This window comes from Rissa tridactyla, chromosome 12, assembly GCF_028500815.1.
Source record: "Rissa tridactyla isolate bRisTri1 chromosome 12, bRisTri1.patW.cur.20221130, whole genome shotgun sequence".
Taxonomy (NCBI): domain Eukaryota; kingdom Metazoa; phylum Chordata; class Aves; order Charadriiformes; family Laridae; genus Rissa; species Rissa tridactyla.
The window spans coordinates 10,761,201-10,822,148 of NC_071477.1; the positions used below are offsets into that span (position 1 = coordinate 10,761,201).

The following is a 60,948-nucleotide window of genomic DNA, read 5'->3' on the forward strand; positions in this document are numbered from 1 at the left end:
AGATGATGACAGCAGAGGTGCTGACACCCTCTTTAATTCCTTCCCTTAACAGACAAGGTCCCTGAACCTGGCCCACTTCACCGACATGTGCAGCGCTTGTTTCTCTCTCGCTGCGTGTCTGGTTGGCTTTGCCTTCCTCCCCCGACTCGTAACTCCCAGCTCCTTTCCTGCGGGAAAGATTAGGAAGGATAGGAAGTCGTCTGTGCAAAAGGCATCCCCGGCCAAAGTAAATACAGGTCACAAGATTAGGCTTCATCAGAACCTTAAGCCTGGCCCAAGCTAAACATATGAGCTGTCATGCTTTGGTAAAAGCTCCAGTATGAGTGAACTGGCATGACTGCAAAAACGGTAAAGCAGCTAATAGGTTTTGCAATATGGAAGCTTTAAGTTTTGTTTTTAATGCTGCATTCCTGACAGTCAAAACTCACACTGAACTTCAAATGCCATTAATTTTGTGTGTTGGCCTTGCTTGCTACTATGCAAACATGCCTCCCAAAGCACAGCGATAGCAGCAAAACAGCACCATGAGGCTGGTCTGCCCAGGAGAGCCCCTACAGCACAGAGGAACAACGCGGGATGGTAAGAAACACCCTGTTGCACCTTGAACCCTGATGTTCTTGGCTGTTGACACTCTGAGGCTGAATCTTTGAATGAATTACAGATCTGTTTTGAAAAAAAACCAAAACAAACAAAACCCACCTCTATCTGTTCAACCATCTAACTTTTTGAATGTCCAAATAGCTACATAAAAAACACCAATGGAGCCACGGTGATGGGCACCATAGTCTAGGCATAGTCCATAGCCATTAGGTAGTTTTTCACAAAAAACGTTAATTGAACCAGTAAAAGGGTGCAATATCTCAAGTTTCCCTGTAAAGAGTAAGAGGGTGATTTGCACTGAGGGCAGACCAGGGATATTTTCTCTTGCAATGAGCAGAGCCGATGGCCATGGCACCCGGTGTTGTCCTCTGGCTCTGGCACTGCCCTGCTGTGCATCTCTGGAGATGTTAATCCCCCCAAGCTCTTTGGCTCCCACACCAGCATGGGACAGCCACCATGCTGGGAGGAGTATTGATGCTGTAAACTGCACAGAGCTGCCGAGATCTGCAGTGCTCCGATACGCTCAATAATTACTGGTCATAACCATTATAAGAAATAAAAACCCCAACCAACAAGCATTAAAAGTCTTTATGGAACAAAAGCCAAGCTTTTAATATTGTTTTAATGTACTTGACAAAGCTTTATTTTAGAGCCAAGGCCAGCCTCCTGTAAGTGTGCAAAGGTTGAGACAATTTAAAAACCAAAATATTTCTCCCAGTAGGGACCTTGCAGCTTATCAGGTAACTGCAGGCTGTATTTTGGCCATTTTTAACTGGGCATTAAAAGTCTTTTTGACACTTGCTTTATTCCCCTACAATAGAACCTAACAGCCCCTCCGAGGCCTTCTGCAGCCCGATGTGTAAAATGTAATGGGGATTGGTTTAAAGAGTGGAATTTGACCTGAGAGAGATGTGAGTATTTGGGGACTACTTAGTCCTCAGTAGCACTTGGGGGCTCTTTAGTTTCTGGGGCACTTTATTACTCATTAGTGCCCGGGGATGCTGTGCTGTACTCATTAGCATGCTGTTCAGTGGCTTTGTCCATTTAAGCTTTGCTGTGTTGTGGCAGAACATATAGACTCTTCTTCCTCCTTCTGCTCACAGAAGGAGCAGCTGGGCCTGGGGCTGCTCAGGGAGATCAGGGTGTCCCTGAGGGTGTTTGTCAATGGAAAAGAGCTGGGGAGTCATGTTGGCCACAAACACAACAGCCATGGGTGCCTCTGGTGTCCACAAAACCATACATATATGGACAACAGACCGAAGCATGCCCACAGGGAAGCCATTCATGCTCGTGGGACTCCTGCATAATTCTAGTTCAAAGCTACTTATCAATGCAGGCAAGAGAGGTCTTTGTTTTGGCCTCGTCCTTCTGTTTCTCCTCATCCTTGAGGGAAAAGCAGGAGCAAAGAGCAAGGTGGCCACCCAAGCCAAGCCCTCTGCTCTCTGCTGCTGAGAGCCCAGCCCTACGGCAGCCACTGCCGAAAGCAGAGGGGGATGCCGTGTTGCTGGCAGACTCTCCGTTACTTTCCGTTTCTGTGAAACAAGCCTGGGTGAAACTGCCAAAATTCTTGCCCGGCCCTGCGCTGCCGCTTTCTTGCCTTACAGTATAGGCCATTAGTGGAGATGTGGCCGTTCATCTCGTATGATCACGGATGTCCTCCCAGGCAGGGCTGCATGGTGAAGGGAACGAGATGGGCTCGGGGATGGTGGTTGTCTTTCTCACTTTTGCTTTTCCCCTTAGCTTAAATTATTCCCAGACGTGTGAACTCAGCAAACAAGGATCAAGTTTTCTCCACAAGGCAAGGTTTACTCCAGGCCTGGAATAGTGCCTGGGCTTCCCAGCGGTCAGGAAAAAGCTTGCAGGGAGCACATGAGCGATTCCTTTTGTATTTTCCATCCATCAGGAAAAGCTGCATCTGAAAAAATAATAGCTGAACTGGAAAATAAAATTAGACAAGTCTGAACAAATATGGAAACCATCCCTGGCCTGGTATTGGAAAAGAGTCTCAAATGGTAGAAAGGAGAGAAACAGAGAGAAGGAATGGATGAGTTTTGGCCTCTGTCGGGAATATGGAAGGAATTATTTCATTCTTTTTCCCCGTCTATTTGTTCTCTATATGGCACTCTGTGTGGTTAACCCTCTGTCTTTGTCATAAATATGTGTGGCAGAGACGAGTTTTTTCAGAGGTCCTAACCAAACCATCTGTTTTGCATCTGTGGTTTTGCATATGTAAATATTATTATTAATAGTAGCAAAAGCAATCATAATGGCAGCAGGAATAGAAACACTATTAATAGTCATAGTACTGACATTTTTATTTGTATTGCTGCAGAGGTCACAACAGGCACCAGCACTCAGCTGTGAGTGTGAGTTGGGAATAAAGGGATGGTTGTTACCCCCAAGAGATGTCGGTGAGCGCAGATACAGCCACGGGTGTGGTGCCAGATTGTCACGGTGGGACCATCGTGCCCAAGCATGATTATTTCCCCCAGGGCCTCGCAGAGGACCTTTCCAAGGGTCCTGACAACTGCCAGCTCCTTGCAGCTCCTGCCGTTGTGGCAAGAAGAAAACCATTCCTAGTGCTGAAAGCTCAGCGCAGCCGCTCTAAAGTACCGAGAGACAACTGGAAAAACTCCCCAGTAAAGGTAATTATGTGATTCCTGCTTATCTAGAGGCTGAATTTGTCCCGGTAAGTCCAGGGACGGAGCGGTGGTTTCTGCATTGTCCAGTACCACCCCTCAGGTCTCACTCCCTGCCCAAGGTATTTCATCTCCACATGGACATTTCTAGGTGGGTGACCTGCCAGAGCAACTCAGTCTGCAAACCATCAGCATCCTGGTGTTTGCGGGAAAACCTTGTTTTTCTGTCTCTGCTTTACTCCTATGATTAAAAGTGACAGCAACTCTCCTTCCACTAATTCAATAAGCAAAGGGAAGACCTTGGGGCTGAGCGAAGTGGAGGACAGAAGCAGTAGCAAGAAGACCAGATAGAGCAGGAAGAACAAGGGCATGGGCCATAGACACTGAATGTGGGGAGCTTGGAGGTGCTTGTGCTGGAAGGAGCACTTTGCAGAGGACGGGAGAGATGCAGTGAATTGAGAAAGCCACCACCACATGGTGGGCTTGCGTCTGATCCACACAGTGCCTGGAGACAGACAAGCTAACAAAGCACATCTCAACACACTCTTCTCCTTCCAGGTTCTCCCAGGGTCCAGCCAGTATCTTTGTTCCTATACGAGGTATGTTTTTTGTTCAGCTCTGGTTGTTTTCCTGGATCTGTAGTGCATTAAACAGCCCATCTTCTGGTTTGTATTTTTTCCAGTTATCGTATTTCATGTATCCTGGCTCCTTTCATCCAGCCCTGTATCCCCCCGAGCAGAGACTAAGCAGGATCCAGTGCTTGAGCGTGCTGCCTTCACATGCACAAGAGCGACGTGGACCCCCATCCCCGTGTCTTTCTGCTGAGCTGTGGGAGCGTTTGCAGAAGGGACTGACACTTCCCTCTCTTTTCAGTCTGTCACCTCAATCACGTTACCACACTGGAGCTCGAGGACTCGGTGATGGCACATGCTGCCCCTCAAACTTTACACCACCTCTGTACAAGCTGGTTTCTGAAGTGAGTCTGGACTAGCAGTAACAAGCCAAGGTTTGTACTGATTTCTTACATCATTCAGATTTTGACTATAGCATGCTACAGGAGCACATGTACGTGGCGGTGGGAGCGGTGGTTGTCAGTGCTTCTTAAAAGTCCACCCTGACAGTGCACCGTAACTTCACTAAAACCCCCTGCAATTCAGTGCTGAGTGCCCCTCACCCTGCCACCTCCCAGCCCATCCCTGTGCCAGTCTGCAGACCCTGGGACAGATGAAATGCTTCTCTGTCTCTCTTGGAAATCTCTGCCGACAGACATTTAAAACAAAAGAAAAACATTCTAATCAGATAAAAAAAGGGATAAACATCTAGTTCACTTCCCCCTCTGCCTCTGGCACAGTATTAATACAGACACCAGGGCAGTGGCTTTTGCAGTGGGGAGGAGATGGGGACGTGGGGGAGCACCAGGAGGGATGCAGGGCTGCGGGGACAGGCACCCTGTGGGGAAGGGGCAACAGAGGTCTCCAAATTGGGCACCCATTCCCCCGTGAGGAGCTGTCTGTGAGCTGGCTAACAATCAGGGTTAACCCCTCACTGTCCTTCCTATCCTCTGACCAAAAGAAGAGATGGAAAACAGAGATAACGGGATAAGGATTATCTATGAACTCGAGATGTGCATTGCCCCCCTTGCTATATCCCAGTCCTCCTGCCAACAACAAAGTTGGCACAACACAACTTCGAAGAAATTCAAGCTTTGAGCCCCTCCAGCATTAGCTTCTGGTTGTGTCCCAGATGCCAGAGCTCAAAAATGTCATTCTCCTTCTGTTGGCAGGGCCTGAGAGCAGGTTTCCATTTGAGCAGGTTGATTTACACGGTCCCCAGGGCTGAGCCCTGTTTCACAATTTCACGCAAGTCATCGAAAGCAATGGTCTTCACACCCACCCCACGGCTCTGGCTGTGTGCGCCTGGGGAAGGGGGCACAGCCCAGAACCGCTCTGTTCAACCCCCTGCAACCCGCCCCCCCCCCATCCTGTGCAATACTCCCCCCACCGCCCTGTGCTCCTCTTGCCCACAGCCACCTCCCCTGGGACACCAGGCTTTGCAGTGTCCTTGTCCCCAGCCCGAATCCTCCTGGAGACTCTCCCCTTCCATTTCCCAAGAGATGCTCAGCTAATCTTTTCCTGCCCACTTAGAGGAGCAAGTGGTGTCTGTGGGTGGGCTGGGGCTGGCAGGGCTCTCCTGACCGGCAGCGGTTATCCAGCAGCTCCTGGTGGGGGGGTGGGGGGGGTGGGAGCAGGGAAGCCACTGCCTAATCTGTCCCTGGGCTGGATGGGTGCCTGGATCGTTTCAGGGCGGCTCGGCGCGTTCAGACGATGCGCACGCTCTGCAGCGCAACCCGCCTCCTCCGAAAGCTCATGGCACAGGCATCTGTCACCGAAACCTGTCTGCATGAAAGGCTGTCTGCACAACCCGGGGAAAAAAGAAAGGCATGACAGCACAATTAGTGAGAGCAAATGAAAGGCTGTTTGAAGAGGAGGAGGGAGGAAAGGGGAGAGCTGCATAAATCCCTGGTGGGGTTTTGGGCTTGACATCAAAACCCCTTAACAGTGTATTACTTCAGCCCCCAATGTGGACAGATGTTGAGCTGTGGCTCAAAGGAAGTCAGAAATCTTTCCTTAGAAAAAATTTGGCTAGGAAACTAAAGAAAATATTGTGAAAGAAAAGGAAATAAAAGCCCACTAAAGAAGATTTATCACTGCCTCAAGCATTTCTGTATCCTCAAGTCTTATGAGGTCTCAGCCTCAGGGGAGAGAAAAAGAGAAACAGCCTGTTGCTACATTAATGGGTCACAAATTTAGAGCAGGGACACGTTTGTCCAGTTAGACAACGATGGAGGGAGCCAGCTCGCCCGTTCGAGGACGCTTCCAATCCATGCTAACCTCAGATGGCTTCCAGAGGCCTCTGGCACCAGCCTGCATCTTGCCCTGGCACATCCTTCCCCGCTGCCCTTCTTGCCCACTCGCTCACTCTTGCAAGGTTCCTCTAGAGCCATTTGTCATTGGCAAAACATCTTATTTTCCAAAAGACCTTAGCATCATCCACTAACCTGGAGATTTTGCTGTCTGTTCCCTTCCCAGCGCCACAAATGAAGATGTTCAAACCAGACCCAGCAGAGATTCTTGGGCAACCCCATTGCTGAATCTCATTTGTCCTCAAAAACTGTCCGTTAAACCCTGCACTTTGCTACCTACAATACCTTTTAACTAGGTTTCAATCCATAAAAGTACCTTTGTTTCAACCCCTTTGTTTCAATCTTTAAGAGATTTTAAGAGATGGCAGAACTATTTTATCTGCTCTTCCTGTTGGTTTCTCCCTATCCATGTGCATACCGATATTTTCCTAGAGTCCCAGCACGCTGGCAAGGCAAGTTTTCCCTCTCCAGCAGCAGTATCTGCTGGCTCTTTCCCACCTGCCTGTCTGCCCACGTGCTCATTGCTGGTGCAGACCCGGCCACCCCAGCAGGGACAGAGGTGACACTTGTCTCCGGCTCCCAAGGTCCCCTCCCAGAGCCTGGTTTGTAGGTGGCAGCTACACCAGCAGCCTGCCAGCCCCCTGGTACAGTAGCCATTTGTAAAGTGACATTGATCTCGTTCCTCTAACTTACAGGCTCCACCGAATGAACTGGGTGCGAGGATCTCCCAAATACCTGCAGCAGTGAAGACCGACACAAAGAAGAGCCTGAGCTGCCTTGTCATGCCTTATCCTCCTCGGTACCCAATTGCACCTTTGTAAGGAGCAATGGCTCCCTAGCCAGCTCCTTACTTCTGATCTTTTTTTTTAAAAAAAAAGTTTCTTTAAATACATCTTTACAAGTAGATCTTCGTGCTCTTTTTTAGCTCTTTTAATTTTCTGTCTATGCTTTACTCGCTCTGTTTTATGGGTTTTCCCTTTCTCCTCATGTGGGAAACCTTTCCACTTTTGAAACGCTGACCTTCTCCCTGTGATGCCTCCTTAACCTTAGCAGTGAGTCAGGCAGGGTGTGTTTTAGGACCTCTTAGTTCTTTTTGAGTTGTGGCACATGTTTTATTTGGGTTTTAATGGAGCATTTTTGTAATCGCCTCCAGACTGCTTGCAGGCCCCTTGCTTTCTGTCTGTTCCTTTTCGTTTTGTTGTTATTGACTAATCACCTTATTTTTTCATAGTTCCCTTTCTTGAAATTGCAGAACCACCGGCTGGATTTATTTGGTGTGCTCTCTCCCACTACAGCATTAAATTGGTTGTTTTGTGGTCACTAGCAGAGAGCAGGTCTCCCACAAACACCTTGTGAAGCAGGTCCTGTGCACCGCTCCCCACCAAACCCAGAGCAGCAGCCCTCCTCGCCGCTGCCAGCACTCCTCCTTCCAGGAGACTCATTATTCTATCCAAAAATATTTTTTTTTATTCCCTGATGGATCACTGAGGTGACTAGCTTCTCTAATCTCATTTTATATTTGCTGATCGTTACCTTTATCCTGATCAGGGGCGAGTAATGCAGTCCTGGCTTTACATTTTTTCCTGTGGGAATCTGGGATTTCCCATCTCAAGAAATCTGTAGGGATACTGGAGTTGTCATTCAGGGCAATGGGAAAACCTGGCATTATCTTTTTTTTTTTCTTTTTTTTTTTTTTTTTTCCAAAAAGCATATCTAGTATAGGGACAGAAGCACCTCTAAGTTTTGCCCTTGATTTGTTGCTTAATGTTCCTGTGGGTCCACCAGTACTACACATGGGCAAACTCGCCTTCTTTATTGCAGCTGTACCATTTATTTCCCTGCTGCTCTGTCCCTGGATACTGGCCACATCCTCCTCACAAGGGGTGCAAGTCTGAATTTCTGCACCCTCTGACTCTCAGCTTCTCATTTAAACAATTCTCCATGGCCTTTCCCTCTTTCAGTCCCCCCAGCCCAGCTCTGCTGCGATGGAGGTGTGGGACCCATCTGGCAGGTTCAGAGCGATCTCCCCAGCAGGACACCCCTCCCGGCTGTGTACACCCCCTCATCGCGCTCACTTTCTGCAGAAACAGGAATGATAGCCCCCTTACCCTGGGATTATTAATCCCCTTTACCACAAACTCATTTACTGCTCTCTGTATCACCACCCCCAGAACCTGGCCATTTCAGTAGCCCTGTTTGCTGCCCCCAGAGATAACTTGCCTGCTCCCCCCAACCCAACCAGCCCCCCGACTGGGGCCCACACCACCCCCTTGTGAGGCCCAAGGGTCTCCATCGCCCCCCAGGGCAGCCCCAGCTGCCTGCTCGCCCCCGTGCCGGGGTGCCCCTGAATTCCCATTCCCATCTCCCTCCACCAAGCCCGGAGGCACAGCATGGGGTGGGCAGCGGCAGCCCTGCTCTGCGGGGCGGGGGGGGTCCCTCTGGCTCAAACGCTGTGTGCGAGGGGTCAGGTGGGCTGAGATGTTGGTGGCGGGTGGGTCCGTGTGTCTGTCCGTCCGTCCGTCTCACCGCAGGGTGACACACCGGAGCCGGGGGCGCTCGCAGCGGGGGCGGGAGCGGAGGTCCCCGTCGCAGCAGCGGTGGCGGGGTGTCCCCTGCCGGCTGTCCCGGCGCGGTGCACCCCCGGCCCCGCACCGCTCCCGGGGGCTGCCCGGGCGGCGAATGGGCACAGCCCGGACGGCAGAACTGCTAATGAGCTCCGCTGCCCCTTCGCGGTACCCCCCGCTCCGACCAAATACAGATAGGGGTGCGTGCGGGCATCCCTGTGCTCCCACACCTCGTGGCCAGGGATCCCCCGGTGAATGTACGGCCCTGTTATCAACCGCCACCATCTGGAGGCTGACCCTAACTCCTAGGGCGGTGCTGATGTTTCCCCTCTCCCCCCATCCCGCAGAAAATCAGAGTTGCCCCTGATACAGCTCAGTATTCATGGGCTTTTTTGCAGGAAGAGAGCATTCATTCTCTGTTTTGCAGGTGTCCTTGTGTGCCTTGAGGTGACGGTGTCTGCCACGCGCAGGGGACCAAATTCTAGCTCCAGCGGAGGTGTGAGGTGGGAAAAGCACTTCCCCCCATTGCTCAGTGGGAAGAGAAAAGTGCTTCCATGGTAGACACTCGACAGCCATGGACTGAATTACAGTTAAGGTCAGATCATTTTCCAGTGTTTTTGTGGCTTCTCTTTGACACAGGGGTTTGAGTGACATGGCCACAGCCTTTGTGTTTGTCCCTGTGGTGCCAGACAGGTGGCAGAGTGTAGCAGTCACTGGTCCTCAAGGAGTTGCGTTTTCAGTGGAAAACTTCAAGCTTTGGGGCTTAGTTCCTTCAGGGGTTCAAAAGGGGCAAGGCTGGCTGTTCAGCAGGATACCAGCTCCTCCTCTCTCACAGTATTTGGAGACTGAGTGGTGTTAGTAGGGTGGTTTTTTTATAATTTATATGGGTCAGGAGGAGGGATAAATTAATCAAAGAATGCACAATTGTAAGAGGTGGAAAACTTGTAGAAAGTACCAGAACATTGCGTGCACTTTTGTATGTGCAAACCCTGGTCATGAATACAAAGCAGCCCGTGAGTACAAAAGAAAGTAGCCAAACATGCAGGTAGGATGCACCTCTACACTCGTTTAACAAGGGCCTTGGGTGACCAGCTGGGCCTTGATGCTGTGGGAAATAGCAGCCCGTGAGCGAGCACTTGTCCTGCCTCCACTGAAACGGGGCGTTTATCTGCACCAGGTCCCATCTCAGATACCAGGCTTCCACATAGATGTTACAAAGGGTGACAATATTAATGTATGCTGCTGAGTGCTTGATGCATTCATCCTGCGCTGTTGTGCCCTCTGTAAAGCATCAAATACTTGAAAGACCGGGAAAATAATACACCTGGCTCACAAATGAACTGCACAGATGGACAGCATTGTCAGCAAAAGTTTTGCTTTAATTCCTGTGTATAAAACCATTAATCTCTTAAACGATAGGAGATACAAACCGTGAAAAAAAAGAAGATATCAAAGGATATGTTCCCTGCCTGGAATCAGCGATTCTCCAAGGACCCAAAGGACAGCTATCGGCATGTCCAAGATCTAAGGCACTGCAGTGAGAACCATCTCTGAGCAGAGGCCACCAGTTAAAGGCCACGGAAAAGAACTGTCTGGATAGCACAGTCTGCTCCTCTCCTCGGGGTGATGCTGTGGGCATGCCATTGGCTTCATGTGCTGCTGGCGTGCTCCACTCTCTGGTACTGTGCGTGTCTGCAGCTTGCTCCTCTTCCACGTCTCTGCTTAAACACATTTCCTTCCCAGACCCTGCCACACAATGACGAGGGTCAGCTGCAGTGGCTGCTGCTCACGAGGAGCCAGGAGCCAGGCAGGGGTTTACAGCAGTTACCCCTCCTGGCCATCCCTCCATGTGCTCCTGCCCCTTGGCGTCGTGGCCATGTGGCCGCACAACCCCTCTCTGCTCCAGCGATGTTTGCCTTGCCTCCTCCTTCTCAACCAGAATTGCACAAATACCTCTCCATCTTCCCTAGCCCAGAACTACAGGCTTTGCAGGGGAAATTACTGGGGGAGAGCCTGTGGCATATGTTAGGCCAGGAGAGGTCTCTGCCCCAGAGGAGAAGGATCAGTCCAAGATTGCTTTAAGGACCTTGTGGTACTGACCTGCCTGTGCCATGCTCTGGTCCTGTTCTCCTTCCCTCAGCCACAAGCCCTGGTTTTTAGCCCTTTTCCTCACAAGCATCACTAGTGCCCTCCAGCAGCATGGCCACAAGGCTCAGTGCAGTGACCTGCTGATGAACCACTGCAGCTCTCTCACCCTGTCCCCACAGCCCCACCACAAACTGGAGATTTCCTCAGCAGCACGGACCAGACTTTGACACAGCCCTGAGCTGCCTAGTGCCACAGACATCAGGGACTGCTGGTGGGAAGCACTCAAAGCCAGCACTCCCGCTGGGACAACAGCACACGTACCGTTTCCTGGAGAACTGCTGGTCTATCTCCTCTAAGGATTGTCCTTTCGTTTCCGGAACAAAAAGGTAAATGAATATGACAGCCAGCACTCCCATCAGTCCATAGAGAAGAAACACCCAAGAGAAACCAATGGCATCTGCAGAGAGATTCAAGTGCATGAAGGGTCTGTTGAAGGCAGGTCACACCATGAGATACAAAGGAAGCTGGTGGCTTACTGCAAAGGTGGTCATTGATGCCTGACTGGGGCATTTTATTTTGAGAAGCCATCAAAAGGGCAGGAAAGCTCTTTATCCGCAAGGCCTGGACCAGGAATCAGCAATGGATAAGGATGGTCCACACCAGGCTTTGCCAGCAGCACCACAGAGGGAAGGAGAACTCCAGGGCCCAGCAGTACCCACCGAGTGCCTCAGCCGTGAGCTCTGCTAGCAAGAAACGTTATAAAGCTATCAGCATGGAAGCTGCAAATTCCATGGTTTCCTGATACTGCAGTATTACAGTGCAGCCCAGTGGGCGATGGATGATTTTCATGAAACGGGTGGTGGAGGGGCTCAGACCAGTGGTGCTGGTGCCTGCTCTCAGAGGCATCAGGGTCAGACCTATTTCAGCATCAAGTTCCCCAGAGGTTCAAAATGCCACTTAATTTCCAAATAGCTTGTGGTGGCCACCTACCCTGACCAGCTGTGGGAGTTGGAGGGATGGGGGATGGCCACTTACCAATAAGGTCCAGGAAGGAGAGGCTGATCAGTAAATTAGCAGCCCAGTTAAAGCTGTTACAGAAGGCAAAGGCTCTTCCTCTTATCCCAGCAGGGTAGATCTCGCTGAGGACCAGCCAGGTCACTGCACGGATTAGAGAGATCAGAAAGACAGTTGTAGTGGTTATGCAGTTTATACGGGAAATCGGCAAGGAAGATTTTCAGCAGGGGTTTCACTCAGAACCTGCTGCTGGTGGTGTCAAACACTCATCGACCTCAGAGTCAGGTCACAGCAGAACACTTCAAAACTCCTATGCTGAGCACTCCATGGAAGAATGAAATACCAAGGAACAGGTCCAGGGAGCAAAGGAGAAAGCAGGGGAGTTGGTTATTCCACTCAGAGCTGATGGAAAAGGTTTGGCACACCTGCTTGTCAGCACACGCTCTTTGTAAAGAAATGAGAAACGGGTAGTATTAGGGAGATTACGTTACATTTGGGCTAAAAGCAGAGCTTTAGCTTTATCTTAAAGTACATATCTTAAAGTAGTCTCACCTATGCCGGGGTTATTTTGCTTGAAACAATTTACAGGGTCACTGTCAAACCCACGAGACTTGCTCACCTATGTTTTTTTCTTGAGTTAGATGCTGCTTTCTCCCATCAAGGCATTTAAAGCAAGAAATGCCAGAAAACAGTAGAGCTCATGTGGAAGCGAGAAGTAATCTCTATTCCCATCTGATGAATAACAGATTTCAGAAAAAGACCAACTGATATTGAGAAACTTTCAGAAATCCAATTCCAGTTCTGCCACTGACTTTCTTTATCACACAGCAGAAGCCCCTCAGTCCCTCTGTCCTCAGCCCTCTCTTTTCCTCCTTACAGGGTGCTAGGAAGAGTAGGTAGTGCTTGTGGGATGCTCTGATTTTGCAATGAGCTTCACAGAAAAAAAATACATTACGAGGGTAGTGATCGCATGGAAGAGAAAGTTATTCTAGTGGTGTACCAGCCCTACAGCTGCCAGAGCTGCAGTGCTAGAAAATGATTCAGGGGGCAGAAGGGGACATATTTCCAGTTCCCAGACACTGAGCTGCGGGGTAAAGCAGATGCATAATGAACATTTCAAGCAGAACGTAAAGATCAGCCCTAGTTTTATTCTCTGGGTTAGCGCAAGGATATGTAAACACCATACTTACTTGGTCCAAATCCAATTGAGAAGGCGCTCACGAAAGCCATCATGCTCAGCAGCGTAATCCAATTTAAAACCATATGTTCTGCCCAGGGAGCACCACCAAAAGGAGAGCCTGTGCTTTCCACTGTCTCCTTTTTGGACTGACCTACCAAGCCCCTTTTCTGAGTGAGGGAAGAATCGGGAACAACCGCTCTGCTTTGAGAACTTTCAAAAACTCTTCTAAGGCTCCCTGAGGCAGCAAAACCAGGGCCTGCCTGACTTTTGACAGCACTCGATGCTGGTGGGATGGGGGACACAGCAGCCTGGGAGGCTGAGGGCATCAGGGGGTGCTGGGTGAGGCTGTGGGATGCATTGGGGTCTGCAGCTGCCTTGCAGTCCCTGGCCATGGCCAGCGGAGCAATGCGGCTGGTGAGGCCAATGGTGGTGACAGAGATGGCCATCACCACGCAGCCAGCCATGAGCAGCGCTCTCCTGCCAGCCTTATCTGCAAAGGCCATCGCGATGAGCGTGGCCACCACCTTTATTGCCCCCAGCCCAACAGAGGCCAGGATTGCCGAGGAGTTGCTCTGGAACCCTACCGAGTGGAAGATTTTGGAGGCATAGCCAAGCACATTGGGTTGCCCAGTGAACTGCTGGAAGAGCACCAGTCCCAGGCCCACCAGAGTCCGCCTTCTCATGTTGTCTCTGGTCCTAAAAAGGTCAAGAAATGAGTAATGCTTCTCTTTATAGGGCTCCCGCTTTGCCACCTCTCTGTCCTCAGTGTTCTGCAACTGAATGAGGCCCTTCTGGCAGTCTGAATCCCAGGAGCTTAATTTAACAGGGTTCACTGGGAGGAAGAGGATGCTGAGGAACTGCATGGCCGTTGGGGCAATGGCCAGCCCAAACATGTACCTCCATCCCTCATCCACATCTGCAAAGATGTAGTTCAGCGCATAGGACAGCAGGATGCCTACGGTGATGCCCGCTTCGTAGAGAGACACCAGCAGCCCTCGCTGATGAGCAGCCACCATTTCTGAGACATAGATGCAGCAGGCCATGGATGAGACAGAGATGGCAAAGCCCACAGTCATGCGCCCAATGACCAGCCCAATAAATGACCTCGCCAATGTGAGAATAAGGCTGCCAACCAACAGGACCAAATTGCTGACCAGGATTGCTCTCCTCCGGCCATGACGGTCGATGAGGATCCCCCCAACCAGAGAGGCGAGGAGAGCTCCAATAAGGAGGGCGCTCACGAGAATTTCTTGCTTGAAGCAGCTGAGGTGAAAGTCTGTCTGCAACTGCAGCAGTGCACCGGAGATAATCCCCAGCTCGTATCCAAATATCAGCCCACCCAGGAGAGAGACTGTTGCAGACAAGAGGAGGATCAGCAGTGCACGACCTGGAAAACAAGCGAGGAATGCTAGGTTCAGTTTCCTGGCGCTGGTGGACAAGCCATCAGCATGCACGAGCTGGAAAAAGCTCTCCCAGGACACCCAAAGTTTTCCATCTACGAAGCCACGATGCTGAACTTCCCCATAGCTCACTAGGCCATATGTAGGGGCACTTGCAAATATTCGCACAACCTACCAGGCCCGCACACCCATCCACTATCTGCAGGGGCACTCATCTGGGGTGCAGAACTGTGAAAACGGGACTTTGCTAACACAGTTAAGACTTGTATTTAAGTGGAGGACGGTGATTTGTACTGCCTGGAGTTGTACCGGGGGATCCTCCGTGGTCTCCCTTGATTCTAATTACAAAACCTGTTCTAGGCAGGAAAGACAGCTTCTGCTTTCTGGTTCTGAATTGTTCTGCATTATCGTTTTCACATTTCAGTGCTTGTGGCACCTCTCACTGCGGGCTCTGCACTCCCACTCCCTACCTTGTTGTTAAAAATGCTGCTCGCAGAAGTTTATTTCTCCTAGTTAATCTTGCACTCTTGGCATGACTTTGTGGGGGTGGCCCTAATGTCTTCATCTCTCCTTCTATAGCACACAGCGCTCAGGATCCCTGAGCCAGGCACAACCTTCTCAGGCTGGCCCAGGACCACAGGACAAACTTTATCATGAGCCGAAAAGCTCACTGTTGCCTGCCTCAAATACAAGAAGCAATTCTTTGACCTTGCCTTTCCCATATAGCTGAGCACGCGAGTTTAGTAAGTATGCAAGTTTAGTTAAAATAAGAAAAAACAACAGCAAAAGCAAACCAAACCCAAACCAACCAACCCACCCCAAACAACCCTAACAAAACAAGGTGCTGGCTGCACACGCTTCTCGCCCTGGGGAGAGGATGAAAGGGTGACCATGGGTGAACCATTCGTCATGCTGCGGCAGGGGGGACTGCACAGGGCAGGAGAGCCAGCGCTGATGCAGGGACCTCCCCCCCCAGTTACAATTTTCAAGGCACAAGTAAAGTGCATTACTTTAGAGGTTTGTGCTTGTTTCCAGCATACAATACTATCTGTATTCTCACATTGGCTTTGTTTAATTAAAAATACTCACTCACAGTTTCAGTAGGCTGTATGTGGAAAGAATGTGGACACAACCACGAGACGACGGAAAACCTTCCTCACTGTGCCTAAGGGTTTTTTTCCCCTCAAAAACTGTGTTTTATGAGAATTGTCTCTATTCAGCCTTTGATCACAGCTAGCAAGAAAGGTTATTTCTCAGTGATGGATATATTTATATTTATTCTGTAATTTGTTTCATTTGTGTTTCTTATACCATCCCAGCTACACACCAGTCCCTCCCACCATGCTCTGTGTGACTACCTGCACTGCTTTTATCACTCCTTGTACAAGTTATGCAGATAATGAGAAAAAATATTTGCTCACTGAGAATAAAAGGCTTTGCATAAACTGGGCATGCCATAGCTTCAAGCCACAAACTCACACAGATACAGAAAGCCCTGCTGTGAATACCATGGCTGGTTCCATCAGATTGTGCTGTATTTCTTGTTAGCTTAACGATCAGGAACAGTTTATGAACTTTGATTGAAATCCAGCTAGCCTGGATTGAAATCCATATATAGCCTATTCTGATGTAGTCAGAGGACTCTTCAGATGTTCACGTGAGAATGGAAAGTTTGCTGGGTTTCCCAAGGAGCTGTGCCAGGAATTTCCCTGCCTATGGCAAACGCTGGTTGGAGGGCCGTGCTCCAGGATGGGGCCGTAACCAGTGCCACTGTCCCGACCGGGTCTGGGCTGACTTTTGACCTGCTGAAGTCCCTCTTTGCCTACGCCAGTGCCAACAGGCACCGCTACCTTTAACAAAACCGTAGTGCTGTCCCCAAGCCCTGCTCCCGCTCGCAGCCCCCTCTTCCCGGGAACGCTCCTGGGATGGCCCGAGGGGCTGTGCCACAGGAAATTACTTGTCTCGCTATGTTTGCTATGTTTGCTGCTGGAAGTCCTGAAAAAAAAAGAAAGGGGCTGGAGGCGGGGGAGCGGGGAGACGCAGTCTCGGCCTTTAGGAAAAGTTGAAAACTATTTTTTTTTTGTTTGGAAAACTTTTTCCCGGGGCAGGACGCGCCCGTTCCCATCCCGAGAGGGACTCGCCGCCTTCCTTCCCGCCAGTGCGGGGCCTTGGGAAGCCCCCCCTCGCCCCGCCGCGGTCCCCGTGTCCCGTCCCCCCGCCCCGGGTCCCGCCCGTCCCGCACTCACCCATGGCGCGGCGGGCAGAGCCCCCGGCGCTCCGCGGAGGGCGGCGGGCGCGGAGCGGGGCGGAGCGGGGTCCGGCGGCCGGAGCGGGGCCGCGCCGCGCCACGTCGCTCCCGCCCTGCCTCCCGGCCGGGCAGCCTGGGGCTTGTAGTCGCCCTGCCCGCCCCTCGGGGAGCCGTGGGGGGTGGGAGGTGGGGGTTGTCCCCAGCGGGCCACCCCTCGCCGGGGTGTGCTGCTCGGGGTATCGGCCGCCCGCGGTGATGCGAAGGGCCGGGGAGAAGGAGCGTGACACCGGGGGGATGAGGGAGCCCGGCGGGACACCGTAATCGGGGGCGGTGAGCGGGTCTGGCTGGCGACATTTTACCAGGGGTATATTGCTAATTGGTCTGGAAACGAAGATGTGGCAGGGTACGGCGTGGGGGGCTGGGATGACAGGCTCTGTCTGTCTTTAGCCGGGAATGGGAATCTCCTCGCTGACTGCAGACCCGTTCTCATGCAGAGCTTCACCCCTCCACACCAGAAAGCCTCTGGGAAGCCCACGACAGATTGTCGGTTTATGGTAGTCTTTAGGTAGCTCCGTTGCAAAGCCAAGGAAACCTGTTAGGAACGAAATGGTCAGATCAAAGCTAAAAAAAATAAAGAGCAGCGTGACTGAGTTTGCACTCTTACCTTTCTCTTCTGTTGGAGAGAAAGATCAGTCTGTCGAGCTTATCTCCTTCCCCCCCGCACAGTGCTCCATTAGGCAAAGCATTTCAGTATTCAGCTTTCCTTGCAATTAACATTCTTGTTCTGCTCACTGCAACAGAAACCTTCCTGCTGGTTACTGCATAAAAGACACTGGGACTTCCACTTTGATGCACGATATTTTTTTTCTGAGCCCGAGGCTAAATTCATGTGTCCCAAAGTCCAGTTTGTAAAACGAGGATTTTACAAAGCTCGATATGCCTAGAAGTGCTTTCAAAACTCTATAACACAAAGTAAACATTCTCCCTCGGTGCTGTTCGTGCAAACTGCAGTTGCTGGGCAGGCTGCGCTGTGGGGAAGTACATGCGTGCAGTGAAGTACACGCGATGTTCAGAAGTTTGCTGTAGCCCAGCTGGCGTGGGGGCCAGCACAGAGATGATGTGCTGTCACAGGCTTGGGGGAGGGCTCGCACAGCCTTCCCAGAGCCGGGCAGCAGGCACTGCTGCCCAAGGATGAGTGCAAATGACCACAGCCCTTCATTGCGAGCTGGGATGTGACTGCAGGTAGTATTTCATTTAATCACACAGTTATAACAACACAAGCTCCATCACAGCGTCCTGCAGAGCCCATGCTGGTACAGCTGTTTGCCACAGTACAGGGTCGAGCTGGGGAAGGTCTGCATCAGTGACCATCGCGCCTGCAGTGCAGGCACACCCCTCTGACATGGGCAAAAGTAAGCAGGTTGAGTGAAGAATGAGGAACACGTGATATTTTTTGGAACGAGCTTTTTCATTCATTCCACATGTTAATTTAGTGGGACATTTAAGAGAAATCTTTAAAGAGTCATTAGGGAATGTATGTCATGTCTCTGCTCTGGAGACCAGCGGTGTCAACTCTTGTTTGCCCCTACTCATATTTTTGGGATGCTTGAGTTGGGCAATACCGGATCACGCATATCCTTTCAGCCTTAGTCTCTTGGTTATCTGACCTGCAACGTGGGTGGCAGTTGATCAGAGGTTTTGGGTTTGTTTCTTCTCAAAGTCATACTGAATATTAGAAGTGTTTCAAATCACTTACCCCGTTTATAGATTAAATAAATGCTTTCCCATTCAATTTAAATGTAAATACAGTATTTAAAAATACCTTTTCTAAAACCTCGCATCTGATACAAACTGACAGCTGCACAGGGATCACACACATGGTGAAGAACGGCTTCAAACATGAACATCAGCCAACAGAAACCTATGGTGCTCATGGAAGGAGCTTTTCAATAGGGTTAGTAATTCATGTTAAAGTAGTTTAAAAGCTCTGACATCAGGACCAGCTCTCATGATACTCGGAGGGAGAAATGACTGCAGTTTTCTCTCTTTCCCAAGACCCTGCATGTGAGGCCGTTCATGGTGGGCAGCAAAGACTACAGCTCTGTGTCTAGGAATATGTTCCACATTTTGGGAACACGGGGGATGCTGGGGATGCAGCGTGATATTGCCTGTGATCTCTGGCTCCTGCAGCTTCTCCCTGGAGCTCAAGCCTACACACTTTGGGTGCGTTGTGTTACGAACTGAAGATGTCACCCACTCATGGTTCCCCACCATGCCAGGCAGACAGCCGGAGGGGACCTACAGCCCTCGGCAGCTGCTGGGCAAACCCACTCTTGGCTACCGGATCTGCAATTTGCCTGAGCAATTCCTTCCTTCTCAAATGATTCCAGTGTCAGAAGGAAGAAATGATATTTTTCTCCATGGTCTCTCAGCATTTGTTTATCTGCCACCTCGCCATTTGCTGGAGGCTGCCTGTTCTCTGGCAGGGCAATAAACATTATTAGCAGAGACAGGAAGGAGGCGAGGTCCGGGGGAGCATAGGCAGAATGTTATGGTATGTTTACAAAAGGTGGCCAAAAATATGACATCAGTATGTACAGAATTGCAACCACCGTGTTGATGCTGCATGTGGCTGGGAGTTATGGTCCTCTGAAAAAAAACGTGAAAACCTGTGATGGTGCACAGCAGGGATAATTTTCCTTTGCATTTTCTTTTTTTTTTTTTTTCCTTTGCAGGAAAACAATCTTCCTTTGCCATTTTTAAAGTATACCTTTCTTATCATGCCATTTGTAGTTAATGGGCGTTCTGGGCCTGCTGAAGTTGGTTGCTTTAGTCTTAAGCTCCGTGTGAGAAGGTCTGGAAGGGTTGGATCCACCAGGACTGGCTCACGTGTCATGCCTGCTGGCACGTTTCTAACCTCGCTCCCTCCTGTGATGCTTTCCTTCTCCTCCTCCTTGTCTTGAGACTGTGTGTCTTGGCAGTGCCATCTCCCCGTCTGATCCTTATCTCGCTCTTGGCTGCTGGGCTTGCCGGGCGCAAGGGCACGTTCCTGCTTCCCAGCCCAACAGCACGTTGTGTCTGGGGCCGTCGTCTCCGGGGCCGAGCCGCAGGAATGTGCTTCCTGAAGGGCTTGGTGTTTGAAACAGCAGCCTTTGCGTTTGGTATCACAACCCGGCCCAGATTACTGAAAATGTTACTTGCTACCTCAGGGCTGGAGCAGCTAAAAGTGGCTTTAAAAATCACAAATGAAAATAAAAATACCAGAGGAGAGAGAAGTCCATCCTGGAAAAAGGAAGACGCGGTGTTCAGCAATGCTTATCACACACTCCAGCACATTTTCTCTAATTACAGTTGACCCTTAGGAAGGGATTCTGGGGACCAAACTGATCAAGATCAACTCAGTTATTGATGAAAATTATAACCCATGAGCAGAGCCCAGTGTTACAGCTGGCTGGGACGGCGCCAGCTCGCCAGGCACCTGCATTTGCTGGGTGCTCGTTTTGGTACCAGGCTGCATGCGTTTTCTTTTACAGTATCTTAACCCTAGGCGGGTTCACTGGCAATGCTGGTCAGTACTGGTGGTTGCCCCATGGGTCCTGTTGCCTGCACATTGTAGGGATGCCTCCAGCGTGGCAGCCTGCGGCAACCCAAGGTGACCCCCCCCACCCCTGTGACCTCTATGGGGTGGCTCGTCCCTGCAGCCCGCCCTGCCTGTAGCCTCCTCTTGCCTGGAGAACTGACCAAGATCCATAATTCTGAGCTGCGATGGGAGTCAGCAACGACAATTCACACACAGGAGGGTTTATCCCTGTGCCCGCACTTTGCAGGTTGAGGACACAACCTCAGAGCCAACAAGTGCCTCAGCTGGGTGTGAGGAGCCACCTGATGTAGCCCGAATTCAGCCCTTTTCCAGTCTGTCCAGCTCTGAGGATCGCAGCCTCCATCCTTATACAAGCTGGGGGGTGAGGGGAGAGGCGCCTGCAGCGCTGCAGCCTGCCCGATGCCGAGGGATCGGCAGGACAGCGGGGAGGAGCCCCTGGGATCTGCCTCGGTTTCCATTAGCTTAGTTTGCTGCGCTGCAATTTTTAACTCAATTACATTGTTTGCAAAAGGAGAGTTTATAAACGCTTGTCACCAGGAGAACAAAGCTACATAATTAAACAATTTACCAGCGAGTCTGTGGCTTCAGTGCAATTCTCTGGGGTCATTCAATATTCCAATAAAAATACTGGGTGATACCATAAATATTGTAAATGGCTCTAGATGGTTTCCAAGGGCTATGTCAACTGTTTATTACATTCAAAGAGAAAAGAATAAGTGAAATCACAGGGAAGATAAAATTTAAATAAATAAAATAATAGGAAAAATAAAGCAAAAATATTTTCTTTTGTATTTTGAAAGCTCCGGAGGATGTTTTTGGCCAGCATGAGAGAAAACCATTGTATTTACCAGAATAACGAACCCAGGGCATCTGTGTGCACTTGCTCATAGGTTACATATGTATGTCTGTGGGGGCTGTGTATGGATGCTTAGATAAAATCTGCCCGCAACATGGGGAAAAATCTCTCTTTTTCTTTTTTATGATTGTTTGTGGCATTTGCAAATTCCAGCCATGGAGCTCAGGAATGCATCTCTTTCCCTGGCCAAGCTGCTGGCCCTGCCGCGGCGAGGGCAGCCCAAGGAGACCGCCACGAGCGGGCAGAGTTGTGGGATACATTACCCGCATCATTGAAAACACAGGAAGGTTGTTTAAAAGTTGTTGCTGAAGCAAGATAAATATTTGCCAGGCGTGATCCCACCATGCAATGACAAGTAAGCTGTATGGAATGTGTTAATAAAATATAAATGTTCTGAAAAGGAAACAAATGTTGCGGATGAGAAAACAAGGACAAAATGGACTTGTGGCACCTCCAAAGGCAACAATCGAAAACATATTTACAGGGACTGGGCTGAGCCCCGTGTATCTTCTGAGGAACGTAAATTGCAGTATGTGCAGATCACCCGGTAGAGCAGTGGGTTTCAGCGTGCCATGAAAACCCGAGTACTGCTCACAAGATGATGAGGTTTGTCCATCTTTAACTAACGCGGAGATGTGGGGCTTGGCCGCTTGAGGAACTGGAGACACCCAAGTCACCATGCAAGCAGCCTGTGCCAGCATCAGGGGCAGGAACTTTGCTGCTGCCCAGCACGGGGACCCGGGTGACACCATGACCTGTTGCAGGCTGGTGATCCCCTGCAGCCTACGGGCAAACCCCTTCTCCTCCCCAACGACCAACTGGGCGGCTCCAGTGGATCTGCATGGGCTCCAGTGAAGGCTTTTGGCACACGAAGCCCCAGGAGACAGTATTGGAGCATCCTGGTGGTGGTGTCCTGGTGGTGGAGCCCTGCTGGTGATGTCCTGGTGGTGATGCCCCAGTGGTGGTGCATCCTGGTGGTGGTGTCGTGGTGATGGTGCCCTGGTGGTGATGCCCTGGTGGTGGAGTCCCCATGGTGATGTCCCAGTGTTGGAGCATCCTGGTGGTGGTGTCGTGGTGATGGTGCCCTGGTGGTGATGCCCCGGTGGTGGAGTCCCCATGGTGATGTCCCCGTGTTGGAGCATCCTGGTGGTGATGCCCCAGGGGTGCCGTCCCAGGAGTCATGGCCTGGCAGGCAGCTCCAAGGTGGTGCTGGGAGCACTGTGGGGTGACCACAGGGCCCCACTTGCCACCTTGTGAAGATGCCCATCCAGTGCCTTGCTTGCAGGCCTGGGGCCCAGCTGCAGGTCTCACTCTTGCACTGGCAGAAACACATGAAACCGCCGTGGCTGGTGCTGGGGCAGGCTCAGGGACGGGTCCCACCATTCCGCTGCACTCAGTACCCCGCAGCACGGCAGAGGGTACAAGGACTTATCGGAGGGGAAGCACAAAGACGGGTTTTGGCAGAAGCAGGCGCGGGAACAGCAAGGAGGAGGGGGCCAGAGCGCGCTATAGAGGAGGCGCTGGGGAGCGGTAAGGCGGGGGAGGGAGGGGCGGAGCCGAGGGGAGTTCGGGCGTTTCCGGCGAGGGCTGACGGAGATTGCTGAGGCGGCGGCGAGGGCTGACGGAGATTGCCGAGGCGGCGGCGAGGGCTGACGGAGATTGCCGAGGCGGCGGCGCCCCGCGCACGCGCTGTGTGGAGGCGGGCTCCTGTAATGGCGGCGGCTGAGGCGGAGGTGGTTGGCCTGCGCTGTGGCATGGCCGGGGCCGGCGTCGGGGCAATGGCGGCAGGGCCTGCGATGGACGAGGCGGAGGCTGCAGGCCCTGCGATGGCCGAGGCGGGGGCCGCGGGGCCCGCGATGGCCGAGGCGGGGGCCGCGGGGCCCGCGATGGCCGAGGCGGGGGCCGCGGGCCCTGTGGTGGCCGAGGCGGTGCCGCCGCCGCCGCCGCTGCCGGGGTTGCAGCTGGTGCGGCAGGGCGCCGAGGCCTGCGTTTACCGGGGCCTTTTCCTCGGGCGGGCGGCGGTGGCCAAGCTGCGCATCCCGAAGCGGTACCGCCACCCGGCGCTGGAGGAGCGGCTGAGCCGGCGGCGGACGGCACAGGAGGCGCGGTCGCTGCTGCGGTGCCGGCGGGCAGGTGGGCCCCGGGAGCGGCGGGGCCGGGCCGCGGCGGTGTGAGGCGAGGCTACCCTGACAGGAGAGGCACTCCTGGGGGCCGGGTGCCTCCGTGCCCCCCGGTCTGCACGTCTCTCAGAGCAGATAATAGACATTTGGTGGCTTTCCTGCATCATCCACAAGGATGCCGGTGGTTTCTTCTCATCCCGGGGCGACCTGCTCTGCTTTTTCAGAGTAGTCGTCCCGTCCCCCCCCCGCCAAAAAAAAACCCGCAGTTGTCCTCGGCCAGAAAGGCCCTATGCGTGTTTTTCCAGGGAGTCTAGCCCCAGGAGGGGCTGATCCTACTGCCAAGCTCGAGCTGCCGGTGGGATTTAAGGCTGGAGGCCAGCAGAGCGTGGGTTGGAACCCAGAGGTTGGCGAAGGGTATTCCTCCATGTGGGTTATCAGTGGCCGGGGGTGTTCTCAATTGGCATTTCTGGCTAAGGCTTGTATTGGTTGTGTTTTGTTCTTAAAGTTGGAAAATCCTGTAAATTAACCACTAGTGTTTCGTTTGTTCTGTTTTTTTTTTTTTTTTTTTTTTAAATAGGGATTTCAGCTCCAGTGGTCTACTTTGTGGATTATGTCACCAACTCCATATACCTTGAAGATATTGTAGACTCAATTACTGTTCAAGATCATATTAATTCTCTACAGCAGAGTGGAAATGATACCAGTAGCCTCCTTATCTTAGCAGAGAAGATGGGTGAGCTGTTAGCGAGAATGCATGATGAAGATCTTATACACGGGGATCTTACAACTTCCAATATACTTCTGCGACCACCCACGGAGAAGCTGGACTTGGTACTGATAGACTTTGGACTCAGTTTTATTTCGGGTCTTCCGGAGGATAAAGGAGTTGATTTGTATGTTCTGGAGAAAGCTTTCCTCAGTACTCATCCAGATACTGAAGCTATGTTTAAAACTCTGCTAAAGACCTATGCAGCTACATCTAAAAAATCTGGTCCCGTGATCAAAAGGCTGGATGAAGTACGACTAAGGGGAAGGAAGAGATCCATGGTTGGGTAGAAGAGAGCAGGCTTAGGGACGGAGAAATGTTGCTACTTAGTTTCTGCAAATGTGGTTATTTATACTTCTAGTTGGTTTTATTTCAGAGTTGACTATTTTGATAACTGTGTCTACAAATAAATAAGTTTGAATGAGTTTAAGTGTCATAAAGTAACCAAAGCAATTGTGAGACGGGAGCACTGATAAGACAGAAACAACTAAAGGTTACCTCTTTTGTAAATGTTAAATATTTCTTCTAAAAAGTAGTTTACAGTGTCATTCAGCTCGCCCTCTTTGTGTGGTTAGAATCATACCAAGTAATCTTTCTCAGCCTGTGGACTCTGGATTTGTGTGAGGTACGAGAGGCCTGAGGATACCAGAGCATCTACAGAAGGTAATTAAGAAAAACAAATGTGTTATCTTTCTCAGAATACTTTACAACAGAATGTTTAAAACCATTATAAATGACACTACATGTCCTGAAAACTGAGTTCCGGGAGGTAAGCAACGCGGAAATACAGTGCTGAACATAAGACAGGTTCATTTTCTTCCAGCAGTAATTTTGTCTTTTTTAACTTTCAGTTGATGGTCTTTCCTTAAGCAAATATAAAACTTGTTAATCAAAAACAGTTTTCTGCTGAGAAACTTCCACTTTAAGCAAGCAGTCTGCTGTAAATTGCCATTATTTGGAGCTTTATTAGAGGGGCTGTTTGTATTGAGGTGGCCTGCCTAGGTAGGCAGTTGGCAGAGGTAGGCACTGGCTTTTTTGGTAACGTTTTCTCTATATTACTTGATTTTCTGGGTTACTATCTAATAGTGTCAATGTAAGATGGCTCAGAGGAGAAACTTATAAACCCCAGAGTAGGTGGGTTTGAAGGTAATCGGTCCTTTGTGTTGTAAGGAGGATGGGATGTGAGTTGTGTGCTGGGTGAGTGTGTGAGCTCTATCATTTACTTTAGATAATGATTTGAAAGAAACGGTGAACTTCTCCCAGGGCGATTTGCTGTTGGGCAGCCTCTGTCCCTCGGGGAAGATGATCGGAAGATCCTCTTCCATTACGCTGTCACTTGTGCTCTACCCGAAAGTGCTTCCACTAAAGAGGGAGCGAGCCATGTGGGTGTGTGGTTCCTCAATGGCAGTGTCCCTTCCATCAGGTCACAGCCCTCCGGAGGTGTAAAAGCAGCAGCAAAAAGCGGTGGGGGGGTCCTGGTGGGCACAGCCCTGCCTGGCTGGGGACATGGGGATGGGGGGCTTCTTCCTACCTGCTTAAAGCAAAGCAGCCTGAGCAAACCCCGGCCTAGGGACGCGTCAGGAGGGAACGGGGCCAGCCGTAGCGCTCTGGCTGGGGACCGGGGCCCAGCTGGGGGGCTCGAGGTGGGGAGAGCAGTAGGGCAGCGCCCTGGGGAGGGCGGGGCGGGGCGGGCGCCGGGAAGGACAAGGCGCTGCCGAAAACAGTCAGTCGCTCCATACGGTGGCGCCGCCGTAGCGGCGCTGCTCCGAAATGTTGAAGTTGTTGGTTCGCGGCGGTGCAAGTGTCCTAGCGCGGCGGGCTGCCTGTGCCCGGTGCGCATTCACCTCTTGCCACAGGAGCCGCCTGGGCGAGTGCCCGGCCCCGGCGTGGGGACCTGGGTTCCACCGCCCAGCCACAGCTTTGGACCCCCTCCCCCCGGCTCTGTGCTGCGGTGTATATTCTGTTTTCATTGCTTGCGTGCCCAGCCACAGGTTTGGATCCCCCTCTGCCATGGTGTATGTTCTGTTTTCATTGCCTGTGTGCACCAGCCGTGCTCGCCCCGGCATGGCACAGCCATGGGGGCAAGAAGAAGGAGCCATGTTTCCGTGCAGTGGGTTTTTAGAAGCTGCTGCAGATGCCGCACGCTGTCCTGCCTGCTTGGAGAGCAAACGCAACAGCCCAAGCCGCGCACGGTGACTCAAAACAGTGCTCCCCAGGTGGCTCTGGGTGGCCCATGGTGCTCCATCCGCCACGGTGGGAGCAGGTGGATGTGGGCTAACGAGTCCCCTACTAAGGCTTGATCTGAGCCCTGAATCCCGGACCCACGGAGGGGAGGCAGCATGCCTAAACCTCCCTGCCCGCCGTCCCCCACCTGTACAAACACCGCTTTGACTCTCTCCTGGTGATGCCGGGGCTGAGTGATGTTTGTAAAGCCCTTTGAAGAAGCCTGTTTCTAACTGTCAGTATGTTTATTAAAATGCAGCTCTCCCTGCGGGACCGCAGAGTAGAAACAAAGCTGATCGACTGCAAATTTTTGTGGCTGGCGTGGTGCTCGGAGATGAACTGGTAATGAAAACTGAGATTACTGGTAATGTAAAGCAAGATGTTTTGCTTTTTCACTGCATGATAAAACTCCTCCTTGTTACATAAGTGTTACTTCTTGCACATCTGTGTGACGGCTTGTTGATATTCCCTCTTGATCACCCCGATGTGTCTGTATGGGTTGCTGTGGTGAATGTGGGGCTATTGCTGTTTGAGGGTGGAAAAATCACAGCAGGTGCCGGTCCAGCGAAGGGGACGCTCTGGACCTGCAAAATGTCCACCCGCATCTCCTTGCAGCCACAGCTGTGTCGCTGGTTGGGCCTGTGGGAGCAGCTTCTTGGATGAAAAGCTCTGATTCCTTGGCTGGTTTGCAAGGCAGGTGGAATTTCCAGTCCTGGCTGGACTGCGGATAGCTTGTCTTGCTGCTGTGTTAGCTTTCAGTGCATCTGCATGGTCATAAGCAACACCCAAATTACTATTATTATTGATATAACTTGCCATTGCATTATTAATACTCGGGCTTTATCTGTCCGCTTATTGTTCGGTGACACTCCAGTGTGCATGCGTTCTCATAAGTAAAATAGGACTCCTGTTTTCCTTCTTTTTTTGTGGTGGGTTTTTTTTTTTTTTTGATGAATAGTTTATCCACTGCAAATGCAGTTTCAAGCCACCAATATTCTTTCAGAGTTTGGTCTGGCTTTTTACAAAGTCTTGAAAACATTTTGCAACCAAGTTTAGCTCAACTGAGTTTTGAAGGAAACCCGATAAAATAAGAACTACTCTTTTAAGTGAAATTGAAAGAAAATTGTCTTTGGAAAGAGATAAATTGTCTTTTTGGCTAGAAGCCCAAGCTTCTTTTTAACTTGGAGCAACTCTCTGTCTTGTTTTGTATTTGCACTGCCGGCCAAAGCAGCCCAGCGCTCAGTGCCACCCTCTTCAGAGCGCGAGTCGCACCCTGAGCATGGACACAGCGCTGTGTGACACCGGGACAAGCGGTGATGTCCTGCCCTGGCTGACCCCGAGGGGCCGTTCCCTCCAGCCCCAAAGGCTGTGTTGGCCTTCATCCCCCCCAAACCCTCCCGGGGGGCTCCGAGGGGTGCTGGGGGTGTGCAGGGTGATGGCTCATGTTGCACCCGGCCACTGGGGGTCTCTCTGCCACCGTCGCTAGCACCGGAAAAAACTTTATACTTGGGAAAAATGTTCTCTCGACAGAAAATATTTATAACTGTGTGCTGTTGGTCACTCTGGGTCTTTCTGCTGCTTGAATCTTCCTGCTTTTAAGAATGAATTGTCTCAGGGGACCAACTCCAGGCCTGCCAGGAACAACTTCATTTTCAGGGGCTTCCCAGCACCTGCCTGATCTTACAACACACCTGGGTATAACGTGAAGTGCCACGAACACAAGGAGTGTGCAAATAAGGTGTGGAAAGAGGAATAAAAGGAAATAGAGGAGTGCCAGAGTGCCATCAGCAGAATTTGCAGCATCAGGATTTCAGAGGAAATCGGTGGTTATTGACGGGGTTGCCTTTTTGTGTATTTTGGAGTCTGACTAGTGCCAGTGATTTCCCGCGTGGAAGTGGGGAGCCAGCTTGCGAGCTCGGGGTTACCAGCCTGACTTCAGCTTGCAGTAATAACAGCAAGTTCTGTTTTGCCCACTGATGCCGCAGGTGCATTTAATGGGGATTTTTGGAAGTAGATGTGAGTTGGTGCTATAGGAGTGCTAGGAGGAAAAACAGACCTGGAGGAAAACACATAGGAGCATGGCAAGAAAGAGGAATGAAAATGCAGTTGCATAACCTGGGTGTGCTGTTACCGTGACTTTTGGACAGTGGCTGCTCTGTGCCGGCAGTTACTGTGTGTATATGTAAAAACTGTGCATACAAGCTATACCGTGTAGGTTTTTTTTGAGTGAACCTTTTTTAGTCTAGGCCTTGATGTCTGCAGGAAATTGATATTTTCCAGTTTTGCAAGATGCAAAACACTGATAACCTTTTGCGACCCCCCCTCTCCCATCGCTGCTGATAGGAAACCAAGTTAGTGCAATAAAAGCATAAAAGCTCATTTGTAACCCAGAGTTCACTATGTGAGGGTCACTACAGATAAATAAATCCTCTCCCCGGCCCGAGCACAAGCTGGGTCCCACAGTGGTCCCTTCGGGCACTACGCAGCACCTCTTTCTTTTGTGCTTAGCTAAACTTACTCTGAAAGTAACGGAGAAGGGGTCTGAGCCCAGTGATGGCCGGGGAGCACGGGGAGCGGTACAGTGAGGGCAGCTGCTGCTGGTACTGGAAATGGGGGTGGTAGAGACAAGGAAACTAATTAGTTAAACCTTAATTGTCAGCTGAAGTCCTGGAAGGCCGAGGGAACCAGCATGTAGCCCCCGCACGATGCTCTGGGGTGGGAGCACTGAGCCCAGAGGGGCTGGGTGGGATGGGATGGGACGTGACTCGTGTCTCGGAGGGGGAATGTGCTCCTGTTCCCCTCGCCCTCCGCACTGGCAGAAGTCTGTACCTTTGTAAGAGAAAGAACAGACTGTGGCATTGATGGCTTATTATTCTTTTGAAGCTTTTTTTAACTTAGAAGGCTGATTTTGAGAGGAAAAGCTTTGTAGAGCTCCTTTGGTCCGGCACGTGGCACACACTCATATACGTGCTCCCGGTCTGATGGGTCTATTGGGTAAACTGGACCTGTTTTAAGCAGTTGGGTTGTTTTGATGGGCTGAATTTTGCCTTCAGGTCCTTAGCCATCCAGCCTCCCATCCTCTCGGTCATGCATCACTACCCAAGTGATAAAGCAGCTTATGCTACCATAGCCCAGTGTGGGGGCATCAAGATGGCACAGGAGTCCCCTACTCATTTTTTTTTTTATCATGATGACTTTTTATTCACGTAATTTAGCAGTTAAAGAAAAGCAAGATATAAATCCCCATAGCTTTCCCTCAGTCAGCTCTGTGCTTTCTTCTGGGCCCCAAAAGAAGGCGCACTTGCCAGCGGGGCTGGGCAGCCATGGGGCCAGGAGCCAGGCGGATGCCGGATCCTGGCTTTGCCAGCGGCCCCCGGTAGTGCCCGGCAAAAGCTTTTGTGTCTGTTCCGCTACTTGAAAAGAGCTGCAGTGGTGATGCCGTCATCCTCTAGCCCCTGCCTGGGATGGGTGTGGGGATTAACTGGTTTGTTACTATTTGTGCACAACTAAATATATATGCCGTTAAGGAGAGGGGAGGGAAGAGAGGTGGGTCCCGACCGGGAGCAGAGTCTGTTTAGACAGGGGTACAGTCCTGTCTCTAGTGCCGATGGTACCACCGCAGTCTTCCTCTCTGATTTCTTGTTCCCTGCGTGACAGTGATTCATGGTTTTTACAAGCCGGGGAGAGCTTCCCTCGGAGGGATCTGCTTTTTTATCCAGTGCATTTGACTCCAACTTCTTTGATGCTCTCGGAGTGACCTGCCTGGAGGTAGCAATTCTCCAGAGAGATGATTAATTGTGGAAAGGGAAGAGTTTCTCTGCTGAACATGATTTTTTTTTTTTATACATCTTTCACATGCATGGGGCCAACTCACCCATGTTTTGAGTATGTTTTAAAGCACTCAGGATGCTGGTGAGGTACCAAGTCAGGGGGTTATTTTGCTTTCCCTTTTTCCCCCTCGTTACTCAGCTTCACTTAGCCTCCAATGGCGACAATCCAGGCGATGCAAAAAGCAGAGAGAAAATCCAGCTCCCTTGACTTTGATCTCTTGCTCAACTTGATGGTGCCTCCGCTTGGTTTCCTGTGGTGTCTGCCTCTCGCTTGGGCTCCCCGCAGTCAGAGGGACACCCGCAACCTCTGCAGCGCTCGCGGAGGCTTACCTCGGTCCAGGGCAGGGCATCCTCTCCTGCCCCATGTGCTCGCCCATTTTCTTTCTGATGTCCCTGACGCAGGGCAGAGCTGGCAGGGAAATCTGCCCTCGGAGTTAGAACTGGGCAGCTTTTGTGTTTTCTTTTTGACTCACGATTGAAGCATCCTTAACTGCATGAGTCTGGCCTGGTTATTTTAAGGGCAGCCAGGGTATAGTCATGCTACTCGCTTGCTTCTTGGGCTCACACTTGTGCAAGCCAAGACTTTGTCTCCTGCTTTTCCGGTATTTCCCATGGCTCTATCCCGCTCCGCGCCACTGGCCTTTTGTTTGGTTGTGTTCCCTTATTTTTAATGAAAAAAAAAAAAAAAGAAGCATTTCACATGGCACTGCAAACAACTTGTCAAACCTCTGAGTCACTGGTTAAATTGAATTGTCAAAAGAATCACAGCTCCCTGTTTTCCTCATGTTTTTGAGTTTTTCGTGATGTGTATTTGTGTACTGTTTCTGTGCCTGGAGCAGAAATATTTGATAACTAAACCAGATATTTGGGTGTTTTTTCCTAGTAGTCACTTGTACTATTTCTTTATATTTAGAAGTATTGTGCCCACGTTATTAGCGCAGCCAGGTGCTATTTGATGGCCTGCAACCTCCAGATGGTCAAACCGAATGAGCTCTTGTACCACTGGAGTTTTTGAACCACTTTTGAATTGTCTCTGCTGCCGAACCCTGCTGGCTGCAAAAGCTGGGGAAAAATGGTGAGATGGGGGGGTAGACACGATCTGGGGGTTGTGGGGCAGTATAGGGGGCAGAAGGGCAGTATGGCCAAGGGGGGTATAGTGGAGCAGTATAGGGGGCTGAAGGGCGGTATAGGGGGTTGAAGGGCAGTATGGTGAGGTGGGGGGGTATAGCGGGTCAGTATAGGGGGCCGAAGGGTGGTATGGTGGGTTGGGGGGGTATAGCGGGTCAGTACAGGGGGCCGAAAGGCAGTATGGCAGGGGGGTATAGCGGGGAGGTATAGGGGGCCGAAGGGCAGTATGGTGGGGTGGGGGGGTATAGCAGGGTGGTATAGGGGGCCGAAGGGTGGTATGGTGGGGCGGGGGGGTATACCGGGGCAGTATAGGGGGCAGAAGGGTGGTATGGTGGGGTGGGGGGGTATAGCAGGGCGGTATAGGGGGCCGAAGGGTGGTATGGTGGGGCGGGGGGGTATACCGGGGCAGTATAGGGGGCAGAAGGGTGGTATGGTGGGGTGGGGGGGTATAGCAGGGCGGTATAGGGGGCAGAAGGGTGGTATGGTGGGGCGGGGGGGTATAGCAGGGCGGTATAGGGGGCCGAAGGGTGGTATGGTGGGGTGGGGGGATATAGCAGGGCGGTATAGGGGATGGAAGGGTGGTATGGTGGGGCGGGGGGGTATAGCAGGGCGGTATAGGGGGCCGAAGGGTGGTATGGTGGGGTGGGGGGATATAGCAGGGCGGTATAGGGGATGGAAGGGTGGTATGGTGGGGCGGGGGGGTATAGCAGGGCGGTATAGGGGGCCGAAGGGTGGTATGGCGAGGGGGTATAGCGGGGCGGTATAGAGGGTGGAAGGGTGGTATGGCAGGGCAGAGGGTATAGCGGGGTGGTATAGGGGGCCGAAGGGCGGTATAGGGGGCTGAAGGGCGGCGTGGCGGGGAGGTATAGCGGGCAGAACGGGGGTATAGCAGGGCGGTATAGGGGGCCGAAGGGCGGTATGGCGGGGCGGGGCGGTACAGCGGGGCCCCTCCCGGCGGGCGGGGCGGCGGCGCTCGGCTCCCGCGGGATAAAGGGGGGGAGCGGCGACGGGGGAGGAGGAGGAGGAGGGAGGAGGATGGCGGCGCTGGGGGCGCTGGTGAAGAAGGTGTGGAGCGTCCGGCGGTTCGTGGTGCTGCTGTGCGCCCCGCTGGCGCTGGTGCCCGTGCTGCTCAGCCTGCCCCCCAAGGTACCCGCGACCGGGGCGGGGGGGGCACGGAGCGGAGGCCACCGCCGTGGAGCCCCCCGCCAGCTGGGGCTGCCACCCAGGGTTGCAGACTGGGGACACGGAGCAGGGGACAGCGAGTGGGGCGCACTGAGCCGGGATGCGGATGGGGGGGGGCTGCAACCAGGGACATAGAGGAGGGGACACCAAGCAGGACACAGCGGCTGGGACCAGGAGCACAAACTGGCACACTGACTCGGGCATGGACCAAGGGTACGGATCGGCGTTACAGGCTGGGGGCGTGAACTGTGGGGCACGGCCCTGGGGACACCGACAGGGGACATCGCCTTGGTGGTCTGTCCCACCTTGCTGCTCCCCTGTCCCTCAGCCCCAGCAGTATTTGGTCCTCATGAGGGTCACCCTGCTACCTGCCAGGGTTCCCCCATGTCGGGAGGGGACCGCCGAAGCCTGCAGTCTGCCACAGCTCCTCACACTTCTGCAGCCACCTTAGAGCGCAAATGGAGGGGACATCCTGGGGTGACCTTAACTTTTAGGGGGAAGAAGGGACAGATAGTGTGGACTGTATTTATGTTGCTTATATAGACATGGGGAGGGGTAAGGGACCTATGGTTCAGAATCGGCTCGAACTAAGTAGCACTAACTAGTACTTCTTGCTGATACCTACCTGCCTTATCGTGGTTTTTATCAGTAGTCCTCAAAGGGGATCTGGGGAAACTGAGGCCGAGCTGGTCCACAGCCAGCATCACCCAGCAAGGTGTTTGTAGAGCTGGGGTAGAAGGCAAGTGCTCGGAGCTCTGAGGCTGCCTGGCGTTGCTGTCCTATCCCTTTCCTATGGGAATTGCATGGGTAGCGGCCGTGTGGGCAGGGAGAGAGGGATGCTGTGGGGCTGGGAAATGCAGGGGAGCCGCAAGTGCCACCGGTACCCCTGAGGGCAGTTCTTGGGGGGACCTTTGGTGCTGTATCTGAAAAGGCTTTGTGAGTGAGACGTTTGTGGTGTCCTGTAGATGTGGAATAGACTGGACTCCTGGTAAGGTTTGGGTTTTGGCATGTGTGTTAGGCTGCACGTTAAGCAATCTGTGGCAAAACTTTGGAGGCTGGAGGATTTTGCAGCTGTCCCATGTACGCAGCTCTCCTTGCACCAGGAGGTCCGAGCCGCGGTGGAAGTCCACGGGAAGTCACTGGGAAATTTTGTGCCTTTGACTTCAGTATGGACAGGATTTCACTCTTACGTTCTGACTCAGATCCATTTGAGAATGACTTTGTTTACATCAGAAAAGAAGTGATGTTCAGTACTTAGTGATTATAGAATGATTCAGAAGCTGTAAGGACATGAAGGTGGCATTTAATTCTGCCAGTATAGTGCTTGTCAGGTGAAACCTTTACATTCAAGATAGCAAAATAAATCTCGCAAATAAAAAAAAAATAGAAAGACCATTGCTTTATTTAATGATACCATGTGTTAAAAGAGAAAATTCTTTGGATTTTATCTCCCTTTTTTCTATTTTGCATTATTGCGTGAGTTCTTAATAGGAATATACTAAATGTCTGCCTCAAAGAGCAGAAAGCATGTTGCACAACAGGTACTTAATTCCTTTGCAGACTCATAAGTAGATAATTATATTTGTACATTCATTTACGGTAGCCGACCAAGTGACTTCAATTATATTTAATAGTATCTTGTTTGACTTGAGCATGTATAAAATCATGAGATACAGTTAGAGGGTGAGGAGATGCACTGTATGCTCCGCACAAGCTTGTGCCCGAACCGCGCCGTGGTTAACTGTGAGAATAAATCGCAGATTAATCTGGCACGGGGCTGCAAGAAAGCCTTCGATCCAGATGCTCTGTGGACTGGGTAGAAGTGTATAGTGTTACAGAGGCTGCGTAAAGATTTGGGTGTTCAGGAAAGGGATTTCTCCACATGTACAGAAGAAAACCAAGTCTCTGCTGGTGTCATGGTGCTGTTCACACCCCTCCACCCTTATGGTGGACCTTGTGGACAGTCCGGTCTGATCAATGCCGCCTTATTAAAGAAAAACGGGTGATGGGAGAGTGGAAGTGCTTGCAGCTGAGGGGGTGAAGGAGCAGAGGGGCAGCTGTGGGTGGGGATGGAGAGGCCCTGGCGGAGCCGACTGGTCCGCTCGCCTTAGTTCTTCATTTTCCGTGGGCGCTAAATGCATTGCAGCTGGTAGCAGTGAGGCTGGCTGGTACCTGCACTTGTCACTGTCAAAACTCTGATGCTCACGGGACTGATACCCAGTGCAACATTTCAAGCTGCCCAACTACAGCTTCACTGAGTTCTCCCCAGTTTGGCACAGGGGTGAACCTGTAGCTGTGAGCTACCACGGGAAATCGTATGCATTCATGTTCAGGGGTCAGTGGTTCATCTACAGTTTCAACACAAAGTTGTCCCTCAGTTGTTCAGCAAGAAAGGAAACTTGCTGTTGCATCAACAGGGGATTAAGTTCTGACGTCCGGAGCTTGCTTGGACTGCGCTCCGCAGCCCGAGCCGCAGGGGGCTGCAGGAGGGGAAGGGAACAGGTTATGCTTTTAACCACAGTAAAAAACAACCACGGGGAGGGGTGACAGGCGAGGGCTCAGCAGGCGGGGGATCTGGTGGTGGTGGAGTTTGGAAGGTGTCCTGTTGTGTGATGGAAGATGTGCGCACTCAGCTGCACCGCTTGGGTTGGATGGTTGCTCCTAACGCGGGGCTCGAGTCCAGCCTGGGCAGCCGGGTTGCAAGAATGGCTGCAGGTGTTCAGCAAGTTTCATCTCAGAAGGAATTCGACTGACTGGGCTGCTGCTGGTGTTACTGGGAGGCTGTCCCAGGCAGGGCACCCACGGAAAGCAGGCTGGGGCAGGAAGAGCTCCTGGTGTGGTGCAGTCATTGTAGCAACCTTGATGCTACCAAGTACTTGCGCATGTGGAGCATGGCAGAGCTGGGTGGGCTGGAGAACCCCATGTTCCTGCTGGGATGGTCGGTTTGCTGCCCCACAGGGTGTTACAGAAACTGGCAGGAGATGAGAAGCAGTGAGGCTCAGCCCTTGCTAACCTCAGGATGAGATTTCCCTTGTAAAAAGGTGTCTTACAGGATCCTCTGCTCTGGGGATGCTAAAATCTGTTCCCGCATCGTGTCACCATTTACCTTCTCCCCACTGGGATGCGCAGCAATCTTAATGTCCCAGGGGACTGCAGCCATAAGGAGCCACCTGAGCTTTGGCTTCAAGGGTAGTCTTTCACTTGGATCTGGAGACCAAGAAATCATGACCTAAAGTTGATATAACAGAGAACTACAAATAGGATGTGGCTTCTTGGATTAGCGTGTACTTCTGAGTGACACCCTGTGGTCTGGGTGCAGTGGATTTTTCTAGTGAAACCTGGGCCTGGGTGACATCTCCCTGGAGACAAAATCCTTTGAGAAAAATCATCCATCAAGTCTGGCCTTGCTTGTTGCTGCTGAACTCCAGCATCCCTACCTGCAAGCTGCTGCTAAAGCTCTCATCAGCTGTCACCCTGCAGCGGTTGTTCTCCAGATCTCTGTGTGAGTCACTTCGCAGAGGGACAGTGACAGGGCTGACATGACGCTGACACTACATTGATAGCCCTTGCTTTTACTTGATGCCCTTTGTAGGTTGTGGTCGTGGAGAGGGAGACTTGCCTAAGTGGTTTTGTCTGCAATCTCCTTTCTCCTAAACAGAAAAATGAAATTTCTGCGTTGTGGGTGGGTTTGCTGAGACCTCAGGGTGTGCTCCCCAAACTGGGGCGGGAGCAGTGACTTGTGTCCGTCGCATGAAACAGGAGAAGGAAATGCTTTGTGTGGACCAGCTTCCCCGGAACCAGTTCTTTGCGCGAGGGTCTCTGTTGCCTCCCGCTCTCGTTGCTGCTGAAATGGCTGAATATTTGTCCCACGAGTGGAAGTGCCTGCGACCCCCCCTGCTCGGAGGGCTGTGAATGATTGCAGAGAGCTCGGGCAGGGCAGGAGGGGCTGGAGGAACTGTTCTGCTGGAAAGGGCATGGGGGGCACTTTTAATGAGCTGTGCAAAGAGCTTGTTCCAACAGCTTCTAATGAACTCAATGTCTACAGCCTCTTGGCTTGGTAACAGCTGAGGCAGCCAAATCTGCTAAAAGGAGCTCAGAGCAGGCAAATAGGGCCCCATGCCTTCAGAAAACAGACTTGACTTCCTCAGTGGCCATAGAGCAATTTAAAATTAACTTGAATGTAATGAGTCCTCCTGATTAGAACAAGGAGACTTTGAGAACTTCCAGAAGAAAAATGATATTGCTTGCGCTCGAAAGCGAAGAACATGAATAGTCTCCAAACAAAGGCTTTGTGGGGAAAGGGGGTGATGCCAATGTAGGCGAGCGGCATGGTGGGCTGGGAGCAGGATGTCCTGGGAGCTGGATCCTGGGCTGGAGAGCATGGGCGGGCAAGGAGGCAGCACTCAGGAGGGCAGCCTGGCGGGTGAAATAAGTGATTGTAGCCCGAGTGTACATTTCATGCACAAAGTCCATCCCTGCTACATACGTGCTTGGTGAGTTAGAAAGGCTGGTTTCACAAAACCGGAAGCAATGGTCAGTTGAAAGAGATGAGAGGAAGAACTTCAATGGGGAAAAAGGGGTGATAACTGGAAGCCGGGCGACTGCATTTTACCACGTGCTCTGTGAGCTTCAGTCTGGAGAGAAGGGAGGCTGGGCAAAGAGCAGGCTGGCACAGAGGAAGCGAAAGCAGCAATACTTAGGGGAAAAGGGATGTTGACAAGAGTCAGATTGGAAGCAAAGAACCACTGAAAACATTAAAAGGGATGTGAAAGAATTGAGGACGAAATCCCTGGGCAGGGTGTTGAGGGTGATGAGCGGTGTTTCGAGTGTGTGGCACAAAAGGAATCTGACCCATGGTATTCTGTCGCCAGATGGACAACGCAGAAATAGCCACATTCAATGAAGCATTTTTGTTCTGTACTCGGGAAAGCACTTGTAGTACAGTCCTGTATCATAGGGAGTTGTCTGATAATGAAATATTTTTATTACGACAGTAACTAAAGGAAGTTAAAATACTTGCATCCAGCCCTGGCTACTTTAAAATCTACAGGTTTAGGCAACTTCCATATGAGAGAAGTTTTGTGAACCAATAAAGCAGGTGCATTTCTACAAACCCCAGGGTAGATGGAGATCAGTGGGACCATTGGCTGCAGGTCAGGATGATCCGGAGTCACTCTTGGGAAGCAGATTCCAAAAAAGGACTTAAGATGGCGATATTAATTAGTTGAACACGGCTACCAGACGGGCTACCCGCAGCCAAGAGGGTTAATGTGATATTTGTGTGTATGGACATGTGAAAGTTGAGAAAGAGCAATGAGGATCTACCAGGCTGCTGTTCGCTGAGGTTGTGGCTTTCACCAGAACTCCCTTACAGTTTGGCTTCCACAGCTGAGAAATGGCTTTGACAAATTGGAGACATCTCAGGACGAGTAAAGGACTGGAGAACAGGCCATGTTATGAAAGGCTATGGGAGCTCAACCTTATTCTTCCAAAGAATAAAAAGGTAAGGAGTAACTTGATCACTACCTTGAAGGCATATCCATCATGAGCAGAGTTTGGGTAAGGGCGATAAAGGAAGAGCAGATAAGAAGGTGCAGGGAGTTGAAGCTGGCAGATTCAGATTATCACAACGTAATGTTAACAGAGAGGTTAATTAATCATAGGAACGGCTTACTAAATTTATGGCGGGTCCACCGTCACTGAAAATGCTTATTTTTTTCTAACCAAATGTGGTGGATCTATCTTAAAAACAATCCCAAACCCAGATGCTGAAATGGAGATTCAAAAGGGGAGCCCTGTTATCCTTGCACACGGTGTCAAGTCATCACACCGTGCTGTTTTACCTTCACAGTCCATGAAATGTTTGAAGATGCAGGATCTATTGCTGCCTCCAAGAGAAGGCGTGAGCCTCAGACCTCTGAGCCAGGGAGGATTTTCTCCAAGATGCCCATTTCATTTTTGTCAGTAGTTTCCTACACGATCTTGGTCAATTTGCCCACTTTCTCTGAGCTACGGCTATCCGGTTTCCAAAATAGAGAAAATGATTCTGTTTTGCTGCCAACTACAAAATACTTCAAGAAGTTTAAATAGAAATGTTTAATAAGCTTTATGTCTTTTTAGCGTAACTCCAGAGCAAAATATCCTCCCTGCAGCTCTTCGAGCTTGTGCCCTTGTGTTACTGGCCCCTTTCTAGCCACTCTGTAAATACCCAGTGGGAGCAAAACAACTCTGCTGGCAGGGAGGCTGGTAAACAGGGCTTGGTTTGTGTCCAGATTACATCATATTTGCAGGAGCTGGGTTGGTAGAAATCAGATTCACATATCCATCATGTTGGCGAGCAGAAGGTGAGAGAGAGATGGCCAGTAGCGTGGTCACAGCTGCAACGTGACAACAGTTTGCGAGTGAGATGCTAAAAGCAACTGGTACTTTTTTTGTACTGAGTAGTTCTGAGTATTGCAGATAGGATGTTCCTTTGTGATGGCAGTGGGATAAAAGGGCTTGGAAAGCTCTAGTTTCAGCCAAAATGTCTCTTGGTATTGGGATTGAGGTCCTGGAGGAGCCTGGTCACTTGTTTGCCTGGTCATAGGGCGGCGTGGCGATGGGGAGAGCCCACATCGGGGTAGTGAGGCTGTGATGATCATGTAACATGCAAAGGTTGATGGAGAAAAAACAAAGCTTGGCAGTGCCTTTGGGTAGGACGTCTTTGAGCGCTGTGTCTGTCTGGCAGGGAGGCTGTGGGCACTGGGCAGGTGGCACGGGGCTGCCGGAGAACAAGGTCCAGCTGAAGCTTCTGATGTTCCCTTTCAGGTTGGTGGTGGGGACTGGTGACACGTGGATGCCCGTGCCTTGGTGCTATGCCTGGGTGAACCGATTTGCCTTATCTGACCCACATTCCCTGCCAGCACCTTCTTTCCCTGGGGCACCTCATTGGCCATTCCAGGAGACCACCTGCTCCCTCCAGCTCTCCTGCCCACGGGAGACTACCTCGTGGGTTGGCTTCCTCTGCCGTAGCTCAGCAGGTCCCCCAGTGTGGAAAATTCCGGTGCTTTCAGTGCAGCGAAGGCAGGATCTGTGTCTGGAGGGGCAGAGGTCGCTCTCAAGGCTCTTGAGCAACAGGAAGGAGAGCTGCTGTAGTCCAGAGCACTTCCCTGGAAATCATTAAGTGGTTATAGAATTAACCCAATCATGAGACCCACTTTAAAGTTCGTATGTGCTACCATTTTCCCCCCTGAACTTTGATAGACTTATCTTGAAAAAAAGCTGCAGGGAGGTGAGGAGTCGTCTGACAGTGACACGGCAGAGGGATCGAAGGATAAAGATCATGTCGGGGTGATGGTGCTGCACACAACAGTGGATGCAGCCCCGAGTGTCCCGGGGCAGCTGCGGCCGTCTCTCTAAAGGACCATTCTTCTGCCGTTTGTTAGCATTTATTGTTTGCATACTAACCAAACTTGCTGGGCACTGGGAGCATTAATTAATTAACATTGATTAACCTTTTGATTTTATATACAGTTTGGTTCAATTTTATTAGTGGTTTTGAATTTTTTTGTTTTATTCTGGGGAGTGCTTGCTCCAAATCTGAGTTATTCTGAAGTGGTCTTGTTCCTTTTTTGTTGAATGATGGTCCCATCTTCAGTGAAAAACTTGTTTAATATAGGTGCAGTTTGCCCTCTTTTGGGGCAGAATAAATTGCATAAACAATGCTACAGCATTCTTTTCAAGTGGTTTGCTGTTGATCCGTATAGGTTTTGAAATTTCGGGAAAACTCTCCATATAGCAGTTCTTTCTGCTCTGTTTTGGTTTTACCCCTTGGCCTTTGATTTTTGCAATGAAGATTAGTTATTAGATTCATGCTGTGTTTCATTGCAATGTTTTCCAGAACGTTTTCCATACATCAGAGAATAAATATTCCTTACTTATAATTAGTTTTCTAAATTGTATTTCATCTATTTCATCAAGTCAATTAAAGCCCTCACTGATATTCTCTTATATCAAGACGTTGTTAAATATTTTCAGTTGCTGTACCACTGTAAGAGGCAAAGTGTCTTTATTTTGAAGCTGACTTTGGTGCAACTTTCCTTGCAGAAAACTGAAGAATATTTTGCCAGTGGGAGAAAAAATTATTTATATGGCCTTTAGAGATCAAATGGAAAAGTGCTTAATGAGAGCAAAGCTGTTTCTTTGGTGTATAAAAAGAACCAGAGTAAAGAGAAATTGTCGGCTGCAATGGGAATGAAATCACTGATCTAGCGTGCAAACATTTTAAAAGATGATTCTTTATTTTTGCAAAAATTATCACTGACAGGTTTGCTGCTCTTGTCCTGCTGGTTTGGAGGAAGCGAAGCCATGGGGAGCTCATGGGAACTGCCAGGTGCCAGGGCTGAGCCCTGGGAATGTAAAGGGTTTACTTCACAGTATGTCTCTTTACTGGGATCTAAAATTAGGACTGCAAATGATCTTTAAATCCAGATCTTGGGAACTTTACATGACGCGTTGGCTCTGCTGCAATTAATGTATTAAAAAAAAATAAAGCAAATTACTCTCAGTTCTGTGATATTTGCGTTCCCACGTGCACTGAAGCACTGGAGCTTTGCTAGCAGAACTGCTTGTGAAATGCAAAGCCTGAGTGCTAAAAGCAAAACAAATCAGAAATTCCGTCATTCTTCCCACTTTTCAAACACTCAGTACAGATGTATTGGGCAATAAACCCGTATCGGTTTCAATTCACTCGACTCTGTGCACCCAGCGGGGTTTCAGGGTAGATTCAGTTCTTTGGCTTTCTCAATATCCGTGGTTATTTTTTATCCTCAGTTTGTGGGGGTGTTGCTGTGCTGGTGTCTGCTCTAGGAGCTTGGGAGCAACCACATTCAGCTGAGGCCTGAAGTGAATTGTTTGCAGGTGGCCAGGCAAGTTGTGTCTCTGCCGTACCTTGCTGCACGCTCCAGCCGAGACCACGTTGTCCCCAAAATGCAGCTCTACGCAGGTCCCAGCCCACGCTGTTCCCCACCCAGCCACGCCAGGGAAAGGAGCCATCATCTCCCTCACCAAAGCCCTGGGTGCCAGGGAGGAAGGTCCAAGCAGAGGGACAGAGGTGCCTTTGAGTAACAATTCAACCTGTCCAACAAGCTGGAAAAGTGGTAAAATAAATAGCTCTGTGGCTTCCAAATGACTCTCGGCTGTTATTTATAGCACTGTGGGCACTCTGCCCCGCGGTCGCTGACAATATCCCTGTTCAGCCCTGCCGTGCCCGAGCCCAGCTCCGTGCCGGGCTCTCCCTGCCCCCCCGGGGCTCTCCCCTCCTGGGCTTGGAGCTGTTCTCCTGACTTCTTTCCGTCGCTCATTATTTCGGCCGTGGCCTGTCGTGACAAATGGCTTTGGTCTATTTTGCACCTCCTGGGTGGATGAATGAATTCACGGCGTGGGGGGCGCTGGGTTTCTGCCATCCTTGGCCCAGGCTGGGGCGATGCTGGGCATGGGTGAGCTCCCTGCCCTCAGGAAGCGATGTGACACCAGGGCGCTTGATTTACTGGTTTCCGTGGGGACTGGGATGGGTTGCTGTCAAATGGTTTCTCACAGGTCTCTCGGGAGCCTCTGATCCAAGAAAAGAAACCTTTCTGTGTGCCTCCTATTGCGAATGTGGGGACTCGATACAGCCATCTCAAAGCTGTTTTTCCATAGACGTGCAGAGCACACTCTGTGGAAGCGGGAGAGAAAGCACAAACATGTTAAGTGTAGCAGGGTCAGAAAATGGGACACCTAAGGGTGTTCGCAGCACTTGCTCTAGCAGCAGTGGCTGCTGGGGATTAGCGCCCTAACTCAACGTGGATGGGTAGTTCCTGCTCTCAGGAGCTTCCTTGGTTGATGCCCCAGTGCACTGCTACCCTGCAGCACGTAGGAAGCTCAGGCGACCGAGGAGGATTTGGGTTTTGCGGTGGTCTCAGAGGATCAGTGTAAGTCCTGAACCCCTACGCAGTATAGGGGTGAAGGTGTTGCGCATGATGGAATTGATTTGGGAGAAATACTGTATCCCTCAAGGAGTAACTGCTGCGTTTTTCTTGTCTAAGTGTCTCCAAGTGGAAAGATGTCTCTGTAATGCCATGTCTTACTTTTCCTCTCTCCTTTTGCAGGAAGGAAGATGTCTCTATGTGATCCTGCTGATGGCCCTGTATTGGTGCACAGAGGCTCTGCCCTTGGCCGTGACAGCTCTGCTGCCTATCGTCCTCTTTCCCTTCCTGGGGATCCTCCCGTCTAACAAAGTTTGCCCACAATATTTTTTAGACACCAACTTCCTCTTCCTCAGTGGTTTAATTATGGCCTCGGCCATTGAGGAGTGGAATTTACACCGCAGGATCGCGCTCCGGGTCCTCATGTTGGTGGGAGTCCAGCCAGCCAGGTGACTATGGGAGCAGGGGGATCTCCATGGGGGACGTGAGCTGCAGGCACTTGGGAAGCGGCTCTGCTGTGGTGGGCCGTGATGCGGGTGTCTCCCCTGCCAGGGAGCTGCCCACATCCCATTTTCTCCAGCTTATTGAGTTAATCATCTCTTTGCCTTTGCTCAGAGGCCGGCGGAGCACGAGGAGAATCATTTGGTTCAGCCCCATAATTGTGCTCCATCCAGTTACAGGATAGTCACAGAAGTCTTTTTTGCTATTAGTTTTGTTATCCCTGCACATGAGCTTTTCTTCCTACAGCTATAATATATCAGAGAGCTTGCTAACCTGAAGAAATTCAGCTTTTCCTTTTTTTCTCTCTTCCAGACTAATTTTAGGGATGATGTTGACAACGTCTTTCCTGTCCATGTGGTTAAGTAATACTGCCTCCACTGCTATGATGCTTCCAATTGCAAATGCAATTTTAAAAAGCCTCTTTGGGGAGAAAGACACATCTAAGGATATGAACAGGGATAATGAAGAAAACCAAGGTAAATGAGACAGGACAGTAGTACAAGCCAGCTGAGGTCTGCCCATCTGCCATCAAATATGCCCCATTTTATTGACTTCACTGGCACAAGTACCAGTTTTCTTTGCTGCAGCTTGATCTCAGTGCTGGTCCCATTTTAATACACACTTTGTTATTTCGGTGGAATAGTAGTGGCATAAAATTCCCTTTTATCCTGTCCCTTCCTCATGTCATGCAGGAGGCAATGCTCATGAGTTGTCTGGAAAAACCAAGAAGTGGTGATGCCCAGCCAACCTGCTCCATAAACCTGCTGCTGGCACCAGTCACAGTTCAGCTCTGTGGGCACGGTGGTGATGGGATTCGTAGGGTGCCTCGCTGCAGGGACAGCCAGAGCCGGGGCCGGGGGGGCTGTGGATAGTAACACCTGGGCAGATGAGTGGTGCTTCATGGTGCGTTGCTGGAGGGACAGGCAGGGACTGGCCAGGCAGCGAGAGCGGGGCAAGAGTGGGGACAGCGGCCCCTCCATGGCAGCACACAGGGCTGCCCGGCGCTCGTGGACAGCTGGGTTCTCCTCTCGTTTTCCTATTTGTTCCCCCATGAAGCTGGAGCCTGAGCTGGAGGAGAAAGGGAGGACAGAAGGGAAGGCTGGTAGGTTAAATACCTATTTAAATACGTAACCAGTAGGTTAAATACCTACGAAGAAAGGCTGAAGGATTTGGGTCTCTTCAGTCTGGAAAAAAGACTGCTGAGGGGGGATCTTGTCAATGGTTATAAATACTCAAAGGGTGGGTGTCAGGAGGATGGGGCCAGGCTCTTTTCAGTGGTGCCCAGTGGCAGGACAAGAGGTAACGGGCACAAACTTGAGCGTAGGAAGTTCCACCTAAACATGAGGAGGAACTTCTTTACTTTGAGGGTGGCAGAGCCCTGGCACAGGCTGCCCAGAGAGGTGGTGGAGTCTCCGTCTCTGGAGACATTCAAAACCCGCCTGGTCGCGTTCCTGTGCCACCTGCTCTGGGTGACCCTGCTCTGGCAGGGGGTTGGACCAGATGATCTCCAGAGGTCCCTTCCAACCCCGACCATTCTGTGATTCTGTGATTTATAAAGGGCTTTGTGGTTTCCCAGCTTGGTGCTACTGCTTGGTGTTGCTCCTGAGCAGGTCACGTCCAGGCTGGGTCAGGGGTATGTTGTCAGACAAGGTCTTCCTCCAGCCCTCTCTTCACAAGTCACTTACCAGGAGTTTGGGCTTCTGGCAGACAGTGATGAGAAACAGCAAAAGAGAAATGAGTCATGAAGTCCCCTTTGCAGCTATTACTGATAGTTGGAGCAGTAGTTGCGGCTTCTCTTTCTTGCACTAATTAGTACTACTTCTTCTGTGATTTAAAAGCAATGGCTTTTTGGTTCCCACTGAGTCCTAAGGCAGAACAAAATGAGTTCCCAGAAGACGACTCAAACATGTGTGTACTCTAATAAAGATATAATTAATCATTCATCATTAATGTCTAGCAATCATGAGATCTTTGCACTCCAGGTTGCTTTATCACATTTGCTTTATGAATTTTTGACTGTTCACATCTATTAAAATCAAACACCCTGACCTTCTTGCTATAATTCCTTATTCTGTAGAAGCGTTGTGTTTTGTCAGTCTGCTTTTAACCTACCTGACCCCATCCTCTGAAATGATTTGGGTGTGTAGTTGTGACTGTAAATACAGTAGAGTTTGGGAATACATAAAAGCAAGACCCCCGTTGCCCTAGGCATTGGCAAGCACTAAATTAACGTCCTTGGCTCACAAGGCTTACAGTGGTGAGAGAAGCCAGAAAAGGCAAAGTGAGGGGCCTGCAAAGAGAATGAATAAAGTGATGCTTTGCAAATACCATGTGATGGCGTGATGATGCATTTTTCTTTTGAGGTAGAGACTTATAAAAGAAATAAATACAAGTGATGGAGGGGTCATCTGAAAAATGTACAACATCAAAATGCAAGTTTTCTTGTAGACTTCTTATTTGAACTTTAGTGTCCCGAGGTGAACTCAGCCTTTTCTGTAATCTTTCTGAATGGATGAGAAAAGCTGAGTTCCTTGAAGGAAGCCCTAAACCTGAAGTCAGTCAAAAGCGACGAATCCGGTGTTACCTCTAGGAGCGGAGAGGTGAAGGTGAGCTTTCTGCAGGGGGTTCCTGGCTGTCGGGTGTCGTCTGCGGCCAGGGCTGGTTGCACATCTCCAGTGGGGCTGTCCCGGTTAGTTTTTTCACAGGCCTGATGAAACCCAACCAAATGTAAGGAACGTGCATTTGAGAAAAAGGAATACTCATTTCATAGTTTACTTAATTTTTATAATCCAACTGAATCATAATCTGTGTTGCAAAAAAGACAGGCAGATTTAATGGCGAAGAGGACTGTATGTGGAAGCAAACTTTTACAATGGCATATGATAAAGAATATCTCGGATATGCTTTAATAATACTGTAGTAGTGTCCAGGAGGCTAAAAAATACTTGGGTGGCTAAAAAAAAAATATTAAAAATATATTAAAGAATATGTAGCATGTAAAAGCATTTGGTTTTCTGAAGAAATCTCAACAAGTGTATGAAACCAGCTTTGTGAAAGGCTTTGCTTACGCACACAGTGCCAGAATTAAAGCGGTGTCTCTGATCAGTTGGTCACGCTTTTTTGCTGAGGGGAGAACCTCAAGGTCGCAATCGCTTATGTCTGTGCTCAGCCATGTGGGCAGCATGTTATAGAGCAGTAAATGTTGGCATGCCTATGTCATTGATAGCTAAAATTTGGTGGAGTGTTTTGTTGATTTTGACCCTATTGGCTACTGATGGCAGAATGCAGTTAGATGAGCTTTGGTGGCTGAAGTCCCAGCTGGTTCCGGTTGATCCAAGCAGGGTTATAAACTGAACACCAACAGGCTTTTTTCAACTTCCAGAACTTTCCTTTTGGAGGTGGGTTATAGATTCCCTACAACTCTATCTGACATCTCCAGCCCTAAATCCAAACTGTGTGATAGACATGTGACAAACTGGAAACCGCTGTGCTAGTGAGCCTGACCATCTCCTGCGCTCTGCCCACTAACCCATCATTGGCAATATCTCATTTCTCTGAGCAGCTTAAGTATCTCCTGGTAAAAATCACAAGAAACTATCTCCATCCTTTTTTTTTTTTTTTTTTTCTGCATAGAAAATATCTTCTGCAAATTCAAGATAAACTGCAGCCAGTGCTTGAGGTGTTTCGTTGGGTCGCAGACCTGGAAATGAGGTCTCTGAAGCGGCAGGTGGGAAATGTGCATTTTTGGACACCGCTGCCTGGTTTGGCTGCCTGACCCCAGCCCCGCTGGCAGGGTACAGCCCCAGGAAATACTCCTTCTCAGGCCTTTTCAACTTTTTAGAAGTAATAAAAACGTCACTAAAGCCAAACTTATTTAGGACAAGCCTTTCTGCCTCTAAGGTATACAAGGTATTTGAGTTAAATGGCCACTGAATACTGCTCGGTGAGAGATGTGTACAGCCAGGTCCTGCCTCGGTGGTCTTTGGCCTCTTCTGACTTACGGACCTGTAACAATTTTCAACTGCTTTTTACAAGTTTTGTAGGAAAAGTTTGTTCTGCAGCAACTCTGGCTTTCCTGTGCATGGTTGCCTTTTGCAAACCTTCCTTGAGAGGTAACTCACAGATTGTCCTGTCAGGATGGGGTGGGAATTTGGGCTTAGCAAGGAAGAAAAAGTTGAGAAATGTTAAGAGGTAGAATGAAATATGTGCCTTTGCGGAGACAGCACTAGGCTTGAGTGGGATGGCCTTGGGCTAAATGCTTTGGGGGATCAACAGTCAACCATGGGTTAATGTTTGTCCTTCTGATTACACCCCTCCGTCCCGGCATCTTTGGGATGAAAGCTCAGCATGTGTGTGTCCAAACCAATTAACTCCAATTCAGTAAATTAGCGATGTGTAAAACATGACATTGCAAAAATCCTTGGATCACTGAGCTGGAACGAGCTCGGTGTCTTCGGCGCACACATGAATGAGTCCAGAGACTTTGACCACTGGCTAATCTCCATGCACTACTTTTGGTTTCTAGTGCATACATAGGTAGAAGAGGATGGTGTTTCAGCCTGAGGAGGGGTGCAAGGAAATTTGGGGACTGCTGGGTGGCAGTACCAGGAATTGGGCTCTGCAGGCAGTGGTCTGCAGAGCCTGGAGAAGTGCAGGGACACAGGCCTCTGGACCCAAAAATATGCAGAGACAAGAAAAGGAGTAGAGCCAGTGGTGACAGGGAAGGGCCACCTGGGCTGAAGGTGCATAAAACTCACCAGTACTCCAGTCCTGAGGAAGAATATGGAAAATGGGGTTTAATAGCACATGTCTACTCCCAACCTCAGGAGGTCAAGCCATGAACCAGGGCTACAAATGTCACAAGCCTTAGTGTGGGATCTGGTAAAAAAAAAAGTGATTGTATTGCATTTCTCTCTTTTGATTTCTGAATTCTTGCATATGTATGTGTGTGGTAGAGTGGTGTGCAGCTCCCAGTTTACTGCCAAAGAGAACATTGGTCAAAATATACCCTTTCCTCAAGTGCTTCTAAGTCCCACTTGTGTTCCCTGTGGTTGGTGATAAGGAGGACGGTGATGCAGAGTCTGTGTGAAATATGCAGGACGGTCCCTGGTAGCTGGGTATGAAACAGAGTCTTCCTGTGGTTGCCCTAAACTTGTGTCAGGGACCAGTTGCTCAGCCTGGAGGGTCTGTCATTCAGGGAGGGGGTGATGGGCTTGGGAATGGTCCTTGTGGTCAGGGTGGATTTCAGAGTACCTGGTACGAAGCCTAATCCCCAAATGTGTCTGTCTCTTGCCTTTTAAGAGGGAATTACAGCTTTATGTTGACTTTGCACTAGATATCTGCAGGGGATAACATTCTCGTCCCTTGGGAATGGCGCTCCGCAGCAGGATGAGCTCCTGATGTACCTTGGGGAACGTGCCTTACAGATACGTCAGGCCCAACAGTTTTTCTTCCCAAGAAAGAGCTATGGTTACCCAAAAAATGCACCCCCCCACCCCAAACCCATGACTTGCTAAGGGACACCCTGGAACTCCTGGTCATGTTAGAAGATCTGACCGGTGGCAGAAGTAGTAAAAGGACCAAGCGCCTCTGGGCGTTGAAGGAGAAGCTGGGTACTGTGGTGGGAGCGGAGCGGTGGCAGGAGGAGACAGGCTCGTTCATCCCTGCCAGGTGCTCCCGATTCTGTCCCCTTTGTCTGCACAGCCCCTCTGTAAATGGCGGTTGGTTCCTCCGTTCCTCTGTGTGGTTCAAGGAGAATTTTCTAGATGCTTTGAACTGTTTTAAAGTCCTCATCTTTCTTTTTCAGCATCTTTACAGCAGAATAAACTTTACACTGTGCCAACTGAGATGCAGTTTCTGGCAAGTACTGAGGAGTAAGTTAATTATAAAGTTTGTATTAGAGAGTTGAAAGAGAGAATTATCCCCTGAGCTAGACCAAGTTTTAGGAATTTGAAATTCAATCACTGAAATGTTTTGATTATACTAAACGTCCCAATCACTAGCAGCCTGATGATAGAAACCCTCCTCCGTGTGCCCAGCATCCTTCTGCATGTCCAAATCATTGCAGAGATTTTCCAGTCACTCTGAAATGGTAGTCAGAGGTGTCTCCTGATGGGAAATTGTGACTTGGTTTTCTCAGGAACATCAAACACACCGGTGTGAAGCTGGTGATGTAAAACCACCAGGATTTACACACTGGTGATGGTCCTCCTTTGATAACAACGATGGGAAGGAAGCATCTTTTCAGGAACAGATGTTTCTTTCCTCTTGGTGCTATCAAATTTTATTTTTTTTTTTTTCCTTTTAGCAGTCCTGTGGACTTTATGCTAAGTGTTACAAGTTGCTGAGGGGCCGGGCAAGGCACGTGCACCCTCAGCTCCGACGGACGGGTGCTGAGGGTGCTCTGCCCTCTGCGAGGCTGCAGTTCACTGAGCAGACCCCTCTGCTGCACTGAGCTGCTTAGGTGTCCTTGAGGACAGTGTTAGCTTGGATTTCTAAAAAACTGGGAATTTTCCATCTGTCAAGGCTCTGAAGTGGTTGCGCTGTACTTAAACCAGGTCTTTCACTGGATTCTCTTTTGGACTGTTTTAAAGCAAAGATCTGACGGAGGAGAAGGAGGTTACCACTGATACTCTCTCAGACTTAAAGAAGGAGGAGGAATACAAAACAAATATATGGAAAGGTTTCCTCATCTCAATCCCATACGCAGCCAGCATTGGAGGTACAGCCACGCTGACGGGAACTGCACCAAACCTCATCCTCCTGGGACAGCTCAAGAGGTACGGGAGGCCATCCTGGAGAGCCCTGTAAATCCTGGAAAACAGAGACATGTTCTCCATCCCTCTAGGAAATTTCCTTTTGGGCTGAGAACTAGTTTAGAAAATTTATGCCCTTCCAGAACATTCTGAGAAACTTTGTGAGCAGATGAAAGCAGAGGGTGGTTGTATCGGCCTTAGCTGTAATAAGCAGGTTTCCAGTGTACCCAGCCAGGCTGTCAGCCAAGCTGGTGCATACGTGCTTCGCCTTCCTGATGCTCTTAATCCCTTTGAATTTAATGGGACTTGACTACACGCTTACAATTAACCTGGTAACTGTTCTGATGAAACAGGCCGTGTAGTGTTTTGTGAGCAATTACATCCAGTGCTGTATGGTAGAAAGAAAAATAAGAAACCCACTACTTCTGGCCTGTTTTCTTAATCATAAAAGATGCCTCCTGTGTGCATAGGAACAGAAATTTGTGCCATCCTAAGTGCCCACAGGCATTTCTTAACTTTGCTGGCCTCTACAAGTAGTTTGTTGAGGCTCTCCTAGGCATGTACAGCATCCCTATGAGGTTCGTGCTCAGACTCCCCAGCAGTTATCGTAGCAGGGTTTAATCCTGGGTCTTCAGGAATATCATTGTATGAAAGCATCAGCCACCTGGAGAGAGATCTTCCACATCTTCCCGTGGAGACTTGCGCAGCTGGGCTGGGCTGTGGGTGGCAGGGTGGCCTGGGGGGATTTGTCCCAACGCAACGCTCCCCAAATCTCCTAGTGCCCAGGTAACTGCTAATGCACACGGAGGAATAGTTCTTAGATGCACACTGGCAAGTTTGTGGGATACTTTGATGCTGATTTCAGATGTTTGCTTACCCTTAAATTGACGGGATGTTTTCCCTTCTTGCATTAACTTGATTTTTCCCGTTTGCTTAGTTATTTTCCAGAATGTGATGTGGTGAACTTTGGTTCTTGGTTTATGTTTGCATTTCCTTTAATGCTGATTTTTCTTCTTCTGGGATGGCTATGGATCTCCATCCTGTATGGAGGAATTAACCTGAGGTACGTTTATAGTCACTGTACATATATGTTGTCTGGTTATACCAGCATTGTGCAGTACACGTTCATCATCATTCTCGTATTAAATCTACTGATATCACCCAGGATCATCTCCTGGATGGTGGGGGGTTTCATAAGTAACGTCAGGATGCTATAACAAGTCATCCATTTTTAAGAAGCTGATATACAACAGGAAGATTTTAAAGATATCTCATAGTTACATACACTTCATCTAACTGAAATACATACATGTATAGAGTAGGTGTTATATCTTCATTCAATTAAACATACAATTTTTAAAGGTTGTTTTACTGCCTGCCCTGGGACTGTGGAGGTAAATGGCAGACTTTCATCGATAGAAGGGAAAGCGGGATCGAACTTTGAAGACCAGCATGAAATCTTGGTTCCCTTGGAATTAGTAGAAAAAATCTCCTAGAACATAAAACCCCCCAGGATTTGTTCCTGGGGCAGAAACTTGGGTTTGGAAGAGATTACTTCACAACAGGGCTTAATTTTACAACAACGTGTTAATCTGTAACTGAGAATAACATGTTTTTCCGGTAAATCTTTGATGAATACATGCAAACCCTAGTGTACACTACTTAAAATGGTTGCAGCATTGCCATGCTGATTCATTTGGAGCCCTTTTTCCCCCTGCACGCTCACATATGTGATAGTAACAAACTCACAGTCTTGCTTCCTCCAGGGACCAGAATTTTTAGTATTAGAAAAGTCTTTAATTGTTATTTTGAGTTAAAAATGCAAATAAAGAGGGGAAAAAAAAAAGAGAACAGGTGTCCAAATATTTACATTGTCTCCGAGACAGGAAAAAATCAATGGGAAAGTTTCAATCCAGAAAATGCCGCAACGCCGGTCCTTAAGTTGCTCATGGGGCTTCGCAGGAGGCTCTGCCTGCTGCTGTGGGATGCTCTGCGGGCTCGCAGCCCCTCTGCATCGCGTGCCCAGGGCTTGTGCGATGCAGAGCCTGAATTCCCGTGTCCTGTGGTGAGGGCTGGGGCACGGCCCCGGCGTCCTGCTGTCACGGCCCGGGACGGTCAGGTGAGGGAAGAGGTAGCTATGCTGGCCAAAGGCCCTGGCAAAATGCAAAATTGCTCTTGTGCTCGGAGAACGTGATGCTTTTTGTTTTGTTTGGCTCGTCTCTGTGAGCACAAAGCCCCGCTTTATTGGGATAGCTGGGCCAGCGCAGATACCAGTATTCCCCAGTGGCGAGGTGCCTCGGAGGAGACATTGCAAAGCTGCGCAAGTACAGCCGAGCGGCTGCAGGAGCCTGTCGGGCTGCTCTGGCCGTAGCGACGGGGGGACAGTGGCTGGACTTTCTATGGGGACAAGTCCTTGGTGCCTGCAGCAGACGGACACCGCTGCAATAGCAGGTCAGCTTTGCTTGAATCCAAAAGACATGAAAAGGCTTAGGTATGGGCTGGCTGAGCTGAGATGAAGCTGCCATTAATAACACCCCCCAAAAAATAAGATATTGAAGGGCTGGGCAGATCTATTTGAGGTTCAGGAACTTCCAAATGATCAACCATTCATCCACATAGAAGATCCAGCCACGCCATCCCTTTGAATCAGTGACTGAGCGAAGGAAGCGCAGCCGCTGTGGGGCCGGGTGGGTGCATCTGATGCAGAAAGTTGGGGTTTGTAGGTTTAATCAAGGTCACAGTCAGGGTTAGAACCCAGCTTCAGCGGCATGGGATGTGATGGGAGATGAAGTGTGAGGTATGAATATATCATTTGTATGCGCATACTACAAAGGATCAAACAGTGTGTGCGGTCAGCGTGGCTGGGCTAAGAGGCTTACCCAGGAGCACATTAACATTCCCCACCAGTTAGAAATTCTTCACATTTTTGTTGATCCTGAGCAGCATCCTGGGATCACCCAGGAAGTTGCAAGTGACTTGAGAAGTGAAGGGACAGATTAATTTTCTGTGTCACCCTCTTCCTAGTTATTCTACCTACCAAGTAGGTATCTGGTAGAGAGGAGGAAATCCTGCAAAGAAATGAGGAAATCCTGCAATGATGGGACTTTCTTTTGGCAATCACAGCCCATGCTGGAGGAAACAGTTCAGAATATAGATGAGAGGAAACTTCCTAACCTCTGCAGGGTCTCTTTTGTATGAATGCAGAGAGAAAGGATATATAAAATAGGGCCTTATTGCCTGTGTCTGCACCAGAGACCTTCATCATCAGTCTGCGTGGTCTGAAGAGAACGCAAACTGAGCCACCAGAGATGTGCAGCTCTTTGAAACTTGCAGAGCAGGCCCTGAAGGAGTGCATCGTGTGTGCCTGCGCTGCAGTAGTAAATGCAGCATTTACTGTGTGTCGGGTACGCTAGAGGCATGTAAAGGTATAACTGTGTTTCTTGGCAGGGGCTGGAGAAATAAAAAGTCAAATATAAGAGCGGATGCAGAAGCCCGAGCCAGAGAAGTGATAAAGGAGGACTATCAGAAACTGGGTCCAACAAAGTGAGTCATAAAGTAGTGATTGAAATGAAAAAGGAGTCAAGTGGGTTGGAAATGTCCTGTCTTAAGAGTGGAGAACTGGGGGAAATGGAGTTTTTTAGAAGAAAATTAAATAGATGTTTCCACTCAGAGTGTTTGTAACCTGCCAAAGTTTGCTTTTTTGCATGCCCCAGCCTCTCCACCTTCACTAACAGGAATAATTGCACATAGCAGCTTGTACTCAAATCTTCTCAAGAACAAAGTTCGTATTATAGAGTGAATTCATGCTGGGTTGTTTCATTACTGTTTGTAATTTTTCTACTCCAGGGACAAAACCAATCCTCTGTGTGTTATGTACTAGCCAACACGGGCTAAATTTTGAAGGTTTGTGCATACCTCTTGTGCGCAGCAGGAAACTTTTGCTGAGGAAGCTGATGAATCATATGATAGATATGAATCATATGGATTGTGGATATACATTAAGAATGCTTAATAGCTGCTCAAAGAAAGTCCATGGAAAGAAGTCAGATCCATGTCATGGAAAACATTATTTTTTTCTGAATAACTCATTCAACTGTATTAGGTGAAGAAAGAACAAGACTCTTTTAGCTTCTTATTGTAGTTTCTCAAAGGTATTGTCTTCTGGAAAAAGCTTGGTGCAAGTTGCAGTGATGGGGATCATGTTTTGGAGAAAGGAACAAACAGAACCTGAGTTTTAGACTTACGAGAAATGCCAAAAAAAGAGGGAAGCAGGAAAAGCTGAGTGTCTCCAAGAATCAAACCAGCCACTGATATTATAGGCAACCAGGGATAGTGAAAGTTTTTTAAACTGTATGTCTTAATCTTAAATCGTCTGTGTTTCTCCATCTGTAAAATAATATTTTCATACTCACAGCAATGCTGTGAAGATTCAGTGATGTTTGTGTCGTGCTATCGACATTGTAATTATTGCTCTTGTGCGGAAAATGGAGTGGTTCTTCAAAGACAATTGGCTGTGCCTGTGCTGTAAATGAAAGAAATTGGTTTATTTGTTCCATTCAGTACATTATCGAGCAGCCTGCAAAATGTCTCTGAAAGAATCAAAGTCCCACTTTGAGGTCTAGAAGTGAGAAAGTCCATTAAGCTGTGCTCTGCCAATTCGATTAGCAATCCCATAACTTAAAATCAATGCAAGTGGCCTCTTCCCAACGGTTTAAATGACCTTCCTTGTGCTCGGAGAGATTTTAAACAGTGTTTTGAGGCATTGTCTTGGTTAAATCTTGTCTCCACTAGAGTCAAGCCTGGTACTTAGCAAATGATACTACCATTTGCCCTGCTGTTTGTCATGTGTCTAAGGGATACTGCTTAGGTTTGGACCTCGACCGTTTGTTCCTGCTGTCTCGCATATGATTTGAATCTCAGCCGTCCGTTTACGTTGCTTGAACTGGAGTGAAACCACCCCTGACTGACCGTGCCGTAGGGACATCCCAGAGGGCAGCCGTGAGAGGAGTCACCACGAGAAGCTGCTTGGCCCTTCCCCTCTGCCGCAGCCAGAGGGTCAACCTTGCAAATGCCTGTAGTGACACCTGGGCATTCCTGATGCCCGTCTTGTCTCTCCTTAATGTCTTCCAATAAGAGATAATTGCTGGCAGATATCAGTATTTGCAAATAGGTTAACAATCTATTCCGATGTTTCACTGTCGTTATTTTTAGAAAACCTGCCTAACGTCTCACATCAGCATTTTAACTGGATTTCTTTTCATCTTAGGTTTGCGGAACAGGCAATTTTCTTCTTCTTCTGCATGTTTGCAATCATGCTATTCTCCAGGGATCCCAAATTCATCCCAGGCTGGGCAAGCTTGTTTGCACCAGGGTAAGATTTTATTTTCATTCCTCCATCACATTTTTCAAAAGCATTTCCAAGTCGTTGAGATTCCTGGGTTTCTGATTGCATTGCCTAAACTATTACTCAGGTTTTCTGGAATAAATTAAACTGGACTTCAAGTAGCAGACCCAGATTTATTGTTTCTGTCTCCCGGATGAGGTACATGAAGCCTGGTGGGAAGCTGGCATACGTCTATCTGAAGCCACCCCTAGGGTTTTAATGTTGGGAACGCTGTTTATAGGTAGATTTACAGTGAAATACTGAATTCTTTATGTGATCCACTGATTTCACTGGCAGGAGATGACCCTGAGTGCTATCCTGTCTGTTTGGCAAGTTTGTGTCCCCTGTGACATCCATACCTTGGGAAGAGAACGGACAGTTGGAGAATGCTAAAGCTCAGAGAGGGTGTTGTAATTTCTTAACAGAAGAGACCTTCATAGTTTTTTCTAAAATAAATCCATAGCTTAGTAAATGATTCCTTAATACAACAAAGTAGTTATGGACTTTTTCCTCATCCGTTAATAGCTCCTTGCAATCGAACACATGCTTAAGCTCTTTACTGGATGGAGCCTGCCTTTCATCTTAGAGTCTGAGCGTTTTGCAGAGCTCATATAAATGAGATGGTTTGGGCTGTGCCTCTCTTCCTCCCTGCAATGAGCTGAGGAAACTTGTCGTCACAACCCCTCATGGCCTGATCACGGCTCGGCAATCAGAACAGCCAGAGCATCGGTGCGGTGGGGATTAGGTCTTGGTTTTTACATTTGTAGGGCAGCTTTTCTAGGGGGTTCACAGCCCGTTGTAGAAATGTAGCTCGGCAGGGAATTAAAAAAGAACTGAACTGTGAACAATGAGCGTTGTTCAAACCTGATGGAAACTTGTAATCTTCTTTGGTTAAATCCCTGTTTTCATAAACTTTGTAATTCTACAGGCTTGTGCTTCTTACAAGTGTTTCTGCTGCTTTTGGACAGGTTTATCTCAGATGCAGTCACGGGCATCACCATTGTGATTATACTGTTCTTCTTCCCTTCGCAAAAACCTTCCTTCAGGTGGTGGTTTGACATGAAAGGTGAGTAGGAGACCCCCCTGGGCAGGGACTCTGCCCTTGCCTGTGCTCTGGCAGGGCAGGTGTGGAGCAAGAGCCAAGGCTGTCTCCCCTTGGACCTGCCCCAGCCCACAGCAGCTGCGCTGGCCGTCTGGAGCAGCGTGGTTTGAAGGTGCAATTTGATCATACAGAGGCTTTTTTTCTGAAGTGCCAGAAGAGGTTTAGCAGTCACTGCCCTGCTGCCGATTGCAGGAATGACTCAGTTGCTCATGTAGCTGTCGGAGATGATGCCATGGCGGGTTGAAGCGAACGAAAATCGGTGTTGATTTACCATAGCAGACCTGATTGTGAAACGGAGCTTTGGTTGCTGACTCACAAACAGCTCCTGTCCCTCAGCGGGGAGCATGAACCTCTGAGATGGCAGAGCTGGGCGAGTTATCCTTACTCAAAAATAGGGGCCTTTCCTCAGTTCCCAGAATGATTTAGAATTTAAACTCATAAAACCCAAACTTCCCGGCCGGTTTTAGTACCAGGAGTCTTTTGAAATCTTGGGTCTGGCCTCTTGACTAGCAATGAGACACAAATTTTAATTCATAAGCCACTTGGAATAAGAGATGGTCTTAATGTGGAGGTGCAGCTGATGAAGGCCCTTTGTGGATGGTGCCGCACTGCTTGGGGTCTACGGGAACAAAATACCTGCTGCTCTGAGTCATGCACGTTTATTGTGCTGTCCATATGCAGGAAGATATTTAATCAGGCCTCCTCTGGATAAAATATACATGCCCTTGTTCAGCAGAAAATTACAGTCCCATTAGTGCGTCCTTCCATATGACAGAGCTCACTTCATCGTGTATTAAGAGATGGCCTTTAGGGGAGATGAGCTCTTCACTATAAAACTCGCCGCCTGTTGAATGGCTATTGGAAAATTAATAACATCTTCATAATTCAAATGATAGAAGATTTCCTTCTTCTGCGGACTCCTATCTGTTGAAGAAAATGTTTATGTCTGTTAGAGAGAACATTAACCTGATATTAAATGTTGCCTCAAGAAAGCCTCTAAGAAAACTTTTAAGTGCTAGAATTCTTTTCTTTTCCTTTTTTTTTTTAAAGATCTGATATTAAGTTAAATGATCTTTTAATTGTCTACCTTAAGAGATTCCATATGTATATTTTGTCAGCAACTCATGGTTAGAGAGCTGCAGCACTGATGTCAGGCTCATGATGTCATTCTGTCAGATGATGCCTGATGTGCTCCTCTTTGGGTGGGTGTTTGACATCGGGGTTTTCTCTTCACCTAGCACCAAACACTGAGACGCAGCCCTTGCTGACTTGGAGGAAGGCTCAAGAGACGGTGCCCTGGAACATCATCTTGCTGCTTGGAGGAGGCTTTGCCATGGCAAAGGGCTGTGAGGTGAGGCCCCCCGCAGATGCCCCGTTGCAGTCATCCTGCCCGACAGAGTTGGATTTTATCGGGGTATCACTTGGGCTTCTCATTTGGCTCTGGGAAATTTGCATCTGTGGGGTCACAACACTTGAAGGACATGTTTCGCAACTCCGAGTGACAGCAATGCAGGAGGTTAAGAGACCTTGCAACTCCTTTCAAACTGCTTGCTGTTAACTACCCTGAGGACGCTGTGTATAGGTGCTTGTGTGGGTGGGTGAAGGTCGTACGTAATTTGCGGTACTAGGAAAGGGTCAGTTCACCTGCAGGGACGCAGGAGCTCCCCTCTCCAGCTGGTCTGCTCTCCCCTTCTGCAGGAGTCCGGTTTGTCTGTCTGGATAGGAGGCCGCCTGCATCCCTTGGAGGGTGTGCCACCGCCCGTGGCTGTCATCCTCATCACGATTGTCATCGCCTTATTCACGGAGTTCGCCAGCAACACAGCCACTATTATCATCTTTCTGCCTGTCTTGGCAGAGCTGGTAAGGTATTCCCGTGGCAGCTCCTCTGCTCTCCTCCTCGCTCTGCCCCTTGCACGGGCAGGTTTGTGTCGCATCTGTGCTGTGACGGGCACCATGTGGTTCTCCTGCTCCTGGGCTTCAGGGGCTTTGAAATCCTTGGGAGCAACAAAGCAAGTGCCTGTAGCATAATGTGGACACCGAAGGATAATAATCCTTCAGACGCTCTTGGCGAGATGTGTGATTGTTTATCATGGAGTGTGGGATACAGCTCTGCACGATGCACTAGCTATTTGCAGTCTTTGATATATCTGCCTGTGACTCCAAATCCCCAAGGTACAATTTCTGTTCCTCTCTGTTTTTCAAGGCCATTCGTCTGAAAGTAAATCCCCTCTATTTAATGATACCAGGAACTATAGGATGCTCCTACGCATTCATGCTGCCAGTCTCAACACCTCCTAATTCAATTGCGTTTTCTTCTGGACACTTGATGGTCAAGGACATGGTAAGTTCTTTTAGATAATGCTGGAAACAATCGGTCTGAGTGGAGTGTTTAGAAAAGGAATTTTCAGGAGTGCTACAAGTTCAACATGTGCTAAAGTGAAAAAACAGAAGTCTAATATTGTTCTCAGCAGTGTCTGAAGGCACAGGTATATGGAAGGAGCCCTGTGAAATTTGGAGCCACTGTGGCTCCAAATGGTGACAAAGCTGGTCTTGAATATGCTCAGCATCTCCCAGACCCTGCTCCTGTTCCTGCCAGTGTCAGCAGCTCAACTTTCATGGGCTTCTGGGTGCAGGAAATGTTCCCCAGCTCAGAGAAATAAAGTTTATGAGTAAAATTAGGCTCAGTCCCAGTTCCTGCTCACATTCCTGAGGCTAAACAGATGTTCATGTTTTTGATGGATCAAAGCTTGGTAAGCATCTGCAGAATGGCCTTTGTGGCTTAAGAAAGTCCACTTAAGATGTTGCTAATATTAACGGCAATTAAGCCTTCCATTTCTATAATGTTTATATTCAAATAGCTTCATGATTCACATGCTGTAGTTGTCCAGTCTAAACTCAACAGTTGACTTTGTATTTCTTTTGTAGGCAAGAACTGGGTTGCTCATGAATCTTATGGGAGTTCTGCTTCTTAGCTTGGCAATGAACACGTGGGCCAAGAGCATCTTCCAGCTGGGGACCTTCCCTGCATGGGCCAACATCCATGCAGAAAATGCCACCTCACTCTTGACAGCTGTAGAAAATGTCACTTTAAGTGCACTAAATAAAATATGAACAAAGCCACCCCCGGGGAAGGACTCACTCACTTAGGACTTGGGCACTGGAATCGTCAGAGTATGCACAGGAGGAAAGCCACGGGGCTGCTCACACTGTATGGGACCCTCTGGTTTAATTTTATTTTTAGAAATACTGGTCGGTGTCACAACATCCATTTGTTCTTTTCTCTGAAGATCTTTCCCCACCTTCCACAGGTACCAGTCAGACTCTCCCAGAGTCCATCTGTCGTAGGTGGTTGTTAACTGGACAACCCTGTAAGCGTTGAGCATCTTTGGGTAGATGCCTCTTCCCCCGTGAAAGCTAGCGAGCTTTGCTGCTCCAGCTTCTGATACCCTACCTCGTTTTGCAGAGTAGCCCTGGGAACAGGGTGGAGGCAACTGGATTATTTACATGCAACCCAATGTGAGTAAGTGTATCAAAATCTGGCCGGGGGGTAGGCGGCGTGGCCAGGTGCTTCTAGCAGGATGTGAAGGATGGGGTCTCATCACCAACTCATGAGTAATTCTCTTGTGGAGGATGAAGACTATTTCTTCGGGTTTGTGTGTGAAGGGATGATTCAGGAGATGCGTTGGTAGGACTCGGTGCCTTACTCCATGATTTGGAAACAGGAAGGCAACAGTTTGTTTCCAAACACGTTCAGTGTTTTGAAAACCTGGGGCAGTAATTGCTGCCTGGTTCTTTGCACTGAGTACACAGATGGGGGTTTGGGACCAAATTAATTTCTGACGTGACTTTGGGCATCGGTGGTGGTTCACCGTTGGTGAACGTGGCCAGTCTTAGGTTTGCAAGATTGACTCACTCATGAGCGACCTGCCGAGTCACAGGTCAGAGGACAAGTTGCATTGGAATATTATTGACATTTCTGAAAAATAGGCTTTGATTCTTAACATCTTTTTAAATCAGGTTGCTTGGGTACTTTCAATGAAAGCATTGCAAATTGACTGTGATTTTAATCACCATTTTATCTGATTTTTTTTTTTTTAATTTTCTGTAAGAACCTAAAATATTTGATTTTAAAGATCAGTCACTGAAAGAGATGGATTGCAAGACGAAGGATATGATTCTTGGTTTAGGGAAGGTGAGCGACTGGATCCCTGTGCTGGGACGGATTTCTCTGAGGATGTAAACTGGTGGAGCTGGCAAGGTGGTCTGGCTCGGGGTAGGGATCCAGCAGCACATCCCCTTGTTCCTGTGCTGCTGATAAACCCCGGGGCCCGGAGGGAGAGCTGGTGGGGCGATGCTCACCAGCCACGGCTGCTGCTGCGGGGGCTTACCCTGGGGTGGCATGGTAGGTAGGGACTTGTTGGGGTTGAACCGAGACCACCAAAACCGATTGAGTGTGGAACTTTGATCAGTCAAGTTCAAAAAAATCCTTAATGTTCAACGAAATCCTTAAGTTCAACAAAATCCTTAATGATTGTGGAAAACGTACAATAAAGCACATTTGTTAGCACGTCACATCGTCCTGTTTGCTCTGTAGAGTGAGAGGAGATAAGCAAAGCCCTCCCATAGCTTCTCCCCCTGATTCGGGCAGTGGTTCCCCAGGAGGGCAGGGAGGTCTCCCTCCCAGTCTGAGCCAAAACGGAGCCCTGTTAAGCAGAGGAGCAATGAGACCGGAAGGTTCCTAGCCCGGTGTCTCAGGGCTGCTGTGGTAAAGAGGTGCAGCCCCGGCAAGCGCCTTTGCCCCGATACCCCGTACCACTGTCCCGCTTCCCCAGCGCAGCTCCGTGCCAGCTGCGCGTCGGGTTTAGGCACTGTTGTTCTTCATGGATGCTCCTCGTCATGCC

At 49.5% G+C, this 60,948-nt stretch overlaps 3 protein-coding genes across 4 annotated transcripts; 2 read left to right on the plus strand and 1 right to left on the minus strand.

Moving 5' to 3' along the window:
• Positions 1 to 10,098: 10,098 nt before the first annotated feature.
• SLC2A10 (solute carrier family 2 member 10) lies at positions 10,099 to 16,827 on the minus strand. Its single transcript, XM_054218892.1, has 5 exons — positions 16,655 to 16,827; positions 13,019 to 14,395; positions 11,850 to 11,972; positions 11,136 to 11,271; positions 10,099 to 10,472 (listed from the first exon to the last, which is right to left on the minus strand). Exons 1-5 carry the CDS (start codon positions 16,656 to 16,658, stop codon positions 10,376 to 10,378), a joined length of 1,737 nt encoding a protein of 578 aa, XP_054074867.1. The 5' UTR covers positions 16,659 to 16,827; the 3' UTR covers positions 10,099 to 10,375.
• Positions 16,828 to 22,790: 5,963 nt separating this feature from the next.
• Positions 22,791 to 24,429, plus strand: TP53RK (TP53 regulating kinase). Of its 2 annotated transcripts, XM_054218518.1 has the most exons (3): positions 22,797 to 22,948; positions 22,979 to 23,246; positions 23,811 to 24,429. In XM_054218518.1, the coding sequence occupies exons 1-3, from the start codon at positions 22,826 to 22,828 to the stop codon at positions 24,287 to 24,289; spliced, it is 870 nt and encodes a 289-aa protein (XP_054074493.1). In that variant the 5' UTR covers positions 22,797 to 22,825; the 3' UTR covers positions 24,290 to 24,429. The 2 variants fall into 2 exon arrangements, with proteins under 2 accessions (XP_054074492.1, XP_054074493.1); XM_054218517.1 differs by having other exon boundaries at positions 22,791 to 23,246.
• A 7,770-nt stretch (positions 24,430 to 32,199) lies between these two features.
• SLC13A3 (solute carrier family 13 member 3) lies at positions 32,200 to 60,619 on the plus strand. Its single transcript, XM_054218516.1, has 13 exons — positions 32,200 to 32,326; positions 42,490 to 42,755; positions 43,120 to 43,283; positions 48,614 to 48,680; positions 49,401 to 49,586; positions 50,500 to 50,625; positions 53,010 to 53,105; positions 54,829 to 54,933; positions 55,914 to 56,011; positions 57,286 to 57,398; positions 57,746 to 57,907; positions 58,251 to 58,388; positions 58,973 to 60,619. Exons 1-13 carry the CDS (start codon positions 32,216 to 32,218, stop codon positions 59,156 to 59,158), a joined length of 1,818 nt encoding a protein of 605 aa, XP_054074491.1. The 5' UTR covers positions 32,200 to 32,215; the 3' UTR covers positions 59,159 to 60,619.
• The last annotated feature ends 329 nt before the right edge of the window (positions 60,620 to 60,948 follow it).

What these genes read in the sequence shown, in the direction of transcription:
- SLC2A10 (XM_054218892.1), bottom strand. An exon ending in CTCAATTGGATTTGGACCAA is followed by an intron (nt 11,973 to 13,018) that starts GTAAGTATGGTG and finishes TAATCCGTGCAG; the next exon opens with TGACCTGGCTGGTCCTCAGC. An exon ending in CTCCTTCCTGGACCTTATTG is followed by an intron (nt 11,272 to 11,849) that starts GTAAGTGGCCAT and finishes ATCTCTCTGCAG; the next exon opens with ATGCCATTGGTTTCTCTTGG.
- TP53RK (XM_054218517.1), top strand. Translation starts at nt 22,826, where the DNA reads ATGGCGGCGGCTGAGGCGGAGGTGGTTGGCCTGCGCTGTGGCATGGCC. An exon ending in GCTGCGGTGCCGGCGGGCAG is followed by an intron (nt 23,247 to 23,810) that starts GTGGGCCCCGGG and finishes TTTTTTAAATAG; the next exon opens with GGATTTCAGCTCCAGTGGTC.
- SLC13A3 (XM_054218516.1), top strand. Translation starts at nt 32,216, where the DNA reads ATGGCGGCGCTGGGGGCGCTGGTGAAGAAGGTGTGGAGCGTCCGGCGG. An exon ending in GTGGGAGTCCAGCCAGCCAG is followed by an intron (nt 42,756 to 43,119) that starts GTGACTATGGGA and finishes TCTCTCTTCCAG; the next exon opens with ACTAATTTTAGGGATGATGT. An exon ending in TTTCTGGCAAGTACTGAGGA is followed by an intron (nt 48,681 to 49,400) that starts GTAAGTTAATTA and finishes ACTGTTTTAAAG; the next exon opens with CAAAGATCTGACGGAGGAGA.